Raw genomic sequence first — 72089 nt, 5'->3', positions numbered from 1 at the left:
ATGATTACTTTGTTCAAATAGTTGAACAAAGTGATTAACACATTGTTACACTTATCTTTTTATATTACCGATACATGTATGATTAAAAGAAAAGCATGCTGTAAACATCCAATAGTGGAAAGTATAAAGAATGTTGTTAAAACACATGCATATATCTAATAATAGCAAGAGCGATCAAACAACAATTCACATAAAAGGAATGAACTCAGACATAGATAATAGTACCATATGAGCTGCAAATCACTCCCAATATCAATCGCTATTTGGATTCCTTCTTTCGACGCAGAAACACTTTTAAACAAAGGCAGTAGTGCACATTCACATAAAAGCTTCGTTATCAAAATCAGAATAATTGGCCCAGTCTTTATAAAAGAATATACCTAAAGTACAGTAGTGCAACTTCAGGTTTAATTCATATACAAAAACTTACGACCCTTTCTAAATACATGAAAGGGTCTACAAATACTTGATTAAAACTAACTAACTATGAAACTAAAATCCTATTTAATTGGTACAACTTTGATTCTGAATATCTTCTTCACGGCAATCTGGCAGTCGGCGGCATGATTCATCACTTAGGCTATTTGCCTTTAGACCTGAGCTGGCATATCACAAGCATTGGTTCCACTTTTGGTGGTTGGTTGAGATGAGAATTGAGTTGAGCAGCATAGGTGGCATCCTGTATATCGGGAATGATACACCCGATTGCATCTGTGAGGCACTTGAGGGCGGCTCTCTGGCTGTATGGTTTGACTAAGAACAACCAGTAGATGTCCCACGTCAAACTGTTAATTCCCGTGATTAATCTCCCATTTTTCTCCAGCTCTGGATAACATGACTGCTCCAATGTTTTAGCCGATGTCAATTTACCCGAAGACTCATGCTTGTGTTTTGCTGGATTTTGCCTGCAATCCCGAATGGGTTCTGATTCAATTTCGTTCTCATTTCTGAACTTTTCCAAGAACGCCTTGTTGTACTTCTTCTCCGGTACAGGCAAATGGTACATTTGCCTCAAATCATCAGGTTGAAATGAACCGAAGATTCTCCCATCCATGGTGCAAAATGTTCTGTTCGTGATTGGGATTTCTTCAATTGCCCACCTCACTACATCTATATATGGGAGAATTTGTTCCTAGGCTGCTATGAAGGAAATAGTCGGCTAAATCCTTTAGAGTAGCATCAGATTTCCGAGTCATATCTGTTGTGGCTTGCACTGCTATTACCTCGGGTTCTTCAGCCTCAATCAAATCATAGGTACTTTGCCAAGTAGTTTTGCCGAGTCCTAGACATGTAGTGTCAGATATCAATCCTTTTCTTTTTGTTCCTGGATCAGCGGTGGGTTGTCTTGTGGTTGGAGAAGCGGAAGCTATTGCAGTCTTCTTAGTCTTCTTCCCCATTCTGCTTGAATTTACTGCTTCGGAAGATCTCTGAACAGGAGTGGAAATGAATGTAATGCGGAGAATTGGTGGCGCAAACCAACTATGAACGAGATATATTAATCAATGCATGATGGAGGATTAACTTAAGGTGGCCGCAGATACAATCTGTGAAGAGATTTTAGACTGACTATTTCATTAAATGGCCATTTAAACCTGTCAATCCTTTAAATGCTCATCATATCGTTTATTGGCCGAATGATTCATTCAAGCGTGGATTTGATGTTTTGGCGGTTGAGCTTAAGTGAATCGCTATCGGGAAGATAAGGCCTTTAATACCAATTAACCATAATATCCCGGCTTTATCAATCCTTTTTGAAATCCACGCTTTTAGCTTTATCGCAATCGGCCATTGGGGGAAAGCTTAAATTGTAATATTGGTTCCTTTCGGAATCCCCGATTGCCGATAGCGATATCGCCAATTCGCATTGGGAGTTTTAACTGAGGGCTTTGAAAAGTATGCATGGTACATCTCCGATCGCTGATAGCGATATCGCATCGCATCGGAGTGAGAGGGGCTTTTGTTATGATAACTCGTCATTGCCGATATCCGATAGTTTTTTGTGTGTTGTCGCATCGGAGAGAATCAATGGGTCTTTTAAGTCATGCCTCTCTTGTCATTGCGATATGCGATCTTACGATCACTTTATGGCAATGATAAAATATTACTCATTTATATGTTATAAGACCGATTAATTGGTTTATCAAAAAGGTTTTATAATATTTTTATTTTGTTTCGGACCTTTTTTGAATAATACTAAGTTGATACCAAGTTAAATAAAAGGGGACCCATTTCATATTATAGTTTTGAGAATAAAATTTGTATGAAATGGGGGGGTTGTTGTGGAGCACAACAATTGGCGATTCGTTGGAAGAAACAGTTATCTCTGAAAAGTACTGAAATACTTAAACTTTCTTTAAATAGGAATCTCATCAAATAGGAAAATTCTAATATAACTAGGTATATATGCATTCCAAATAAAATAAAACTATATTTGATAATTTCCTCTCTTGTTTAAAATTAGATACATTTTAAGTTTTAAATTGGCCTTTATTGGTTGATAATGATAAAACGAAAAACCTTTCCAAATCAGCTTTTAGAATTGACTCGTCTATCATAGGTAGAGCCTCTGCTGCCAGCAAACGTTCATAGTTTCGATAGGGATACCTTTTAACCATATTACTGTCCATTATCCCATTCACTTCAGAGTATAATTAACAGAATGAATTCAAAACATGCTTTCATATTTTGTTTTTCTTTTACTTTTCTGTTATTTTGTAAGATAAAAAGTCATTGTCCTCGTTTGGTGGCCAACTGAGTGACAATGCCATTCACTGGTGGTAATCTAACCAAACAAGCTGGCTCGTGATGAGACCCCTTGTCTTATAATAAGCCATTACCCTGTTTTGGTATGCAGTGTTGGTAATGTTGGTTAAACTATTTCCCGATGATCATGGTAAGCAGGCTTGTAATAAGACCTCTTATCTTTTATATCAAATATTTTAGAATTACACTCTGAGTAATTACAAACTTCGATGAATGGGATGGACAATTTTCTCCTTAAGAGAGAACGGATGACAAGGTAAGAGGTGAAGATGCTGAAATTGGATTAGTTCATGTTTTGATATTGATAACCTTTTTTGTGACCAATTTGAAAACATAAAATGATTTACAATACTTCTAAATTTTGAGAAGAGTTCACAAAAATTGAAATGCGGTTTCAGAATGCAATTATAGCTAGTTTCCCAGAAATTATCCCTTTTGTATAAGGCTTCTATTATTTTAAAAGCAAATATCAACACTACTTCTTTCAGCAACTTTTTCATACAACAAAGGTCAATGGAAGATACCTTACAACTTTATTTCCTAATGGTCCTACAAACTACAATTCAAATAAAAGGAGAAGGGGTTACCTCCTCAATTGAAGAATTTCTTTAAGATAAGGCCATTAACAGGGAGAGAATCCTCAAACCTGATAAATCTTGTAATATGAAGGTTGAATGGCCTATCTTTTCGCAGATCTGAAATGGCCCAAGCCACATTTTCTGGAACTTGGTGTGTTTTCCTTTATCCTCATGGGATTTGTCCCATTTCAGAACTAAATCACCGACTTGAAACTGTTTTGAACCGGATGAAGTTGAATCAAAGGATGACTTGATAATTTGCTGATGTTTTGCATGAATAATCTTGGCTTTTTCTCTTTCCTCTTCTAATTTTAGGATTTGATCATGTCTCAGTTGAATAGAAGAAGAAGGGCTTTCCTCAATAAACTGAACTAGGGCTAGAGAAGGAAGGACAAGATTTGTTGGTAGTACTGCTTCTTTTCCATACACAAGATTGAATGGAGAAGAACCTATGGAAGCTTTCTGTGTTATCCTATCAGCCCATAGTGCAAATATCAAAGATTTATGACAGTTTTTATGATTCTGTTCGATTGTTCACTTTATAATCTTGATTATATTTTTATTGGTAGATTCTGCTAAACAGTTACCTTGGGGATAGTAAATTAGCCGAATATTTCAATTTAAATCCTCTTTTAATAGCGAATTCAAACATAGCATTGCCTGAGAAATAAAATGCATTATAAAAAACAAGAGCATTTGGGACACCAAACCTGGTAATGATGAATTGATCTATGAATTCTATAATTGCCTCAGAATTTGTTGTCTTCAACAGAATTGCCTCAACCCACTTAGTAAAATAATCCGTGGTAGTAAGGATATACTTATGCTATTTGGAAAAATGTGGAGTGATTTTTCCGATGATGTCCAATCCCCATTGCTCAAATGGTTGTTCAATGTTGACTGGTTGCAAAGGAAAAGTTGGCTTTCTTTGTCTTCCACTAGAAGTTTGACAACTTCGACATTTCCTTACATATTCATGAGCATCTCTAAACAGCGTGGGACAATAATATCTAGCATGAATGATTTTGTGGGCTGTTGTGTCAGCTCCAAAATGTCCTCCTGCTGGTCCATCATGTAATTCTTGCAAAACCTTTTGTGCTTCAGGTTTTTCTAGGCATCTTAATAAGATTGAATCATAATTTTGCCTAAAAAGTACATCATCAACAATTGTGAAATTTCTTGCTTTCAATCTAATGGCCCTCTTGCTTTTATAAGACAGGTTAGGGGGTGCATATCCATTTTTCAAATAAAAGATCAAGTCTGCATATTGTGATTCAGAATCAATAATACTTATCTGATTGATTTCTTCGAAATGTTCTGTATCACTTGGTTGTTGAATGTTGGATGCTCCTGCCAATAACCTGCAAAAACCTTGGCCTCTAACAATCTTTGCTGGCTTGATTTCCAAGTCATATTCTTGAAGTTCTGTAACCCAGTTTACCCTTCTTTCACCTAATTCCCTTTGGATTAATAGTTTCCTTACTGCAGAGAAAGGAACTATGACTTTTGTATGGGCTTTTAAAAGGAAGGGTCTATAATTGACAGCTTTATATACAGCAAAGGCTTGTTTTTCTACTTCAGAGTAATTCAGTTCGGCACCCTGCAAGTTTGAACTATAGAATGAAATGGGTGCTTCCAAGTTGTGATCATTAATCTGAGTGAGTACTGCTGCATAAGACAAATCGGATGCGATAGTATACAATGTGAAATGATTAGAAAAATTAGGAGTATTTAAAGCAGGGGCATTAATTATTGATTATTTGATTAAATCAAACGCTTCCTTTTCTGCTGAACCCCATCTAAAAACTAAATTTTTCTTAATCATAGTTTGTAGTGGCAAAATAATGTGAGAAAAGTCTGGAACAAATCTTTTAACAAAATTGATTTGGCCTAAAAATGACTGCATGGATTTTTTATTATGAGGAAAAGGTATTTTAGAGATCTCTTTGATCCTATTCAGATCAATATAAATGCCATCTTTGGAGACAATAAAGACCAAAAGCTTTCCTTGGTCAAGAGCAAAGAAGGATTTTTTAGGATTGAGTGAAATACCATACCTTCTGCAGTGTTGAAAGATTTGGTTCAAATCATGCAAATGATTGGTTCTCTTTTTAGAAAATACAGTAATATCATCTAAGTAGACAACTATTGTTTTATTGATCAATCCTTTGAAAGCTATATCCATCGCTCTTTGGAACGTGGCTCCTGCATTAATCAGTCCAAAAGGCATCTTCTGATAAGCATAAGTTCCCCACTTTGTCCTGAATGTAGTTTTAAGTTTGTCATCAGGATGAACCAAAACTTGGTTGTATCCTGAAAAACCATCTAAAAAGGACATCAATTCAGAGCCTACTACTGAATGGAGTATCTGCTCCATAGTGGGTAATGGGAAATTGTATTTTAAGATTTCCTTATTCAGATTTCTGAAATCTATACAAATCCTGATATCGCCATTTTTCTTCCTAACAGGCACCATATTGGAGACCCGGTTCGAGTGTCGAATGGGAAAAATAATCTTGGCCTTTAAGAGTTTATTAAGTTCAGTTTTAATTTGACTCTCTAGGTTCGGATGTATTTTCCTGAGCTTTTGTTGAACTAGTTTTTGTTCTGCGAGCATTGGAATAGTATGTTGGATGATGGATGTATCATACGTCTTTAAATCATCATACTTCCAAGCGAAGACATGTTTATTCTTTCTTAATAGTCTAATGAATGCCATTTTTTCTTCCAGAGAAAGTCCTAATCCTAGATTAATGTTTTGAGGATTTTGTTCAATGCCAAGATTAATCAACTCAAACCTCAAGGTGGAACTGTGGAGCTTTGTATTGATCACAGGTTTAAATTTGTCTTTAATGTCATAAAGATCCTCCAGTTTCACCACAGGCTTCGGTATTGAGTTTTCTTCATGCTTTTCTCTCATCTGAAGATCATGATCGCTCTCCTCTATAATCTGATCATCATAGGATTTTTCAGAAGTCAGGAATTGTAAAATGTCTTCATCGTGATTAAAAACTCTCCAATTAGTGACATTGTCAGGAATTGACAGCCTAAAAAGCAATTCTACTGAAAATCTATCTGGGTTATAATCTTCGAAAGGTAGGAGTTTGGAAGCAACATTGGCTAGCAAGTCGGCTGCCGAATTTTGAGACCTGGGAATGGAAGAGATATTGAATGCTGAAACGTGCGAGGTGAGTCCTTGCACCAGCGATCGATAATGCTTGAGGTGATTTGAAAGACAATGAATCATATTTCTCACCTGTTTGAGAATAATTTCAAAATCGCCGAAGACTTTCAAATATTGCACTTTAAGGCCGATTGCTTTATACAGTCCTTGGACTAAGGCTTCATACTCGGCTGTGTTGTTTGTGCATTCAAATTCTAACCTATAGGACAACATTGTTTTTTCTCCTTGCGGACTAACCAAGATACATCCTACTCTCGAGCCTTCATTAGATTTAGAGCCATCAAAATATAAAGACCAAAATAAAGAATTCTCTACAATTGTATTTACAGTTTTCTCAGTATCACCAAAACATTTTGACCTGTCTGTTTGTGAATAATTTTTGATCTGAGATGAAAAATTGTTTACTGAGAAAGGAGATGGTTGGGCTGTGAAGTTGCCAAAGAATGATTCCGACGAATAATTCCCTAAGATATTGTTATTAAATGCTATGGGTTGATTTTCCTGTTCGAACTCTGTGACGGTGTGGGTCATGTGCTTTTCCCGATTGATTTTTATTTGATTTGGCTTTCCATTGTAGGGTAGCCACATATGGGACCAATCGGTAGAAATATACCCATGGAGCTTTTCAGACCAATCCCTATTTAAGATTAAACCATAAAATTCAGGTATATCGACGATTAGGATATCAATTCTTTGAACTACTCGCGGATCGGCCGATAACCTGATCGTTACGGAGTTGATTTCTCCTACAACCTGTACCTTAGTTCTATCTAGCTGTATAATGTGAATTGCAGATTTCTGGGGTTCAATGTTCAGTTTGAAACAAACTGAAGCTGGCATTATATTTGAGGATGCCCCTGAACCAATCAAACAATTGTGCAGATTACGATTATAAATCTCATAGGTTAATAGGAAAGGAGGAGTATGGGAATTGGATCTGTCTCCAATCAGAATCATATCAGTAGCTTCGATCCTGCTAGAAGGCGGTTGTCCTGAATCATTTGTAGCTTTAGCATTGGGAAGAGGTAAAGAAGGAACAACATTCAATTCTTTGAGAAGCAATTTCTGTTGATGTTTTAGTTTACTAAGTTCAAACATAGTAATGTTTGCTTTAGTTTTCTTCATATCATCAACGATATTATAATCCATTGAATCGGATACTACTAATGTTTTAGATGTTGAGGGCATATTTGAGGTTGAAGGTTGGTTTTGGGAAACCGTTGCAGCTGGCTTCCTTGTGGATACCTTTTCCTTTGTTGTTGTGGCACCTGCACTTCTTTTCTTTGAAGTTGCTTGGATGGGTTCAGGGGCACCTTTACTCCTAGTAGTGACAGGAAAAGATTCTTCTTCATTTTCTGTATCGGAGTTAGGTAGTATGAAATCCCACATTCCATGGCATTCAACAACTTCCTCTTCATCATCAGTTGGTGAAATTGTTTCTTCTTCTTCTTCTTCAGGGTCTGAATCTGCATTAGATAAAATGTTCGGTGGTTTTGATTCAGTTTTCTTGAAAGTTCTAAAAGGCCTTTTAGTTGAGGTTTCTGCTACTTGCCTTTTGATTTCAACCATTTCATTTGACAAATTCTTAAGGACCTTTTGCAGACCTTCCACATCGTAGGGATCTTTTGGGGTTTTCTTCTTTGAATCATCTTTAAAAGAAACTTTTTTGGCTTTTATGTCTTCCAGAGTAGCTTTCTTTTCTAGAGCATTAATACGTTTTTCTACAACAAGTGCTTCTTTCATGTTTTCAGCTAAAGTTGGTTTTGCAGTCTTGTCTACAAAAATAGCTATATTGGCATGTAAGGCAGTTATATACCATTCGCTTCTGATTTTTTCACTTGGTTTGGAAGCCGTTGGGATTTTATTCAAGATTTTATTGAATCGTGCATTGAATTCTTTAATTGGTTCCCTATGCTCTATCCTAAGATTGGAGAGATCATTTATTAATGTGGCTAAAGACCTATCATCTCCATACTTAGTGAGAAACTGTTCTTGGCAAGTGGTCCAACTGGTAATGGAACTAGATGGCAAGGAAAAATACCAGGATCCTGCTGATCCTTGCAAAGTATAAGGGAAGAGCCTAACTACAACATCTTCCTCAGTTACTCCTTTGAGATTAACTGATAACATGAAGTTATTAATGTGTTCCTCAGCTTGTGTTCCATCATCTGGGTTAAACTTGGGTAGCCATTTTTCAGGAGCATCAGTTAATGCATGTAATGGTGCAGGCATATTGACCACACCAGGCCTGGTCCATGGATCTACCATTGTAACACCAGTAGTGGATGATACTACTGTTGAAATTCCAGATGTTTGGGAAGGAGTTGATATTGAGGATTGCGCAGGTTGAGATGTTGAAGTTCCTAATCCCTGATGAACTACAATGTGTAATGAAGGGGTGGATGGTTGACTTCACATAGGGGAAGATGAGATGGGGGATGTGGATGAAAGTCTTTCACTGTCAAATCCTTCGATGTTCTTCTTGGCCCTTTTCCTTTTAGGTAAAGGGAACTCAATAGGTTCAATACTGAGCTTTTCGCTCTGAAGTCTAGTGAGGGGATGAGGTAAATTGAACTACGAAGTCTCACTGTTTGAGATACTTCAGATTTCTATGGTGTTATCGAGAAGCCTTGAAGTTTTTGGATGAGTAACTAAACTTCAGGGGACTCGGGACTTAATCGCTCTGGAGTATTGTGGGTGAGGGCAGTGGTAGTTGATTCCTCTTCTTCTTGCTTGGATGCTGGAGAACCAACATGAAATTGGGAAGTACGAGGTGATGTGGAGGGAGAGTTACTCTGAGAATGGTCTATAGATTTGGATTTGCTCTCCATTCATAGTTCATGCCCTCCTTCTAGCGCCAAAAATGTTGATGCCCCGAAAATCGTTATATCAACATTGGGGGATAACCACCCGGTTCGGACCTTAATACAACTCCTTTTCCGTTTGGAATGGTGGCTCCGACTAGATATAATGGGACCAGTTTCCCAATAATGAATAAAAGGGGATGGATGAGTGATTGATTTCTAATAAATGATAATGAATGGATAACTTAATCTATCAACGAAAATATAAATAACTATTCTATCCCAGGAGACTTCTATTCTTTGAAGTGCAACGTTTGATAATGTCTGTCCATTAATAGGCATGTAGATGACTCTAAGCAATAAACATAGATATTCCTTTACTTAATGATTACTTTGTTCAAATATTTGAACAAAGTGATTAACACATTGTTACACCTATCTTTTTATATTACCGATACATGTATGATTAAAAGAAAAGCATGCTGTAAACATCCAATAGTGGAAAGTATAAAGAATGTTGTTAAAACACATGCATATGTCTGATAATAGCAAGAGCGATCAAACAACAATTCACATAAAAGGAATGAACTCGGACATAGATAATAGTACCATATGAGCTGCAAATCACTCCCAATATCAATCGCTATTTGGATTCCTTCTTTCGACGCAGAAACACTTTTAAACAAAGGCAGTAGTGCACATTCACATAAAAGCTTCGTTATCAAAATCAGAATAATTGGCCCAATCTTTATAAAAGAATATACCTGAAGTACAGTAGTGCAACTTCAGGTTTAAGTCATATACAAAAACTTACGACCCTTTCTAAATACATGAAAGGGTCTATAAATACTTGATTAAAACTAACTATGAAACTAAAATCGTATTTAATTGGTACAACTTTGATTCTGAATATCTTCTTCACGGCAATCTGGAAGTCGGCGGCATGATTCATCACTTAGGCTGTTTGCCTTTAGACCTGAGCTGGCATATCGCAAGCATTGGTTCCACTTTTGGTGGTCGGTTGAGATGAGAATTGAGTTGGGTAGCATAGGTGGCATCTTGTATATTGGGAATGATACACCTGATTGCATCTGTGAAGCACTTGAGGGCGACTCTCTGGCTGTATGGTTTGACTAAGAACAACCAATAGGTGTCCCATGTCAAACTGTTAATTCTCGCGATTAATCTCCCATTTTTCTCCAGCTCTGGATAACATGACTGCTCCAATGTTTTAGCCGATGTCAATTTACCCGAAGACTCATGCTTGTGTTTCGCTGGATTTTGCCTCCAATCCCGAATGGGTTCGGATTCAATTTCGTTCTCATTTCTGAACTTTTTCAAGAACGCCTTGTTGTACTTCTTCTCCGGTATAGGCAAATGGTACATTTGCCTCAAATCATCAGGTTGAAATGAACCGAAGATTCTCCCATCCATGGTGCAAAATGTTCTATTCGTGATTGGGATTTCTTCAATTACCCACCTCACTACATCTGTATATGGGAGAATTTGTTCCCAGGTTGCTATTCGATGAAGGAAAGAGTCGGCTAAATCCTTTAGAGTAGCATCAGATTTCTGAGTCGTATCTACTGTGGCTTGCACTGCTGTTACCTCGGGTTCTTCGGCCTTAATCAAATCATAGGTACTTTGCCAATTAGTTTTGCCAAGTCCTAGACATGTAGTGTCGGATATCAATCCTTTTCTTTTTGTTCTTGGATCAACGGTGGGTTGTCCTGTGGCTGGCGAAGCGGAAGCTGTTATGGTCTTCTTAGACTTCTTCCCCATTCTGCTTGAATTTACTGCTTCGGAAGAGCTCTGCACAGGAGTGGAAATGAACGTAATGCAGAGAATTGGTGGCGCAAACCAAATATGAACGAGATATATTAATCAATGCATGATGGAGGATTAACTTAAGGTGGCCGCAGATATAATCTGTGAAGAGATTTTAGACTGACTATTTCATTAAATGGCCATTCAAACTTGTCAATCCTTTAAATGCTCATCATATCGTTTATTGGCCGAATGATTCATTCAAGTGTGGCTTTGATGTTTTGGCAGTTGAGCTTAAGTGAATCGCTATCGAGAAGATAAGGCCTTTAATACCAATTAACCGTAATATCCCAGCTTTATCAATCCTTTTTGAAATCCGCGCTTTTAGCTTTATCGCAATCGGCCATCGGGGGAAAGCTTAAATTGTTATATTAGTTCCTTTCGGAATCCCCGATTGCCAATAGTGATATCGCCAATTCCCATCGGGAGTTTTAACTAAGGGCTTTGAAAAGTATGCATGGTACATCTCCGATCGCCGATAGCGATATCGCATCGCATCGGAGCGAGAGGGGCTTGTTACACAGCAATTTGTCACTGTCATCCAGTCAGTATCCCTACTGTGTCATGAAATCAAATTTATCATGCTCATGCTCTCTAAACTGGCCAAATAATCCACTTTGCCAAAGTTTTTGCTATCAGCGCGACTTTTGTCCAAATAACCGCGCTGATGGGCGCTCCATAACAGACCAAATGCGCTGCCAGCGCGGAAGTACACTTGTTTTCCGCGCTGATCGAATTTCATGAGCCAGTGCGTCTTGCCTTGTATTGAGTCGCGCTGACATGGCCTTCTCAGTTATTGAGGTGCGACGTCAGCGCGACAGTTCCTTTATAATCCGCGCTGATCCTGTTTGGGCGAATTTGTTCTAACAGCCAACCTTCCAGATGACTCCAGACCTGGTTGTTGGCCTTGTGAGTGTCGCCCTCCCTTCTATGGCATGTCTGTTCGTCTTATGGGCCACCTTTCTGGGAGATGAGCTTATCCTTCCACCCTCCATGGAGACTCCTTCTCCTATATATTCTTCCACTATTACTATCAGCAGCTAGTTCTCACTTCGGGGGAATAGACTTTGACACTAAGGAATTCATAGTTTTGTGTGCTGCTAGTAGATAGTATGGTGTGGTAGAGTGTGGATTGCTAGAGAGCTAGAGAAAGGTTATGAAGTCTTAGAGCTTTGTGTGAGAGAGAGTTACTTGATTTGGGAGATCCACTTCTTCGGTGAATGCTTATGAGACTTGCTGGCTGGACCCTCTCGAGAAGGACTCAGCGTCAGAACAATGGTTGTATCTTTCTCTGATTTTTGATTAATAATAGATGACTACTGTTATAGTTCCATTCTCATTTGTCTACGCAATGGTTAAATGTGAATTACATCCTTTCTAACTGATGTATGATTGTTTTTACTAGATTTCACGCTTGTGTTTGTCTTCCCTTTGTGTGTGCAGGTGTCCCACCACGAGGATAGTGGAGGATTGTGACCGGCCAAAGCAAAGGAGCGAGTGTGGCATCTCTTCATCGAACAAGAGCGTTGGAATCCAAGTAGGTGTCTTTTACCTACTTTGTTTAATTGCAATTAGGAGCTTGCAGAGTAGCATTGATTGATTGTTGCTAGACCCCTGCTGGGCTAGTAGGGATCGCCTCTATCCGTAGAGGGGATTTACCTCTCCAACAATTTGGCGACTCCGCTGGGGAGCTGGCCTTTGTCCTTTTTCATTCATCCTTGTTTTGAGTTTGTTTGATTGCTCTCTTTTTGAAATTTTGGGGATTAATTATCAGTCTTTTGCGTTTCCTGGGTTGATCTGGGAAATGCCCCTGTTTGATTGAAAGATTGGCCGTTTTGATTTGGGAGTTTTGATTTGCCTGTCACTATTTTTGAGCTCCATCGCGGATTTAATTTTAATAGTCGCGCTGAAAATCGGATCAGCGCGGAAAAGACGTGTATATCCGCGATGTCAGCGCGACTTTATAGCTTAATTCCGCGATGACTGTGTTTTTCTGAGATCAGCTCGGTTTTTTTGGCAAAAGTCGCGCTGACAGCTCGGGTGGTCTGTGTAAAAGTTGCGCTGACATGGGTTTTTAGTGTAAAACTTGCGCTGACTCCTGAAAAGTTGTTTTTATAACTTTATCTCCTGAATTCATCAATCTTTCTTATCCCCTGTGGTTTCTTGTCCCTCATTAGCTTGTTTTGATTGCTTTTGGTTAAGGGACGCTCTCTCTTTGATTTCATTCGAGTGACTCTTGTGTTTTTAGACCATGTGACCTAGCCCTTTAGAAGTTTCATCGAGAAACCGTTTGCTTGGGTTACTTGTCTATTCAAGGTTCATCCACAACCCTCTTATTGATTTGCTTGAGGCTTTTTCACTGCTTGTTGCTGGTTGATTTTTAGTGTCGATTATTGAACCACTTTTTATGTTGATTCGATTTCTTCACTACCAGGCATAGATTACGATTGTTTGGATCGATCAGTTCACACTTGCTTCCTTCTTGCTTGAATTCCTTTTTGCCTTGTTGGGCTTAGATCACATAGCTCGTACAAGCCTTTGTTTTTCCTTTGATTTGGAGAAACTGTTTTGGTGTCTTGGGAACTTTGTGTGTTTTCATTAAGTGATTTTATCCATTTTTGCTTGGTGTTCCTGTTCCTCAAAATTCATTTTAGGTGTTTTGTGCCGTTAAAAAAAAAAATCAAACTAGTATCTTTGTATTCAATAATTGAAAAGGAAAAGAACATTTCGTTGATTTGCATTCTCAAAAGAAAAGTTTTGTTTCCTTGCCTTTAGCTGCATTAGATTGTTTGATTGCTTGCGTTCATTTTGTTTGATCAAAAAATTCTTTACCTTCTCATAGCTAGAATTCATCGAACAAAATGGTATTCTTTGGCATGTAGTTTGCATCTAGGTAATTGTGAGAGAACATACGATAGAGCCTGAAATCGAAACTTAATCTCAAGATCAACTATAAAATGAACCAAATGAATCTAAAAACGCATTGGAACTAAACGCAAATATCTAGAGGTCTAGGTTAGAGACGTGTTCCGGCGTCTTTAAACATAGTCACTGTTGTTTCACATTAGGTTGGGTGATTCCTCCTTCTGTGACTCGATAGTGGTCTAACACGGACTGCGCTCCCACGTACCGTCGCGTATATAGGGAGACCCCACTAGGCTTTTATCCTTGATCCATAGGAAGCCGAGTCTGCCGCCTTACGATTCGCAATGCAGTGAACACAGCATTCACGAAGATTGACCACCCGTACCCTAAAAAGTATTCTATGGTTTTGCGAAAAGTCTGGCACACCTTTTACCTAGAGTCTCCAGAGCAGTCACTTTTGATCCTTTTCGGACTCCCTAAATGAAAAGGTGCCTGTGAGCGTCTTGTCACTTCGTGCTCATTAAACATTCGAAGGAGACTGGAGTCATCTTTTTGTCCTTTTCTCGACTCCTGAAACATGAAAAGGTCAAGTTTGGTTCTTGTGTCTTAAAGTTAATTCGGCCACGATAACATCACCTGATTAGATCTCGTGTGCGTTAGCTTGAGTAGGTTTCGTTTTCGTTTGCTATGGCAACTTTTCCGGGATTCACTAACCCAGGTTCCCCATCTGATGGGAATCCAGGACAATTCCCTCCTCTTGGGAATGTTGGTGCTCCGTATATGGCGACGTTGTCCCTACCAGGGTTAACTGTCGGGTTGCCTGTGTGGTTGTTTTCAACCTCTTTGGTCCCTACCGTATCGGCTGTTAGTCCATCAGTCCCTCCACCTGAACAACATCATGTTGATCCTAAGGTGGATCTCTCCCCTTCGACGCCTACTTCTACGTCGTCCTCTTGTACTTCGCCTGGTGAAATTCTCGATGAAAGTAACCAGGTGGCTAAGAAGAAGAAGAGGAAGACCAAGAAGAAGAAGTCCCCTAAGGGAGAGCCTACACACACAGTTCCCCTCCTAAGTCCAGCTATTCACTCCAGTACACCTGAAGTCGGGTCACCTTCGGCTCCTCCGCGGAAGGTTAAGTTTCCTTGTCGATTATGCAGGGAGGACCATCTGCTTTGTGATTGTCCTGGCATTCCCAAGGTATTAGAAGTTTGGTCTCACGATCCGGCCCACCCTTCATCGTCCACTGATGATCATGGCGATGCTACCTCATCAGTTGGGAATGGTAAGGAGAAAGGGAAGTTTCGAATCCCCTGTCGATTTTGTGAAGGTAAACATCCCCTTCACCTTTGTCCACTCATGGATAAAGCCTCTGCTGTGTTGGAAAGTCTTGCTGCTCCTCCGAATCCATTCCCCGCTGGTTATCAGCGTCTTTCCACAGCTGTAGATCGCACCCCTGTTGACAAAGAGATCGCTTCAGCTTCCCCTTTTGTCCAGGCCCCTCTTCCCGAACCTGGCTGTTCCCAGTCTGTTCCAGACCCGCCGTTGGTCGGAAAGGGTGTTGATTCGAGTTCACCTCCTCTCAACCACTCTGTTTCGGACGAGCAAATTCTCATGTTCTTCTCGTCTCCTCAGATTCTCCTGAGCTTGATAAAGGTTCTCCTGAAACCTCTCCGGAGAATTTAGATTCGGTTCTTTCCGAGCAGGGGGGCAACCATATGGTTCCCCCACCAAGTAGTTCGGTCATTTCCTTTGATTGGAGTCGTTTGACTACCCCTCCCCTTCCATCCCACGTGCCTTTCTGGGTCACCGCCTATGCTTGCAATAAGGCGCTGCCTGGCACTATGTTAGACGAAGGAGCATCGGTTAGTCTTATGCCCGTTACTACTTGGCGAGCTTTGGGTTCCCCATCGCTTGTACCTGTCGCACCGCATCTCACCGCGTTTGACGGAGGAACGAGTCAGCCATTAGGGATCCTTCCAAAGTTTCCTATTACTTTGGGGGGCAAGACTGTCTATATAGACATCTCAGTTACCCAAGGTTCTTTAGACTTCAGTCTTCTCCTTGGTCGTGATTATGTGTATGCCATGGGAGCCCTTGTTTCTTCGCTTTTCCGTGTGGTCTGCTTTCCACACGACGGAAGAATAGTGACGATCGATCAATTATCGTTTGTTCGTCCACAAGCCCCTCCGACACAATTGTCCTTCCATCCTGGTTTTCATCCACCTATTGCATCTGTCTCACCCCAGATCAACTACGTGGCCACCTCTCCCGTGCCTATATCCAGCAATGCCGTCGTCGTGCATAGTGTCCTGGGGGCATTGGGTCCTGACTTCCGAGATATTGACCTCCCACCGGGAGCGCCACCCTTGGAAGCCCCGACTTCCTGTTCATTATGATGAAGTTCGGTTGGAGCATAGTTCCTTTCCGGTGTCAAGCTCCTTAAAAAATGAAACCAGGTCTTACGGAGCATAGTTCCTTTCCGGTGTCAAGCTCCTTAAAAAATGAAACTAGGCTTGGTCGGAGCATAGTTCCTGATCTTGTGTCAAGCTCGTTAAAAAATGAAACAAGGGTTATGAGGATAGTTCTTTTACTGTGTCAACCTCGTTAAAAAATGAAACACCTCCCTTTCCAAATCAAGTCTTTTGATTAAGATTTCGTAAAATACAAGTCGAGTCTTTCATAGATCTTGAGAGTGAACCTTCATTCCATCCACTTTGTTGAATGCAATGAAGCTTGGGGGGCATGTACCTCGATTTTCATTATTATGCTGGGGGCATGCAAACTTATAACAAGCATAGTTTTTCGTTTCAAGCTTGTGTAAACATGAAACATAATCCAAGCAGAGTTCTCGATGGTTCAAGCTTGTGTAAAAATGAACCCATACCCGATTTACATCTCGTGATTGCCATTTTTATCCGCTGAATTCCGCTAGATGAGCCTTGGTTGTTTTCATTCCATCGCCACCATCTCTTTGGCCGATCATATGCTTTCACTTGGTTGTTTTTCCTTTCCTGAGGAATCGCAGCGATGAGTGGTTTTATTAGCCAGCCTCTTGACCATTACATGTTTTGAGCAGTTCCACCATTGCCGGAACCAGTTGCTACCTTTTATACCACTCGTTCCTCTAGGACGAGTCGCCTTTAAGCTCTTTTCTGACTCGTAAAATATGAAAAGATTGCCGAGTATTTTTCCCTTTTTGACTCGTTAAAGAGAATAAAAATGGAGGTCTGCTTTCAGCTCTTTTCTGACCGTTTAAAGATGAAAAGATTGCCGAATCCCCCTCTCGACTTGTTAAAGAAATGAGAGGTGGTCGCCTTTAAAGCTCTTTTTTCGACCGTTTAAACTTAAAAAGATTGCCGGGTGTTCGTCATTTCGCACTCGTTATCGGCCCTAAAACGACGTGTTTTCGACCGCTTTTTTACTTTTTCGGGTCCAGAACACTATTTACGAAAAGTACTCCTCGATCGTAATGGTCGGGCGGTTCTTTCGAGCATAGTTTTATACTTTTTCGGGCTCGAGAGACACAACTGTACGAAAAAGGACCCCCTTGGAGTCTCCTTTTCCGCTGTCTTTTCAGACTCTCTAAACAAGAAAAGACGCCGAGTTTTTCCTTTGTCAGGCTCGTTAAACACTTGATGACATCGGTTATTGTCAAAATGACACTCTTCAAGCATATTTTATCCCCATCAAGCTTGTCACCCAAAAATAACCGGGGTACCTGCCAGAAATGGTGGGGAAAATGGAACTGTAATCACAGTCGTGTCGGCAGTATGTCGCTCTTGAACATGGCACTCCTCTGCTTCGTGTCTAGGTGGGACCATCTCATCTTGTTTTTCACTGGCCTCCGTGGGTTTGGGATATCCTATTTGACCTCTCATCTGCTCAGTTGCTTTGTCACCATGACCTCTCTTCATTTGCTGTCAAATACTGCCAAGTCCGTCAATGTGCCGCTGATATGTTCGAGAGAAGTTGACCTCTGCAGAGTTACAACCTACCTTTGACGCCTCACATACTTCTGATTCGTCACACTAATCTTCCTTTGTCTCGCGTCGATGATGTGGGAAACATTATGGCCCACCTTCGATCAAGGTTGCCTCCTGTCGACTTCAGCTCATTATCCAGGACGATGACTTAGAGACCCCTTCCAGGTGCCTTAGAGCCTGCATGCCTCAATGGCAGGTTCTTCGTGTTCGACGCGAGGTTTTCATCATTGGCCTCCGATCGGATGATTCCGCGGGTGTTCGACGCCAACTCATTGATTCGCATGCCGTGGATTGTACCTATAGTACCTTGAGGACCATTGTCATTATTGGTGGCCCCTCTCGCGTCTGTTAACAGTTTTCATCATTGCTTGGTAATCAGACGATGTTCATGCATGTTCGACTTCAACTCATGTATTCACGTGCTTGAACTTGTACTTTGTTCGGATTGGGATGGAGCGCAAGACCCTGGTTCTAGTCTGTTGTGGGCCAGGCTACGATTTTTGTGGATCGATATTACATGACTCGTTGATGGATGGCTGCGACCATACTTGAGTCTTTTAGGATGGCTGCGACCATACCTTGTTATCATCATGGTCTCTTCAGCTGGGTGGCTACGTCCATACCACAGACCTTTCTTCATATGTCTTTTGGATGGCTGCGCCCATGCCTAGACTACATGTAATCAAGCTATCAGTTGTATATACGTGCAGGGCCTTCCTGGTGGTGTTCCAGTTCGGCAGTTTTGTAAAGCATTTCACCCCTCCCACTCTCTCGGGCTTCATGCTTTAGGGGGCATCTGTTACACAGCAATTTGTCACTGTCATCCAGTCAGTATCCCTACTGTGTCATGAAATCAAATTTATCATGCTCATGCTCTCTAAACTGGCCAAATAATCCACTTTGCCAAAGTTTTTGCTATCAGCGCGACTTTTGTCCAAATAACCACGCTGATGGGCGCTCCATAACAGACCAAATGCCCTGCCAGCGCGGAAGTACACTTGTTTTCCGCGCTGATCGAATTTCATGAGCCAGCGCGTCTTGCCTTGTATTGAGTCGCGCTGACATGGCCTTCTCAGTTATTGAGGTGCGACGTCAGTGCGACAGTTCCTTTATAATCCGCGCTGATCCTATTTGGGCGAATTTGTTCTAACAGCCAACCTTCCAGATGACTCCAGACCTGGTTGTTGGCCTTGTGAGTGTCGCCCTCCCTTCTATGTCATGTCTGTTCGTCTTATGGGCCACCTTTCTGGGAGATGAGCTTATCCTTCCACCCTCCATGGAGACTCCTTCTCCTATATATTCTTCCACCATTACTATCAGCAGCTAGTTCTCACTTTGGGGGAATAGACTTTGACACTAAGGAATTCATAGTTTTGTGTGCTGCTAGTAGATAGTATGGTGTGCTAGAGTGTGGATTGCTAGAGAGCTAGAGAAAGGTTATGAAGTCTTAGAGCTTTGTGTGAGAGAGAGTTACTTGATTTGGGAGATCCACTTCTTGGGTGAATGCTTATGAGACTTGCTGGCTGGACCCTCTCGAGAAGGACTCAGCGTCAGAACAATGGTTGTATCTTTCTCTGATTTTTGATTAATAATAGATGACTACTGTTATAGTTCCATTCTCATTTGTCTACGCAATGGTTAAATGTGAATTACATCCTTTCTGACTGATGTATGATTGTTTTTACTAGATTTCACGCTTGTGTTTGTCTTCCCTTTGTGTGTGCAGGTGTCCCACCACGAGGATAGTGGAGGATTGTGACCGGCCAAAGCAAAGGAGCGAGTGTGGCATCTCTTCATCGAACAAGAGCGTTGGAATCCAAGTAGGTGTCTTTTACCTACTTTGTTTAATTGCAATTAGGAGCTTGCAGAGTAGCATTGATTGATTGTTGCTAGACCCCTGCTGGGCTAGTAGGGATCGCCTCTATCCGTAGAGGGGATTTACCTCTCCAACAGGGCTTTTGTTATGTTAACTCGTCATTGCCGATATCCGATAGTTTTTTGTGTGTTGTCACATCGGAGAGAATCAATGGGTCTTTTAAGTCATGCCTCTCTTGTCATTGCGATATGCGATCTTGCGATCACTTTATCACAATGATAAAAGATTACTCATTTATATGTTATAAGACTGATGAATTGGTTTATCAAAAAGGTTTTATAATATTTTTATTTTGTTTCGGACCTTTTTTGAATAATACTAAGTTGATACCAAGTTAAATAAAAAGGGAACCATTTCATATTATAGTTTTGAGAATAAAATTTGTATGAAATGGGGGGGTTGTTGTGGAGCACAACACCAGGATATTGCAGAGAAAGCTAGGGTTTCTACCCTCGAACAACCCAATCAGCAGAATAATGAGGAAATACCCCAAGAGAAAAATCAAGAAATTGGTCAAGAAGAAAGTCCAGGCCTGAGTGCGTGAATGCCTGTTCCTTCCAATAAAATGGAAGAAATCAAAAAATTATGGAAGGAACAACAAAGTCTGCTTAATGTAATTGTGCGACTTCGACAACAAATTAGGATTTTGAAGATGGGGAAGAGAGCAAAAAGGACTTCGGTGGTAAGGCATGCAACCACTCCAGTGAAACCCCTCAAGAAAAAGATCAGGAGGACTCAAGTCCAGCCTGCCATTCAAAACCAAAAGGAATAGCATTCAGCTGTTGCCCATGTTGAAGTACAAATAGATGATATATCGGCCTATGACAAAGAAGTTCAGACGGAGGCACACTCCTCTAAGGAAATTCGAACCATAATTATGAGACGATGCAATAAGAAGATTCAAGTAAACCTTCTGCTTACAACTACCATGTGGGACAGTGATCCGAGGACAGTAACCCTACGAGAGGGTTTGATGCAAGCCCAACAAGCACTAGAAAAACTTACAGAAAAAGTAGTCTCTCGAGAAAAGTATGAAGAATTACAACAGTAGCTAAGGAATGTCAATTTATCTGAAAGTCAGGCATTTGAAGGATGGTGAAAGGAAGAAGAAAGAGTCGCAAAGGTAACTCATAGGTTAGATGTAGTTATCGAAAAAATGGATACCTTATGCTCTTTGTACACTGACGTCGTAGCATGTAGAGCGCCTGCTAAGAATTATGCCTTGTTTTTAATAGAATGATATTTGCAATTGAAAATTAAAGCTCTCAAAGCAGGGGCCCCGATAGAAATAAATACTATTGACGATTTCATAAATTGTTGTAAGCACTATGGGGTAAAGGTTTAGAGATTATTATGCGAGTTCTATTTGCACAATCTTGTGCTAGATCAAGAAACAGAGCAGAACCCCGGCCCTTTCATTGGGGATATCCAACTGCATGCATTCATTTTGTTTGGAGTTAATCAAATAAAATGGCTTAAAGCCTATAATGCCTTCCAAAGACAACAAAACGGATTATACTTATGGGTAAGAGCTAAACCTATAGATCCATTGCAGTTATGGAATAAATATAGGAACCTTATGAGGACTCCAAGCATGATCGAAGCATTAGGACCCATTCATACAACAATCAATCGGCAAGGGATAGAATACTTTTTTACCATCAAAGACCTTGCCATTGCAACTGCTAAATTTCGATATCAGACTTCTAATCTGAATATCCAACTCAGGGAACTGTTTAATTATGAGAGCTTTAAGTTAGCTACTGATCGCTTGAGCCTTTATGGTGACCTTATTTTGAGAGAAGGATCATCCTGGTTAGGCTGTAGGTTCTGCAGTTCGATTATTTGGCACCCTGCACCTGGATACCAAGCCTTTTATGAAATGCCTGAGGGTCAGATAGGACATGTTTTTGAACACCTAGCTAGGCATCATGGCTGTAGACCACCTCATGAGATCCTATCTCCGGCCTACTCTCTCACTGCCTTGCATGTCAACTACAATGTTTTCATGAGGGCATAAAAAAGGGTAAGCAGGGGGGTGTGTTGGGCACTGGAGAAGGTATGTTATTTTCATTTACTTTGTTATCTTTTCTTCAAAACTCACAACCTTTTCACATCATGAGCTAGGCATATGACACAAGAATATGATAGAATCTAGAACATTTATATGTAATATGAATAATTACCCTTTTTCTATGCAGAAAAAGGAGAAAACGGAAGACCGTCATCCAAAAAGAAAGAACGAGACCAAGTTAATTGCTGTCCCTTTGACAGGGAACTGTGTTCAAACAAGGCGATCCAAATTGGAGCATAACAGCCAGAAAAAGGAAAAGGAGATCTCCAATTAGTGCAAGAGAACAGAAGGATAACTACAAATTAACAGCTTGGCGAATCCCTCAGGATCCTTCAATCCTGAGGGATCACTATCTTAACAATCCTCTGTATTGTTGGTATCGCCACTCGGCTGTTATAAGAGGGGGTGGCATTGATAGCCCAGGGGATGACTGGTTGTTATTTTTATGTAATTCTCCTTTGTATTTGAAACTTTGTTCATTGACTCTTGTTGAAGATCGATCCACTGTAACTCTGTTTTGATGTTTTAATATAAATCTGGTTGTCGTTCGATCTTTGATTCTAGATTAATCTCAAGCAATGTGTCCCTAGAGGCTAAGGGCTCGGCCCTGGTGGATCACTCGCTCTTGTATCATATTTCTGATTCATGTGTGGTTCGATTTCTTTCATTTACTCTGTTCAGTAATCTGATGCGCTTCACTATTTTACATATTAGCTCTGTTATATATCCTTGTTTAAATACTATTGTTATCTGCAACAGGAATGCTATGTTATCATTCTAATGTTGTATTGCATTGTTGTTCCTTTTTGACACTTGATATAACACTACTGTTCCTTACAGATTTCCATTCGATTACAGTTCAACTGCGCTGTATGTTCCTAAGTCGGTACTACTGTATGATTTATTCTTGAATTGTGACTGATGTTCATTTGGAACTGTTGTTCCATTACAACTGTCGTTCCGTTATAATTGTTGTTACTTTATAGCTGTGATTCATGCGTATTGTATCGAAGCTCAGATTATTGTTCCTTTTGATGTTAAGTGTGTCGCGTGTTTAACTTGGGTTGCTGTATATTCAGATCTGAGTTGCTGTTCTATACTTTATTTATAATAGTCTGCTGTTCCATTTCTGTTTGCTGTTCAATTCAAAAGCTATTACTTAATTCCTATAGATTACAATTATTGCTACATTCATTTCCATAGATTAAGGGTTTGCTGTGCAATCCTGTTAAATAGAGATAGTTGCTGTTCTATTTCCTGTCAATTGAATATTATCATTGCTTTGGTGTGCAGAAGGTCTAAGACTGTAGTGAACATCGACATACGCTATTTGGTTCCCAATTTGATGATCCTTCCTTTGACTACCTTTTTGATTGCATCAGTTTACAGAGGGAAGAGTTACTGTTACTGTACCCTTGACTAATAAATTGTTGGAGCTTTCTGAATGCATGATTTGAGTCTTAGGTTTCTTTTTGCAAATAGATTTCATTCCAAGCATCCATTTACTCTTGTATTGAGAGCACTATACTACTAGCATTACTCTGACAAATGACCGCCTCAAACTGAGTACACTCTTTGTAATAACAAATCGTTCCTGGATTGACAATTAATGTAGGGTAAATAGAGGTAAAAAAGACCCTTTTACTGCTCGACAATGATGAAGTGTCCACCTCCTCATGTTTTGACTAGATGTTTAACTTTCCATTCACTTGCCAATAGTATCCATAGCTATGAATCCAATAAAATAGATAGTTAGCGATGGCCTACTAAGTATGATCTTATAATCTATCCATACTTAACCAAAAACATCGAAATAATTCTAAGTAGAATGTCTTTACCTCTAGTCATATGATGTTAGGGTTTGGGTAGTAAATGGTATAGTATAGAAGGTAAAAGAAGTACGATATAGGTTAAAAGAGTGAAAATGTAGGTGAAAAGAGTAAAGAAATGGGGACAAAAATGGGCTCCAACATCCCCCCATGCCTTTACAAATGCATGCCCTCATGCATAAGCTACAAGTTCGCCAAAAGCGACAGTGTAAGAGAGGCCTCCAATTAAATTCCCGCTTTCTTAACCATAACTTCTAAACCACGATTAACTTGGACTAAGCACTTTTTAAAATGTAGGGCCTATTCTTGAGCATTGAGTTTCTTTGTTGATTTAAGCTAGGATGAGTTCCACCGAAGTAGCTACTTATTCTTTCGTTTTAGCACATCATTTCGGGAGATTAGAGAGAGGTTAGTGTACCTAATTTGATTGTTAACCTTGCACACATAACGAAATAATACTTTGTACTTATGTGCGTGCTCCTGTAGCTTTACAATCTGCTTCTTCAACTTAAATAAACAAATATGTAATTTGTCTTCATCCATAATAATGAGTGTCTTGGCTGGTGTTGCAAACTGTTGAGAAGTACTCCCCCCTGGAACTCGGCTGGTAGCCTTTTTTTCGAGTTGGTATCCTGTCTCTTTTTACTAGTATTCTTATTGATCACTCGAGCGAGTGGAGACATGTATTCTAAATCTTCAGCAATATCCCGGGGAATGTTTTCTTCAAACAAGGGGGTGTTCATTTCTTCACTTCTTGGATTCTTTCTTCTAGTATTTGGTTCAGGGTCTCTATTACAGGGAATTCCACCATACTCATACTTTTGGTTCATCGTCGACCTTGAGTCGAGGGTTCTGTAGTGGGAACTGACTTCAAGTCAGGTGGAAAAATCTTTTGTTTCCACCCGAGGGTGGTATCAGCCCGTGCATGTTTTTCAAGGGCTTTGAAAGCCAAATCTTCTGTTTCAGGAAGAGACCCCTCCACAAAATCGATTTGCTCAAGAGCTTTGGTGTGCTCAGGTTGGTACTTGTGGCCCCTCTTTTCTTTTCTTTTCTTCCCTACCTTCCTTTTTTTTCTCTTCTGTACATTCTTCTTTTGTTTCTTTTGTCCTTTTGATTTCAATACCGATTCCTCCTCGGGGGCACTGGATTTGGGTGTTGATTCATGAGGGTTTTCTGTGGTATTCACTTATGTAGGAGGGGTAGGTCTAGGTGTAGGGCTAGGCTTAAGGTTGGAGCTCTGAGGTGTCTCTTCCTTTATATACTTTGATGTTGGACTAATAAGCCTCTGTCGGCCCTTAAACTGCATCCCTTCCCCAAAAGCATTCTCGATGAGGAAGTCCTCCAAGGACTTCCGCCTTTTGCTCAATTCAGCCACTATGGTCATAGATGGAAGTTTTAGGGTTCTTACTCTCGAATTGGACACCTCGAGCCATATTATATAAAATAAACCATAATAAATGAGGAATATTAATTTGACGGTCCTCAAAGAAATGTGATAACAACCGAATATGATAAAGAAAAATGACTACATACCTTCCATCGCATGTAATGAACCTCTAGAGAATGGTGATCAATGAGTTCCATTTTTCCTCTAAACAACTATGCAATACCCCCTTGGACCAACTAAGCATCTGATCTGTTGGTTTAAGAAACTTCACGCAACCTGATACTTTCATTTTCCCACCTTTGAAGAATGGCTTACCCATGGAAGGCAACCCTATAGCCCTGCTAATAGACTCCTCGGTGACCTTAAATTTCAAATTTTTGACCTTCACATTTTCCCCATGAAATATCTGTGCAAAAAATAATGAAACTCTGTCATTAAAACGTTGGAATTTTTAGAGAAAATTCATCCACCCTCTACCTTCTAGTATCTCCTTACACTGCCCATACTATGGGCTCTATGCAAATTTCTCGAAAGTACGTTCATGCCTGTCGGCCCCCATGCTAATGTGAAGCTAGATTTCCCAAAATTTTAGCTATAAGAACAATTTCACAGTCGAATTCCTTGTATAAAAAGATCATGGTTGTTGCCGCCTTAGCCTTATGAATTTTATAAAACTTTAGTCCAGTGGTCGATTTGACAGCCTACATCGAGCTCTATGGGAATGGGTGAATGGGCATAGGTCAGGTACCAAGCATTGGGTATCATGATGTCCACTCAATCAATCATCACCTGAATTAATAGAGAAATAAATCATCAAGGGTGAATGAGGGATCTACATGCATGATCATGATTAGGAGGGGAGTGGGGGTAATAAGGGATTGATAATCATGGGAAGGAGTGATATTATGGGATAAGTGGTAATGGTATGTAATAGAGGTAACAAATTTACATAACATAAAATCGAATGTTTATGATCTAGTCCAGATAAATCATAGTCACATACCTTTAGATCTAACTTATAATAATTTAGAGCTCAAAGTTTGAATAATCATGTTGAGCCTGACTTGGAATAAAGGCATAATAACAATCATGAATAGTGATGTCTTTGCAACATATATTAACCAGTGGAAGCTTTACAAAGCCTTGGTTTTTCAAATTTCATGCTCAAAAATTACAATATTTGATGACAGTGATCAATTAAGTACATATAGTTAAGTACATAAATTTTAAGTACAGGAAGTTTTTAAGTACAAAATTAGTCTTAACAGAACTGGAAACAAAACTCTTCCTGTAATATCATCACAGAACTTGTTTTAGCTTACCTCTTAATCATGAAATGAACTCTAAAACATTATCCCGTAGATTTTGACCAGGCCTAGGGTGATTTCTGCCTGGGGCATTTTATATTTAGAGAGTCTGAAATGTCCAGAAATAAGACTTGAGGGGGGCTTCTTTTCTGGAAGTATTCTGCTAAGCCTGAAAAATAATAATTCTATGCTCAACAGATCCCTAACTATTACCTCCTCATGATTTGAACGGGCCTGATGTAGCCATGTGCTTGAGGCATTCACTTTTAGAGAGTCTGAATAACCCAAAGTAGACTCCACGGGGCTTCTTTTCTGTAGGTATTCCCTTGATCCTGGAAAAGAATAATTTTGTACTCAAGGAATCCCTAAACTACCACTATTCCATTGAATTTTTATGAGCCTCGGTCAGTCACTGCCCAGGTTTTTGAGTTTTTGAGAGTATGAAACATCCAAAGAAGACTTCAAAAGACCATTTTTGATAGCTTATCTGTTAAGTCTGGTTAAAGGAATAAACCTACCCAAGACTTATTTCTCCTTTATTCTACATGAGCTATGAGGAGAACACCTATAAATATGAAAAATGACAGCTCACTGGCTATTTATACTATTTACATATACATAATTATAAATTTATACAATAAAAATAAAATAATCAACCAGATGAACCAATAGGAGGCTAGTGATTTCCATGAACCAACTCCATTCCTAGATCTCCTCTTACTTCCTACAAAAATTCTTGTCGAGAGAGCGGTGAGGTGGTCTATCTTTAATCGATGTCCATTTACCAAAAATGGGGTCTGATTATCATCAACCGTTTGAATTCAAACAAATTCATTTTTAAAAAATTCATCCACTTCATAGGGGCCCAACCATCTAGTTGAAAACTTACCTTTGAAATGCTTGAATTTGTTGTCATATAGTAAGGCCCAATCCCAAGGGTGAAAGGCATTTTTCTTGATAAAGTTATCATGCCACTGAGCTCTGTGATCCTATACTAGCATATTCTGTTGGAATGCATCTTGTCTGATCTCATTCAACTCATTCAGCTACCTCAATATTTGCTCTTGAGCCTCATTTAAGTTCATTCATAACTAAGTGGCAGTTCAGAATGTTTTTACCTGAAACTTGATAAGAAGCAACACTTGTTTTTCATATATTAATTCATAAGGAGTGTGCCCTACCACATTCCTCCAAGTGATATGATAAGCCCACAATGCTTCAAGTAATGTATCAGCCCAATCTCCATGGTGGAGATGAATGGTCTTAGTAAGAATAGATTTTAAGACTTTGTTTGTAGATTCCACCTGTTCATTTGCTTCGGGGTGGTATGGGGTGGATTTCTAATGTTTAATATGATATTTCTCTGTAATGGCTTTCACCAACTTGGATGTGAATTGTGTGCCTTCATTAGTAACAATCTCTCTAGGCACCCCAAATCTAGTGAAGATGTCTTTTAAGAGGAAATCCATCATTGATTTCTCGGAAGTTGAATATAAAGCCTTTAGCTCTACCCATTTTGTTACATAGTCAATGCAAACCAATATGTATCTCTTTTTCCTATACATGGGAGAGATTGGCCCCACAAAATCCAATGCCCACTTATCATAGGGCTCTATTGATATCTATGTATGGATATGCATCCCACCTAAAGGTACTAGCCTCCCCATTCTCTGACAAGCATCACAATTGGATACAAATCTTTTAACATCTTTGAAATGTGTGGGCCAATAGTATCCTACATGGAGGACATTATAAGTTGTTCGTTTATCTACAAAGTTCCCCCAACAGGGCCCAATATGGACAGCCTTTAGAACATCAAACATCTCATCTTCCTGAACACATTGTCTCATAATCAAATCAGGCCCTATGCGGAATAGATATCCTTCTATCCATGAAACATTTACAATCCATTGTATGATATTGTGATTTTCCCAAGTGCAAACATTCTGTGGCATATTTCTTAACACCAAATAGTTAGATATGTCGGTGAACCAGGGAGTGAAAGTTGATATCAAAAATAAGTATTCGTCAGGAAAATCATCTGGAATTGGGGCTGAGACCCTGTCTGGGGAAATGATCATTCGTGATAAAAAGTGGGCAGCCAAACTATCTCATCCTGGCCTGTCAATCACAGTAATGTTAAATTTTTGCAATAAAAGTAACCATCTAGTGGTTCTTCCATTAGTAATAGGTTTATTCATAAGAAATCTAATGGTAGAATGATCCATATGAACAAAGGTTTCCTAACCGGTGATATAGTGTCTAAATTTTCTAATGGCATGTACAACTACTAATAATTCTTTTACAGTGACTATATAATTTAATTCAGCACCAAAAATATTTTTCTAATGAAATAAATAACTTAAGGAAAGTTAGTCTCCCTTTGTCCCAATACTACTCAGAGGGGAGTGTCTAATGCATCCGTGCAAATGTGAAATGGAAGGGACCAATTTGGCCCTCTTAAATTTGGAGTTGTAGTTAGTTTGTTCTTCAATTCCTGAAAAGCATTTTGGCAGTTACTATTCCATATAAAATCAGTATCTTTAGTAAGCAGTTTAAACAAGGGTGCTACACTTTTTGTAAAATTTTAAATGAATCTTTTATAGTACTCTGCGTGTCCCAAAAAGATTCTTACCTATTTTTTTGATGTACGGATTGAAATATGTGAGATTACCTCTATTTTTGGAGGGTCAGCTTCAATCCCTTAAATGATACATGATGTCCCAAAACAATTCCCTTAGTCTGCATCATTTTACTTTTAATACTACTAAGGGCTACATGGGCTTCTTGACGTCAAATCATTACCTTTTCAAAGTTTGCTATAGCCTGAGGGAAATAGTCCCCATATAATGTGAAGTCGTCCATGTAGATTTCTACACAATCATGTATGAGATCTGAAAATATGGTCGAAACAACTCACTAAAAGGTCATTGGGAGATTACACAGGCCAAAAGGAAGTATTCTATAAGCATAGGTACACCATGTATAGATAAAGGTGGTCTTCTCTTGGTCCTTTGGGGATATCTCAATTTGGTTGTAACCACTATACCTATCCAGAAAAGTGAAGTATCTTTTTCCTGATAATGTGTCTAGTACCTTATCGACGAATGGAAAAGGAAAATAATCCCACAAGGTAGCCTTGTTCAATTCTCGATAGTCAACACAAATTCACCATTTACCATTTTTATTTGGGACCACCACCAAAGGTGACACCAATTTACTGACAGAAATTAGATAAATGAAATCTGTATCTAAAATTTTTTTGCAACTCATCTTTAACAATTTCTTTCAAGGGTGGATTCATACGCCTCTGAGGCTTCCTAACAGGTCTCATTTCATCATTTGTATAATTACAGTGTATACATGTGTTTGGATGAATACCTTTCATGTCCAAGTAGTCCCAAGTGAATGCTCCATATTATTGTTGTATCATATTTAATACTTTCTCTTTCTGTTCTGTGCTCAATTCGGTGCTAATGTACAATTTCTTTCCATCAATGATTTCAATAGGTTCAGAAGTCATTTCGCTGCTATCTTCTAATGATGCCATAGTGAATGTTGTAAATCCATCTGGATGATAGGTATCCTGAAACTCATTGTTTAAAACATGTTGATAGCCACTAAAAGCAACAAGATAATTAATGCAAGTGATATCAGACACAAACTATTGTAAAACATGTTCTTCTGTTTAACCTTGAAGTCTTCTAGATTTTTCTAAAGTTAATAGAGGAAACATACAATCCTCTTCTCCATAAGGATTCTCTAACCACAAAGGTACTTCAATAGCCATTTGAGCAGGTGGAAAAATGGTTAATGTCTGATTTTTAACCCCATTGGAAACAATCATTTCCCCATGCCTACAACTGATGACAACATCAGTGGTAGCCAAAAATGGTCGCTGCAAAACTACTCGATGCCCAGGTCTGGAGGTTTTTGGAGAAATTACAATAAAATTGATGGGATAATTCCAAGAAGCTATGGTCACCACTATGTCTTCTAGGATTCCCATTGTCTTAACAATAGATATGTTTGCTAATTATAACACTATGGGAGTAGGACTAACTCCTTGGAGTTTTAAATATGCCATGGCGTCAACTGTCATGGCATGAATGGCTGCCCCAAAATCTACCAAAGTGTTCGGTAAAAGAGTTCCATTTATTTCTATTGTTACCATAGGGTTTCCCGTGTCATTATATTTTAATGGAAAATCAGACATCATTTCAACTATTTGACTGACCACCGGACCATTCTCATTTGTATTCTTCTTCCTCCCTGGTTTCTTGATACAAAGGTCCTTGATGATTTTGGTATAGATAGGAATGTCTTTTATAGCTTGTAACAAAGGTATTTTTATACACACATTCCTTAATTCAGTTTCCAGATCATATTCTATAGGAGGCTCAATTCTCTTGACAAGTATCCTTTCCAAGTAAGGAGGTTCACTTGGTCCTTCTTCTTCATTTTTTTTTTTTTGTTTCCTGATATGTTTCATGAGGGTCTTCTTCTCAAAGTATCATAACTGAATTCTCCCTATTGACTGTTTTCCATGATCTTAGTTGTATTTTATTCATGGGGACATGTTGTAGCAGCTACAACCACCCTCCAAAATTTTGGCCTGCACCTAATTTCAGAGCCTCCCTTGAGAGTTTCTCTTGATGACTACACACAATAGGGTTCACCCCGTGAGCCCGTGTGAGTCTTTGCATCAACCTTTCTTGTTCATTTCATCCAATTTATTGCATATTGGTATCCAAGTCATGCTTGTAACCATGTTCTGGTCATGCTCAAGGTATTCGTTTTGTGTGTACATGTTATTCTCGCTATGAAATAAGTTGTCGCACTCACACACTAAGTCATATTGACTATCACATAAGCATCATCAAGGTCGATCAACGATCAATCACGAGTGTTGTTCTTGTCACTCGCACCGTCGGTCAGTCATGTGAACATGTGTGTGTTGGGTTGTGTTATATTCTTTCCACGACTAGCTGTCTTGGTTAACCAGGGGGTTAGAGGGGGGGTGTAGCCCCCCCTTTGTTGCGTCGATTGTGCAGCAGGGGGTCATAGGGGGTTTGAGGGGGGTAGGTAGCCCCCCTCTATGGGGTCTGAGGTAGCACCCTGGGGAAAATTTTTTGGACCCTGTTATTATCACCCCAAGAAACTCTCCTAGGTTGTATATCAGAGATGCTTGGGAACATTACAAACTCAACAAAAATGTTGTAAAATGGTGGATGAATGAAAGAAATGCTGCATATTCAAGCCAAATAACCACTTCTACTATGCTTGACCCCAGACATGGGTGAACACTCCCAGACTACAAGGCTTTAGACCACCAATTACTCATAGTTTTAAATAAAATTTGATGATGGAGAATACTGATCGCACCAGCAGATGCATAGGACCCTGTGATGGCCGGCTGCAACCAGTTAAAAGGTCTGTAATTCTATTTCCTAATGCATAGATAGGATGACAACTCTTTGGCATTAAAATAACAGAAACCGACATACAAATTCAATGATACATGCTAGATTCAATCACAGAGGTGGGATGATAGCCCCTCTAATGCTAAACATTAACAACACATGAATAAATGCATAGCGGGCATAGCCTGGAACAAAGAAGAAGAAGTGGAAAGTGAGCAATCAACAACAAAAGAAGCTTGTATTAGTTGGAAATGAAGACCAGAAGCTGCAGGTGTCACAATAGTTGCAGTCTCCAGAAGTTGAAGTTTACACCAAAATAACCTTCATCAACCTATTACATTATGTCTTCTGAATATATATAGAGGTTGGTTACAAAATTGCTCTACTGTGTTACATGAGAAGGGGTCATAATGGACCACCTAACATATTAATTCTTAGATATGGGCTCTGCTATAATTATGAGTGTTTTAATGGACAGAATCGGCCTTCCTCTGATGTTCTGTAGTCCTTCTCTGAGAAAATAGAGTAAAATATGAATGAAACCCATAACCTTTCAATGCTTTTAACTGCTCGAGGCAGTCCTTTTTGTCCTTTTCCCATTCTGTGTTGAATGCAGGTAGTTTAAGCATTAATCCACAGTGTACAGGTAGCTATTGGCTTTGTTTCTTTCTCCTTCACGCGCACAGGACAACTACAAACATGAAAATTGCATTGAAAACTAGCGGGAGGTGATGGAGGACACAAAGGCATTACAGGGATCAATAATAGCCGTTGGATCACAGAGATCAATGGCGAAGATCAATCTATGAAGGAGATCAGGAGACTTAAGTGCGGGAAGAACAAGGACCGTCGGATCATGGGCGTGGATGATCGCATGGCCATCACACGAGGAATCGGCAGTTTTGCGAGCGGGCGGTTTCCTCACACCGCTTTATGGCATCGGGTGGTTTATGTACTTGAAGGCGCGATCCAGTCAGGGCGAGACACGTGGCTAGCGGGAAACCGCTTCCCCGCGGGCTAACCGCGTGCAAGTCCATTGATTGGGGGGAAGCATCAGCTGTCGGATCTGAGATGGACGGTCAGATGTTAAGGAAAGTACATGGGGTTTAACTGTATTGTAAACAAAGTGGAGACCGTCGGATCGTGGGTGATCGATGGTGGAGATCAAGGTGAGGGTATAGTGGGGCTTTTAAAGAGACCGCAGAGTTATATGCTTGGGTCATATGGTGACTCAAAGCTTAGTGCTCGGGGCTTTAAAAACAGAGGCTTACACAGCGAAACAAGGAGAACAAGAATGTTTAAATGGGGAACAAAGAAGTTTTTGGGAAAGAGAAACAGAGAAGGTAGGATTATGGAGTTACAATGAGAACGAGGTAGAAAAGGAAACCAACAGTTGCGAGCACCTTAGCAACCAAAAGCAGCATTGTCCAATCTGATTTTAACCTTTAAACAATGAAGTTGTAGCATAGCTAACACTGGCTCCTTCTGGGGATGAGATCCTCCCTGTGAGGTCTCAAGAACCTGCAGACCAATGCCTTCATACAAAACTCAGCTTTAAAAATATTGCTTGGTATCCATTGGGCATGGAGTCAAATCAAGTCTACACTAAAACCTGTAAGGAAAATGCTTACAATCAAAACAATTACTCAAAAATTGGCCAACTGCTAGGCCATGAAAATAGTTTCTCCTGCTCTCAGCCTCTTCATCATAGAGCTGAAAAGTAGGATTTATTTGATGCTCTACCTCAAAGAGTTTATGAGATTTGAGCTTAATAGGTAGAAATAGATCAACCTTCATCTCCCTTCTGTGTGCTCTCCTCCTGGGATGTTCTTCATGGGAGCCTTTGTACACTTGCTGGATAACCATGAATGGTGTGCGCATTTTTGTGTCATGTGTGGTCTACGCAACTAATATGAATGATGAACCATTGTTTTCTTGTGCAGGGGATATATAGACATCATTTGCTCCCTTTTTTTTGTTTAAAAAATCCTCATCCAAGGAGGAGTTCCAAGACTATGCATCTTCCTCCTCTATCATTTGATAAGCTACCATTTTAATCTGTGTGGAGGCCATCTGAGCAGGTTTCAGAATATCAAGACTGAGATGATCAGTTTCAGCCTTGTGCATCGGATTTTGTTCTACCTCAGTGTTCAAGGGGCACCTGTGAGGGATTCTCTTTTGAGCAGACAGAGAAACAAAAGATGATGAAAATATTTCCTTTCCCTTTTCAATCACTGGACTGGGGACCAAAGCAGGCTGGAAAATTGGCATATCTACATAGCCATGTGAAGAAGAGCTAGCATCGAGCACAGATTCTTGGAGGATGAAGGTGCCAGTTGCTGAATGTTGCTACTGATCAGCTTGTTGTTCTGCAGCTACAACAAACTGGTAAACAATGCCTCTGGATAATGCTTTCTCATATGCAGCCCTCATTAGGAAAGGGGCATTTCCCTTATCTTCCAAACCATGGACCTCCTCCTCTTCTTCATACTACACTTCTTCCATGACTATATTTTGACAAAAGGTCTTCACCCTTTTATCTTCATTTGTAACTTTATTTCTTTGCAAAATCTGCAAATGCTCATTTGCTCCTTTATGTGGATTTGGAGTTGGAAAAGAAAAGGAACAATGAGCTCCTGATTCTTCAAAATGATACTCAGCCTTTAGTTTGGAAACTTTAGAGGCTAAAAACTCAATCATCCTAGCTAATTCATCAATTTCAGGCTTTGAGGATGATGAGGACTCACCTTCCTATCTTCTTCTTTTAGCATCACCTTCGGGTCTTTCTGCGGCAATGATATTTGGTTCTACTTAGAAGGCTGCAGCTTTCATATCAGCCAAAGAGGTACATCCTCTTTCTCTTAACAGCAGGCAAAACTGAGAATCAAATGCATTGGCATAAGTGATCATGGCAGAAGGAGGGGTGGGTCTTACTTTAGCTGGCATTTTGCTGTACATATGATTGAATCTGATGTTGAAATCAGACAGCAACTCACCATATTCTCTCTACAAGTTCCCAAATTCATCATGATAAAAGAGCAGATCATTATTATTTCCCCAGTGCTTTAAGAACACATCATCTAAGGCTTGAATGTCTGCAATAGACCTAGGGGGTAGATTTCTGAACAATTTTCTAGCTTCCCCATCTAGGCTTTGAACAAAAACCCTCATCCAGACATCCTCTTCATTAATATCTAGATTATCAACATAACAATAAAAATATTCGAGGTGCTCTTTTGCTGATACTCCTTCTATACCAGTAAACTTTAGCATAAATTCTTGATAATCTCCTGCATGCATGGCATGTAATGGGACAGGCAAGACCAGGGGTCCATACCTAACAACAACTATTTTTTCTATCTTTGTGAGGGCTTGCTAGCCTACAATGACTGAAGTATACGAAAGGGATACTGATGGACTAAGTGGAATGAATCAATGAAAATAATGACAAAAACAGAGGAATATGATGGATAGCATGGATGCTTTTTCTTTGAACTGGAATCCGAAGGGAAATGAATGACTAAGGAGCTGTATGAATCTCTGAAGGTATTTCTACACTAGCAGGGATACATAAAAAATTCCAAGGCTTACCTAATTCTGATGCTCCTCACTGCAATATTTTCTTCTGCTGAATGATCTTCTAAGAATCAGGCACTGGTTCAGCCGGTGATTTCCAAAGATATCTCTGAACACACCTCACAAAATGAGCCAGAACTGCAATGTGGAGTCGCCAAAGCTTGGTCTTCCTCCAGTGGAGTCGTAAGATAGATGATTACAACCAAAATATGTGTCCAGACCTTGTCTATCATCAAAATTTGGAACTGTGTCATTCTCCCAGGGAAGCTGAGCTTCAATCTCCTCTCCCTGGCAACGACGCCAATTAATGTTATCACCCCAAGAAACTCTCCTAGGTTGTATACCAGAGATGCTTGGGAACATTACAAACTCAACAAAAATGTTGTAAAATGGTGGATGAATGAAAGAAATGTTGCATATTCAAGCCAGATAATCACTTCTACTATGCTTGACCCCAGACATGGGTGAACACCCCTAGACTACAAGGCTTTAGACCACCAACTATTCACAGTTTTAAATAAAATGTGATGATGGAGAATACTGATTGCACCAGCAGATGCATAGGATCCTGTGATGGCCGGCTGCAACCAGTTAAAAGGTCTGTAATTCTATTTCCTAATGCATAGACAGGATGACAGCTCTCTGGCATTAAAATAACAGAAACCTGCATACAAATTCAATGATACATGTTAGATTCAATCACATAGGTGGGATGATAGCCCCTCTAATGTTAAACATTAACAGCACATGAATAAATGCATAGCAGGCACAGCCTAGAACAAAGAAGAAGAAGTGGAAAGTGAGAAATCAATAGTAAAAGAAGCTTGTATTAGCTAGAAATGAAGACCAGAAGTTGTAGGTGTCACAATAGTTGCAGTCTCTAGAAGTTGAAGTTTACACCAAAATAACATTCATCAACCTATTACATTCTGTCTTCTAAATATATATATAGAGGTTGGTTACAAAATTGCTCTGCTGTGTTACACGAGAAGGGGTCATAATGGACCACCTAACATATTAATTCTTAGATATGGGCTTTGCTGTAATTCTGAGTGTTTTAATGGATAGAATCGGCCTTCCTTTGATGTTCTGTAGTCCTTCTCTGAGCAAATAGAGTAAAATATGAATGAAACCCATAACCTTTCAATGCTTTTAACTGGTCGAGGCAGTCCTTTTTGTCCTTCGCCCATTCTGTGTTTAATGCAGGTAGTTTAAGCATTAATCCGTAGTGTACAGGTAGCTGTTGGCTTCATTGCTTTCTCCTTCGTGCGCACAGGACAGCTACAAATATGAAAATTGCAATGAAAACTGGTGGGAGGTGATGGAGGACACAGAGGCATTACAAGGATCAATAATAGCCGTTGGATCGTAGAGATCAACAACAGAGATCAATCTACGGAGGAGATCAGGAGACTTAAGCGCGGGAAGGACAAGGACCATCGGATCATGGGCGGGGATGATCGGACATCCATCGAACGAGGAAGATGCATGACGGTTAACGAGTGGGGAATCGACGGTTTTGCGGCCGGGCGGTTTCCCCGCCTCGCTTTACGGCGTCGGGCGGTTTACGTACCTGAAGGCGCAATCTAGTCAGGGCAAGACATGTGGCTGGTGGGAAACTACTTCCCTACAGGCTAAACATTGTGCAAGTTCGTTGATTGGGGGGAAGCGTCAGCCGTCAGATCTGCGATGGACAGTCAGATGTTAAGGAAAGTACGGGGGGTTTAACTATATGGTAAACAAAGCGGAGACTGTCGGATTGTGGGCGATCGACGGTGGAGATCAAGGCGGGGGTATAGCAGGGCTTTAAAAGAGAGCGCAGAGTTATATGCTCGAGTCATATAGTGACTCAGAGCTTAACGCTTGGGGCTTTAAAAACAAAAGCTTACACAATGAAACAAAGGAGAACAGGAATGTTTAAACGGGGAACACAGAGGTTTTGGGGAAAGAGAAACAGAGAAGGCAGGGCTATGGAGTTACAATGAGAATGAGGGAGAAAAGGAAACCAATAGTTGCGAGCACCTTAGCAACCAAAACCAACATTGTCTAATCTGATTTTAACCTTTAAACAATGAAGTTGTAGCAGAGCTAACACCTATATTAGGTGGGGGGAACCTACCTATGGTTTTGTGCATGGTTTTCGCACATGGTTTTGGGCACAATGGTTTTCGGTCCATGGTATTGGATGCTTCGGCATGCATATATATGTATTGTAACATTGAAAGGAATATAATGAAAAATCAATTTGGTAGTCTCGGTTTTGGGATCTAGGGGAAATCTCTATGTATATGTGTTTTATGTTTTATGCTCTCACATTTTTTATTTTCTGTGTTTTATAATTCGTATGTAGGTAATTTCTGTACAGGGTTAAAACCTACATTTGGTATCAGAGTTGTTTCGGCTTCAAGGGGACACCTTTATTGCTGAGGGGTTTGACTAGGGCCTTTGGTAGACCCTGTTCAGTGAGAGATCTACAGGATCGATTCTGGTGGTGAAAGAAAATGGCGAGCAGTGGAAATATAGAGATCAAGAAATTTAATGGTTAGAGTTTTGAGTTGTGGAAATTCAATATGGAGGATCTGTTGGTGGATAAAGATCAATGGATCGTGGTAGATCTGGGTAATAAACTAACAAGAGTGTCCAATGGAGAATAGAAGAAGTTGGATCAGAAGGCAAAGAGCACAATGCGATTGTGTGTCTCAGATTTAGTATTTCTGAATGTATTAGGGGAAGCTATGGCGAATTCTTTGTGGGACAGGTTTGGGACTTTGTACCAATATAAGTCTCTGGTGAATAAATTGTTCCTACAGAAAAAGCTGTGTAACTTGAGGATGAAATATGGACACTATGTGATAGAGCATCTAAACGCATTTAATACTATGGTAAGTTAGTTATTATCTATTGATATTAAAATTTTAGATGAAGATAAGTGCATCGGTTTGTTGTGTTCTCTACCAGATTTGTGGGATAGTCTAGTCATTGCAATTGGTAGCAATGCAACTGCCTTGCAGTTTGATGAAATAGTTCTGTTAGCTCAGCTATGCAGTGCTGACTTTCTAAGATCATGGAGGAGTTCTGGTCTGTGTGATGGTGTCTTCAAAGGGGCTCCTCATGGGTCATTTTCCCTTTTCCTTCTATCCCGCTTTTTCTCCACCACCTCCATTCCTTTATTTTTCTTCTAAACCCGATAGATTAATGTCCTTTGGCCTTAGTCCCAAGCGCAAAGCCAAAACCCACCATAGAACCTCACCCATATGCTCTCATGCGCTCATAAATCCCTCATCTTGTCCCCGCCATTAATCTTCCCCGCCGATCCAACGACTCCCGTCGCACCCGATAAAGGCAACCTATCTACCACTCCCCACCATCAGATCACCCCCGCCAAGATCTGACAGTCTTCACTCTCATCGTGCCAGCAACTTGATCAAACAATAATGTGTGATGAGAGTGGTTCTTCTCTCTCATCTTCCGCTACGTGTTGATCCCTGAATGGAATTGTGCGACCTCGGGCATTTACCACTTAACGCCCGAAAGCGGTGCAATGAATACCTTTACCGCCCAACCAAACCACCTGCGCCTGTTAAACGACCGTGTAGCTCCGTAGCTTGATCACCATCCAATCAGTTCTTTGATTATCTGATTACCCAAATTCACCCTGCTCCCACCTCGGCCGATAGCCTCCGCCGAGCCATATCTGCCGTCCATTTTCCTGATTCGACGGTCATCCTTCTCTCTCTTACTGACTGTCTATTTGCCCATGCATTCCACATCCTTTGACCATTCTGTTTCCCAAAGAAGGAAATGACTAGCTTACTAGCATCAGTTACAGTTACACCTCCAACCACCATATTTAATAGAAAGCATGGCAAAGGGAGAAAAGGACAAGCACGACCCTATAACTGAATTTATCAGTTATGGAACTCCACAGATACGAGCACTCCAACAGCCTAAAAGGATAGCACAACACCTGAACAGATTAGATTCACCCACTGAAGCAAGTAAACATGTTCAGAGATTCCATCAGGTAGTTAAATGTGGTTGGTGGTCAATTATGACCCCTCCATACCTAAGCAACGAAGTGCCTTGGTAATGTAAATCTATAAATGCCCAGAAACAAGATGTAATCAAGGTTGGCATTTGATGTAAGTTTCAACTTATGGAGACTGTAGATATTTTTTCACTTGTAGCGTCTCGTCTTCATTTTCAGCTAATACAAGCTTCTTTTGATATTAATTGCTCACTTTCCATTTTCCTCTGTTCCAAGCTTGTACTTGATATGTTGTGTTCTTGATCTCTTGATGTTTAGCACTAGATAATTGTCATCTTATCTCTATGTTAGAATCTTGTATGCATCATTGAATAGGTTGACCAGGTTTCTTTCTATCTAATGCAGGAGAGTTGTCATCCTGTCTTTGCATTAGTAGATTAGATTTACAGGTCTCTTTACTAGTTGCAGCTGGCCATCACATGGTTTTGTGCATCTGCTAGTGTGGTTAGTATTCTCCATATTCACCTAATATCTAGACTGTGAGCATTGGTGGTCTAAATCCTCGTAGTCTGAGGCTGTTCACACATGTTTGGAGTGAAACAAAGTAGAAGTGGTTATCTGGCTTGAACCAAACCATTATTCCTTCCATTAAACCTGCAACAATAGTTGAATTTATATGTTACCAGGCATCTCTAAGCTACAACCTAGGAGAGTTTCTTGGAATCCTAACATAATTGGCACTGCTGTCGGGGAGAGGAGATTGAAGCTCAGCTTCCCTGGGAGAATGACACAGATCCAGCTTTGATGATAGACAAAGTCAAGACACATTTTTGGTTCTAATCATCTATTTGGTGACTCTACTAGAGGCCGAACCTTTTGGTGACTCCGCATTCCAGTTCTAGCTTAGTTTGTGAAGCATACTCGGAGAAATCCTCAGAAATCACCAGCTAACCCAGTGCCTGACCCTGAGAAGATTGTCAAGCAAACCAAGATATCATGAAAAGGAGCATCAGGATCAGGTAACCCTAAACAATCTTATGTATATATGCAAGAAAGGCTTGTAGTTGAGCTTGCACATGTTGAGAATATAGAGCCTAGCACTATCAGTGAAGGAATACCCTCAGAGATTCATAAAGCTCCTTGTTCAATAAGTTCCCCTTTGGATCTCAGTCCAAAGAAACCCCCCCTTCTAGTCCATCATACTCCTTTAGCCCTGTTAGTCATTTCTCAACTCCCTACCTTTCAAACTGCCAGTACCCTCCCATCTACCCCAGTCATGGCAGGCCCACTAGCACCCACCAAAATGGAAAGAATCATAGTTGCTAGGTATGGAACTCTGGTCCTTCCTGTTCCTTTGAATGTCATTCTTGTAGGAGAATATCAGAAATACATGCCTAAGTTCACCGGTATAGAGGGAGTAACAGCTGAAGAACACCTTGAGTCCTTTTATAGTTATGCTGATAAGCTAGATATCAGTGAAGATGATGTGTGGATGAGAGTATTTATCCAAAGCCTTGATGGAGAGGCTAGAAAGTGGTTTAGAGAACTGACCCCTAGGTCTATAGCAAACATTGAAGCATTAGATGATGTGTTTTTGAAGCATTGGGGAGATAAGAAAGACCCGGTACACTACCATACTGAGTTTGGCAACCTGAAAAGGGAAAATGGGGAATCATTATCTAACTTTAATAAAAGATTCAATCATATGTATAGCAAGATACCATCTGAAGTAAAGCCTACCCCCACCTCTACCAAACTCACCCATGCTAATGACTTTGATTCTAATTTATGCCTGCTATTAAGAGAAAGAAGATGTGCCACTCTAGCTGAAATGCAAGATGTAGCCTAGGAGGTGGAATCCAATATCATGGCTGCAGAGAAACTTAAAGGACATGCTGATAGAAGGAGGCAGAGAGGCGAGGCTTCCTCCTCTTCTTCATCTTCAGAGACTAAAATAGACAAAATGACTAAGATGATAGAGTCATTGGCTGCTGAAATATCCAAACTAAAGGTTGAGAAGAGTTCTGGGAAAGCAAGGTTTCCTAATACATTTTCTCCTAGAATTACAAATCCATTCAGAAGAGAAAATGAACAATTTCAGATCGTTCAGAGGGGCAAAGAGGCCAAAGAATAACAAAGGGTTAAGGCTCCTTTCCAGAACATAGTCATGGAGGAGGAGCAGTTTGAAGAAGAGGATGAGATTCACTGCATGGAAGACAAGGGCAGTGCTGCCTTTTTGACATTACCTGCCTACGAAGAGTCATTACTCAGGGATCAGACCATTCAAGAGTGGGATAGAGAAGCTATTCTACAGACTGAAGACTAGTAGAGATATAACTTGAGGTTAAGAGTGAGTAATGTCAAAGAGAATCCTGCCCAAAGAGTTGTTGTCCCCACAGAGATTAGCTAACAGAAGAGACTAGTAGTTGATCCCATCATCCTTAAATCACCAGCTCAAGAGGTAAGAGGCCCTGACAAGTACCCTTCCCCTTTCAGCTTTGAATCAGAAGTCCAGAAGTTAAAAATATCTGTACCTCTGATAGAACTTGCAAAGAGTGAGGTCTTTAGGAAACCCATCCTTGATGCCCTTGAGTTGAAAGCCACACAAGCCTCCAATGATTATGTGAATTTACAAGATGATAAACCTGCAGTTGTGCTTAGCCCGATGAATGAACCTGATGATAACAATTCCCCATCATTTTATGTCTCCTTGACCATTCATGACAAAATCCTTCACAACTGTCTGCTGGGCATAAGGGCTAGCCATAATCTAATGCCCAAAGCTGTCATGGAAGAGTTAGGCCTTGATATTACTAGACCTTATCACAACTTATTCTCCTTTGATTCGAGGAAGGTGAAATGTCTGGGGTTAATCAAATATTTGGCTATCACCCTAACTCAGCTACCCATGAAGGGCATGATGATGGATATTGTGGTAGCAGATGTCCCCCCTAAGTTTGGTATGCTCCTTTCCAGAGGATGGATTAAGAGGTTGGGTGGGACATTACAAAATGACTTATCTTATGCCACTGTCCCAGTTTTTGGAGGAGAAAGCAAAAGATTATACAAGGAAGCCCAGCTGGCCTATATCATCAATGATGAGAAGAACCCCACTAATCATCCCATTTACGCTGTGGACATTGATTTTGGAGAATGTATTCTCCAAATTGAAGAATCCCATAAGGCCTCAGTGCAACTCAAGAAACCAGTATGCCAGGCCACGAAAGAGGAAGGGACACAAGCTTGGGAGATGTTCTTTGATGGAGCTTGTTCAAAGGAAACTGTAGGAACTAGAGTGGTGTTGGTGCCTCCAAAACAAGAAAGCACACAACTATCTTTCAAACTGACTTTTCAGGTCACCAACAATATAGCAGAGTATGAGGCTCTGATATTGGGCTTAAATGCTGCCAAAGACAGAGGGATCAAAGACATAAAGGTGTTTGGAGATGTTGATATCATCATTCAACAGTGTCACACGGAATTTGTCAAGGGTGTGGACACGACTGACCTTCCTAGAAGTCTAAGACATTATAATGACAAACAAGACAAAATGGAGTGATCTCTCTCTAAATACACCTTTTACAACATGAAAACTACAAGTGTTTAGGCTTACCTTATTCCAAAACGCTGTTGTTGAAGTCCGTTCTTGACGATCCGGATGAGCTCCTCCTTCAAGTCAATTCCTGCAACCACAAACAATCAAACAATTACCAAGCACTTGCATTTCATATAATAAAACATATATTCAACATGCAGACCAAGGAACACATGAAATAACTCATTAACACAAGCTATTGAGAAAAATAAACCAGTTTGTATTAATAACGAAACAAAGAAACTCTTACAACCTGGCCTTGGTGTTGTGCAAGTTCCTCCCAGGGTCCATCAAGGGTTTTCCTCTACTTTGACAAAGCTCACCCTCTCCCAAGTAGAATCAAGTGAAGACAATCTCTCCTCACAAAGGCTCTAATGGAAGACCTAAATCCTGCAGCATTTACCCAAAGAAAATGTATAGCTCCAACCTCCTCTCCTTCTGGCTCAATGCCTTTATTTATAGTGCTGTAAAGAGGTTATTCAGGTCCACTATCAATGGGATCATCCCCCTCTTTGGGTGGGATAGCTCCCTTATTGATGGGATAAGTTCCCCCTTAATAGAGATACATGAACCAACTGGAGGCGCATCCATTTCATCAAACCGACCTTTAGAATGTTCTAGAAGTAACCACAAGTAACTTTTTCAAGATAAAACTCGCGCATTTTGCCTTTTACAGAGGGACGCACCTGTCCCTTAACATACAGAGCGTCCATGGATGCAGATTTTGTGAACATGGTCAGCGTCCCCGCAGGTAAGGCTAGAGAGAACCTGCGACCCCAGAGATAAACATAGTTTTTACAAGACTTTCTCTCTTCTTTGAGTTTGAGATGGATAACAGAGGCATGAGACTTGCCTAAGAGGGTAGCATGACTGTTGATTTGAGCCATACTAACTGTAAGTAGTCAAGGTGACATTTTTTAGTGTAACAGATTGCCCCCTAAAGTGCGAAGCCTGGAATAGAGTAGGGTTTTGTAATTCTAGGAAGGGTGAAGCGCTTTATCATTTCAAGGATTGTCTTGTGGATGGCCTGGTTGGAACCTGCAATTTTCAACACAAAATACATGGATAAGATTATATCATTACTGAGGTAGGCATTCCCATACTCAGATTCAAAACTTTAACTAATGGACTAACTATTCTGATACAGGAATGATCTTGCAGTACATCATTTTTATAGACTTTTGTAGACACAGTATGGACGCAGCCATCTGTTTATGATTAGTCTACATAGATAATGAATACAAAACTCCTCGCAGCCTGGATGGTAGAAACTAGATCCAGGGTCTTCACTTCTACTTCCCGAATTGGTACGATTCTAGCCATGTGATTAAATGATTCGATGTCGAACATGTTAGAAACCACTTGATTACCAGTCGATGATGTAAACTGTTAACAAGCGTGAGAGAAACCACCAGTAATGTCAATGGTTCTCAAAGTACCAAGCACAACCCGTGAAATGTGAATAGATGTTTTGATGTCGAACACTTCACGGAATCCTTTGATCGAAAGTCGATGATGTAAACTGACGTCAAAGGCGAGAAACCTGCCATTGATGCATGCAGACTTCAAGGTACTGTCAATTCCTAAGTCATCTTTCTAGATAATGTGTCGATGTCGATAGAAAGCGACCCGTTGCAGGCAAGCCCGCAACACGAAATCATTGTTCAAGTTGAAGAAATGTTGCTGTAAGGACTGACTCAGGGATGGTCAAATGGATGACAAGTATTTTGCAGATGAAAGTTTTGCTTGCAGACCTCTTGAACACATAACGACACAACAGATGGCTTGGTGACGAATAACTCAAAGTTAATCCCCGAAATCCGGTTAAAGACTTTCAAAGTGATTTAGTCAACTGTGAGGTAAAAGATTTCCCAACCCAGGTGAATGAAAAGTGTCGTGTTCAAGCGTGGTAATAAAGTTTCTTCTGAGACAAAGGGTGACAAACAGGTTCATTCTTCTCTCTTTTCCCCCACCATTTCTGGCAAGTACCTCTTTATTTTTAACAAGCTTGAGGAGGATAACATATGCTTGATTATAAGCTCATCCTTCGGACGAGTCCAACCTAGTTTAAATTCGAACCCTAGGAAGGAGTGGTTCGTTCCTGTTTGTAATTGAATAGGTCCTCTACTGTAAAAGTTTTAACGAGCCCAGTATAGGAGAAACTCGGCGTTTTTCAATTTTAGAGAGTCTGAAAAAACTAAAGAAGACTCCACGTTGAACTTTTTCGTATATTTGTGTCCCTCAAGCCCGAAAAAGTATAAAATAATACCTGGGGGAACCGCTTGATCTTGCGACCAAGGAGTACTTTCATAATAGTGTCGTTGACCTGAAAAGTAAAAAGCGATCAAGGACATGTCGTTTTATTTCCTTATCGAGTTCGAAACGACAAAAACCCGGCAATCTTTTCCTGATTTTGCGGTCAGAAAAGAGCTAAAAGGGGACCGTCTTTTAATTCCGTTTTAACGAGTGAAAAAGAAACACTCGGCGATCTTTTCATGTTTTAGGAGTCAGAAAAGGGCTTAAAAGATGACTCTGATATTTTTGTTTGTGAAAAATTACAATTTCCCTCGAAATCCCTTTGTCCTGCACAAAAGCAACACATTACTCATACCTGTTTAAAATAGGCAAAAATACATTCAAAAACATCTTTTCATGGTAAAAAATGAACTAATTCATCCAAAAAACCTATAAAAAGACCTTTTACCATATCATTTTTACCGTTTCACTGTTGAGGTTGAAAAAGGAGCTTTTGACAAGAAACTTCCTGTGGTCGCTGCGGAAAATCTGACCGTCGGAATCGAACGCCGTCTCATCCAGGTATTTTACACATCCTACTCTGCATTTCTATCCGTTTAGAATTAATTTTTAGGTTTTAGTTTCATTTTTTGGGGGGGTTTTGGTTTTGGAATGCGCCTCTCGGCGGACGCAGGTGCCCTTCGGGTGACCTGCGTCCCCCGACTTTTTCTCATACGGGAAAACGGTCGGAAGACGCAGCCCGCCTTCAGGCCAGCTGCGTCCGGGCGCCCTGTGCTACAAAGCTGGGGTGCGTCCTCCGAGAAACGCGCATTTCAAAACCCCAACTCTCTCAAAAAACCACCAAAAATTCCCAAATTAATTTCTAATTGCTATTTTTGATATGCAGGGCATTAATCATGTTAGACTGGAGAGAAAGAGAGCATGTAGAGGAAGATGAAGCTGCAATAAATCATCAACCTTCCCTGGATGCCCTAAGAGCATGCGGATTATACAAATATTGGACCATACCGGGCATGAGGGGCCAGGTAAGATTCTTGGAATGGCTGGTTGAGTGATGGAACGTACAAGAACAATGCTTTTACATAGGAGGGCACCAGCTCGAGATAGAGCCCTCGGATGTATACTTTCTCACTGGCTTGCCAAACAGAGGTGAGCAACTCAGTCTTGCGGGGACTAGGCCGGGTGGCCAATCCCTTGATAGTCTCCGCGAGGATTGGTGCACACGTGGGGCTCACCATTCAAAAGGCATAGAGATAAAACACATCACTCTACCGGAACTCAAAGTCATAGCGTTCACGGTTACCAGAATTTGCGGCGCGGCCGCTTTACACATTGCTTCCGGATCCCAAATGCGGATGGCAATTGACTGTTACCAAGGCACCATTTTCAACTGGTGTGAAGCTGTGTCGGCTCATATGAAGAGCCAACTGACCAAGGCAAAGAACGGACGACTAAAGACTTTTGGATATGGGCCTATAGTCGTGAGCTTTGCCTTGGAGAGAATTCCAATGCTGATCCCTCAGCAACTCACTGTTGATATCTTGGGTCCCCAGCAGCCAAAGCTGATACGATGGGTTGCGGTGATGGCCCGGCATCCTGACGAGGGCGCGACAGTAGTTCGATTCTCAGATAGTTATTTTGACTGGTTAGAGGGCCAGCTTTTTGTGATACAGGACTTTCCGTATGCCGGAATGGATTTCAGAGGTGATCCGGACATGGTTCTTCCACAGGGAGAACAATGGGACGACAGAGGTACTTTTTATTTTCACAAGTTTTCTAGTTATGTATTTTTTGTATTTTTTATATATATCGTCTCAAAATTAATAGTAAACTTTTTTCAAAATGCAGATGTTGGTCCACAGCGTCCAGCCAACCTCCGGCCTTATGATAGACTACATCCAGCTGCACCGGTACCGGCCCCACAGGATGCGACAGCAGAAGTACTAGCTGAGTTGGAGCATGATCTAGAGCGTCTCACGGCAGATATACCTGAGACTACTATGGACGACATTCCTATCAGGCTTCAGCGCTTCGTAGTCGCGGTCCCTGGACCGTTTAGGAGATTTTTGCGTAAGGTAGCCCGCGCAGTGGTGTCGTACAGAGAGCACCACCAGTGATTGACTAGTCACTTTTGTAGTCACATGTGACATTTTTGACTTTTTGTACTATCATTTTGCCGATCATAAGGTGTTTTCAACCTATGATCGAAGACGATGTATATATTTTTTGACACACTTCTATCTATATATATCACTATTACCGGCTTATCTTGTTTAACATATATGATGAAATGTTTTTAAATTTACTTGCATGATTATTATAAATGTCTGTCCAACACTCGAGAAGCAATTGCATCTGCTAATGTATTCAAAGACCTTGGAATATGTTGATATTCAATGTAATCAAATTCACGTTCCAAGAGACGCACTCTCAAAAACAACCTTAATAACACAGGATTCCTAATGGCATAAACTCTATTAAGCTGTAATACAACAAGTTCAGAATCTAACCTCACTATCAAACGTCGAATTCCAAATGAAATAGATTCGGATAATAATTCAACCACTGCGCTGTATTCTGCAATGTTATTCGTTGTTTGACCGAGGCTTACCCCATGCATAGAAACTAACTCGTCAGAGGGCGAATAGATAACCCAAGCTGCGGAAGAGATATTCCGTGTATTACGACAAGCACCATCAGCAAATCCAATGTATGTTTGGAGAGGCGTCGACATCTACAATATCAAGAGTAAAACCAAGATAAGCCAAAATAATGACGAAAAACCACACTCGCTAAGCTAAGCACACTGACTAAACTAACACACTTGCTAGCTAGAAAGGAAATCTAACCTATCTAAAAATTTCTCCATACCCATCATTTTAAGCATAATACCTCTTTAGGTAAAGTCCATTTCTGGGTTTACCCAAAGAGTCCCCATCAAAATCAACTAACTCATAAGCCCCTTTTGCTAGCTTTCGCTTTACAATGTAGGGCCCATGCCACATGGGAACGAATTTTCCGGCACCTAGCTTATCGTTAGCTTGATCATATAATAGTACTAGGTCTCCTTCCAAAAAACTTCGAGGGGTTACATTTTTATCGTACTGAGCTTTCATTCGTTTTGCGTGAGTCTCGATAGCTAAAGTAGCGTCACGTCGAGTCTCATCTAATTTAGCCAAGTATAATAACCGTTTCTCCTCTTCGGAAGTAGCTGGAAGTAATTCGACAGCCATTTGAAGTGATGGGATTTCGCATTCAATAGGTAACACAGCTTCTAAGCCATAAACTAGCTGGAAAGGGGTGAAACCTGTTGAATTTTTCACTGAAGTTCGATATGCCCATAGCGCCGAAAATAACATGTTATGCCAATTCGTTCGATGGATACCAATGATCCGTCGAATCATGATGACTAGAACTTTGTTGATTGACTCAACCAAACCGTTGGCTTGCGGATAATAAGGAGTAGAGCTATCGTGGCGCAAACCAAGCTGGCTTGTAAGCTCAGTCATCATGACGTTTCGAAAATGGCTCCCATGGTCAGTAATGATTGCTTGTGGGACACCAAACCTAGTTATGATATGATTGAATACGAAAACTGCAGCTGTCTTGCCGCTTGCGTCGAATGTAGGCATCGCCTCGGCCCATTTTGTAAAATAATCAACCGCGAGGATGATATACGCATGCCCCCCGGCCGAGTGAGGGTTACAAGTAATAAAGTCAATGCCCCATTTGGCGAATGGACCAGCGGCAATTATAGGGTGGAGAGGAGCAGGTGGAGCGCGCATCTTTCGATCAAACACTTGACAGTTGTGGCATGTTCTGACGGCAAGGATACAATCTTTAAACATAGACGGCCAGAAATAGCCAGCGCGCAACACCTTCTGAGCTGTGGCATACCCAGACATATGACCGCCACATGCTCCAGAGTGACAATCATTCAAAACTCTCTCAGCCTCGTCGTGAGTTAAACAACGTCGAAAAACTAAGTCTGCCCCCCGGCGATAAAGTGTATCTCCAATAATTCTGTATTGCTGGGATCGAAACCGAATTTTTCGACGGTCTTCCTTGGAAGCTTCAGGCCGAAAGGTTTGGTTTGGAGATAGATGATTATATCCCCATACCACGGATCTAAAGTGCTAATAAGAAACAAAGATTCGTCCGCAATGGACTCCTCTGCCACAGTCTCTGTGTCAGCACTCGGGAAATCACACATCAATTCCGCAAAAACTAAAGATTTCTTAGACTTGGACTTCTCGAACTCCAAGTCGAACTCTTGCAGGATAACAATCCATTTAGAGTACTTGCCCCCTAGCAGTTGTTTTGTCAAAATATAAATCATAGGGTTGCAATCCGAAATAACCGTAGTTTTGCGAAGAAGAATGTAGTGACGAAAACGCTGGACAGCTTGAACGGCTGCCAGGGCCAATTTCTCCACATGCGAATATTTTAACTCAGTGGGATTTAAGGTTCTACTAAGATAATATATCACATGCTCTGCTTTGAATTCATCTTCTTGAACTAACACCATTCCAATGGTGGAATGCGAAGCTGCGAGGTATAAGAAGTAGTCCTGGTTGTAGTTGGGAGGATGCAATAACGGTGCATGGGTCAACGCGTGTTTTAATGCATCAAAAGATTGTTGGGCAATCTCGTCCCAAAAGAATTGTGCGTTCTGTTTCAACAACCGTGTAAAACCTTTAGTGACCTCGGCGTAGTTTGGGATGAATCGGCGTAAAAAGTTCGCTTTCCCTTGCAAACTTTGGAGTTGGCGCAAACTCGAAGGAGGAGGCAATTTGATGATAGCCTCGACTTTCGAGGGATCGACGCGAATGCCGGCTTTTGAAACAACAAATCCCAGCAATCGACCTGTTTCTATACAGAAAACACACTTGTGGGGATTCAACCGAATTCGATAATGCCTACACCTCATAAAGATTGCTCGTAGGTGGACAAGGTGATCAGCTCGATGTAAAGAATGAGCAGGCAAATCATCGAGATAGGGTTGCACAATGTGCTTGATGTCATGAAATGCATAAGACATCGCCCGTTGAAAAGTGGCCCCGGCATTCTTAAGTCCAAAAGGTAATTTGCAATAAGCAAATGTCCCCCATGGACAAATGAATGCCGTTTTTGGTTGATCGGCAGGTAGAATATTGATTTGATTATAGCCTGAGAAACCATCCATGAAGGAAAACATCTCACTTCCGGCACAATCATCAATAATTTGATCGATATAAGGCGTAGGATAGTTGTCTTTTGGACAAGCTCGATTTATATCCCTATAGTCGATACAGATTCTTATTGTTCCTTGTTTTTTATTGACGGGAACAATATTCGATACCCAATCCGTTAACGGGATCGGATAAATGAAACCTGCTTTCAACAGCTTTTCGACTTCTGCTTTAATCGCAGCCGCTTTTCGAGGGTGAATCTGACGCAACCGTTGCCGAATGGGTTTAGCATCCGGGTAGGTTTTGATTTCATGAACAACAATGGCAGGATCAATTCCCGGCATTTCCTCGTAAGACCAGGCAAACACGTCGCGGAATTCTTGGAATAGGGCCTTGTAAGTTTGGATTTCTTCTTCAGTACATGCGGCACCTATATGAATGTTCTCCTCGATTCCGGGCTTCACTGAAATATCAATGGGAATAGTACGAGAAATATTCCCTAAATTCAGCTCTGAATCAGAATGTTTCGTTGGATCCTGAGCGTCTTTGACATATTCAGCGGTAAAGATAGATGAAAAATCATTTTCAAATGCATCATCCTTAGGTAAAAACGAAGATCTGTGATGGAGATCTTCCCATGGTAGATCATCTACACTTAGGATTTCGCGAAGTTGTTCGTCAGATGACACTTCTTCGGGAAACGTTATCCGTTCTAAGGGTGAGGTGAAAAGTGACTCTTCACTGACCACATTCATTTGGTCGGCTTCGGTTGAATGAAAGTCGGTAAAAGACATAAGAGCTTCATAAGCAATCTCATACGGACTCAACGGCATAACATCACCGAGTGAGTCTAGCTCAGAGTCAGAGGGAACATACCAAGGATCATCATAAATAATGTTTTCTGACGTGATCATATGAATCGTTGCAAACGAAGGGTCTGCATTGAGTGGAGGGAGAGGAAAAGTTCCCAGTAAACCGGAATCCTTAACTAAACCTACACCAATGTCCCTATAAGGGATTGTCGTTTTACCAACATGCTGGATAGTTTCTGAAGAGGTTGGGTCGGATGAAAAGTATGTCAGCTGATCAATAGTCACGATCTTACCGTTATGTGGAAACTTAATGACTCTGAAGACCGATGAAACGACCGCTGTCATAGCATATGACCAACTTCGACCCAAAAGAAGGTTGTAGTCTAGAGGGGCATCAACCACTTCCACATCCAGACTAACGGTTTTACCTTCGACCCCTATAGGCAATTCTTGTAGAATACCAAACGGACGGAACCCACGGCCATCAAAGGCCTTAAGGATGGTGGGGGATTGGTTCAACGAAGGAGAACCAAGCGATCTCCAACATTGAATCGACATAATACACGTAGAAGCTCCCTCATCAATCACAGTCCGATGAATAGGCCTGTTTTTGACTATCACTGGAATTTGGAAAGCCATTTGATGGGGGAGACGCGGTGTACTACTTTCTAGATCAAAGATCATTAGGTTCGGGTCCTGAACATCGACAGCTCCAATAGCCGACAAAAGCAATTTTCGTTGTGCTGGACATGATTGCAGCACTTCGAGTGCCGACATTGCTGAAGGTGAAACAGCTAAGTCTTCAACAATGTTGTAATTCTGGGCTGCTCTCGCATGTGGATTGAAAGCAGACCTTCGAAGTACACCCTTGGCGGGCGGCTTAATCACTAAGTCTGGGTTAGGTTTTTCGATCTGTAGTGGATCGGAACCAGGAGCTGAGGTTGATGGGTTAGAGTGAGAAGATTCTGCTTCCTTACCATCAACAGGAGCCTTACTACCATAATCTTGCGATCGAGTCGCAATCCTGACATGAGACATCATCAAAATGGGTTCTTCACTGGCATTCGAAGAAGAACCTATCATCTTATTCTCCTGCTCTGGAAATGGATTTTTTAACACAGCAGGAGTGGGAGAACCTTTGACTATTTTCACTACCTCGGCCCGATGAGGGCAGTCTCTCGTAAAATGATCTTCTTCACAAATAAGACAAGGATATCGAGGTTTGCGTTTTTCGTCATTGGTTTCCGACTTTTCCGTTTTCTCCTTTGGAGCCTTGTCTGCTTTAGCCTTCTTCTTTCCTTTCTTCTTTCCACCGTTTTTTGATTTGGCCGTAGATGACTCTACAGCGTGAATGTCGGCGGTAAGTTCAGGAGGAGAAGACTCTCCTGTCGGAGAATCAGGCAAAGTGATAATTGGAGTATTGGAGGTCTTGGAAGACTTCTTCTTACTCTTCGTAGTCACGATACCAATCATACCATCAGCGGCATGAGATCCCGAAGGAGCAGCAGCGATTTGGTTTGACTTTGGAAGATCCGGAATTTTCTCGTGTAACGTACCCGACTGAGTGTAAACTAAGTCAAGGTATTGTGCCTGAGCAATGACTTGCTCCTCAGTAACTACTCCGGCCTTAGCTACATCTTCAGTAATTCTTGGTAATAATGATTTGACAAACCATTCAGCTAAGATTTGGTCCGGGATAAAAACTTTCACTAATCTTCTTCGACGTCTCCACTCATGGATGTGATCAGAAATGTACGTGGATGTCGATTGTTTTAGCGAAGTTAATAATTCTGTACCATTATCGTATCTGACTGGTAACTGAAAATGAGTTAAGAACGAGGTAGCTAACTGGCTAAAGTTGTAAAAAGAGGCCCGTGGTAACTCAATGTACCACTTGGCTGCGAGACCAATGAGTGTACGCTGGAAAAGACGTAAGCGGATGGAATCATCTGAGATGGAATTTGATGCACACCAGAGGTGGTAAGTCATCACGTGATTAGACGGATCCTCTCCAGACTTACCTTCGAACTTGGGTATATCGCTGGGCAACTTATTTGGCATTGGCGGCCAGAACTGAAGATATTGAATTGGATCGTTCGTTAGGCGCGTCAAGTCGGGTAAATCTAAAGTCGCAATAAACGGTAACTGCCGGTTAGGATCTCTAAAACTCTGAGTCACAATACCAGCCCCAGGAGGAGGATATCCAGGATAACTAGGAACAGGAGTCGCATTTGGGATATTATATCCTCCTGGAAAACCAGGATTAACCGGACCGTACTGGGGTTGCTGAGGTGGTTGATAAGTGTACCCAGGATACGGTTGATACTGGTAAACCGGTTGTTGGGCAGCTTGCCCAGGTTGATACTGTCCCTGGTACGGAGGTTGAACAAATTGAGGTTGAGTAGTAACAACCGTACTTGTACCAGGTTGGCCTGCAGGCATCTGGACTGTGGTTTGAACCGTGGGTCCAGACAACGGTACAGATGTCTGAGGAGTGGTTACAGGGACAGTAGAAACCGGAGCTGCCGATACTCCAGAAGTAAGCATGGTAGATGAAGCGGTAGTTGCTGCAGCCGTGTGAGGTGGAGTACCAGGTGCAATTGGCGGCTGAGTAACTACAGAAGTTACAGGGGTCTGAACACTTGACTGGACAGGTTGCGGTTGCTGGGGTGGACCAGGAACTGCAGGTTGTCCTGCTTGAGGTACCGACTGTATACTTGGTTGCGACATCTGTTGACCCTGTGACGGATCCCATGTTAACATTCCAGGGTATTGACTCGTAACAGGTTGAGGATACTGAGATCCATAGCCGTATTGAGGATAGGGTTGATAACTGTAAGGTGCAGTCCCATATGATTGCCCTTGAGGTGGTTGATAACCTTGACCAGGGTATTGACCCGTAGGTTGATAACCTTGAGGTAAATACGAATACTGGGGTTGACCTTGACCTTGAGGTTGGTATCCTTGAGGTTGATACCCTTGGGGTTGATACCCTTGGGGTTGCCATCCTTGAGGTTGCCATCCTTGAGGTTGATATTGATACTGAGGTTGACTTTGGGGTACATATTGAGGCTGGGGTTGATACCCTTGGGGTTGATACCCTTGAGGTTGCCCCCCAGTCACGAATGAAGTACCTTGAGGTTGCCCCCCAGGCATTAACGAAGGTTGCCCCCCAGGCGGTAATTGGCCACCTTGAGGTTGGTTAATGGGAGTTGAACCTGACATCATATAAACGTCACCTATACTCAATGGTACATTACCACTGTTTCCAACTAATAACCCATGATCAATGGGTTGAGGAGATGCTCCCGCAAAGGTACCAGAAAGTGATTGATACCCAGTAGGAACAAAAGGACCGCCATGTAAAAATGATTCAGGACTTTGTGAAAACACAGATGACTGACCAGACATATTTACAGGAGAATGAATTCCTCTAGGTGGAACCGGAGTACGAGGTGTAGAAAAACCTACTGAGTTGTCTAAAAAATTGGTTAATGCAAGGTACCAAGATTCACTTCTAGGAGGACTGTAAAAGATGGATTCACGCTCCCTTAGATCAAGGGTAATTAGATCTTCAGAATCAGAAACGCCTATTTCTTCCTCTGGAACAAGTTCTTCTATAGCAATTAATCCAACAGGAAGATTTTCGGTGATAATTCTTTCTATTCTTGGTGAATCAGGAACACTAGGAGTTGGAGTAACAGGTTCGGAAATTTCAGGTTCTTCGCCTGTTTCACTGGCAGATGAAAAACTACCAGCAAGCTCGGAAACTGTAACTGCTTCGGGATTGTAACCTGTTTCTAAACTTTGGTAATCTGGATGGACTACCAAGGAAAACTCTCCTTCTTCAGGTGATCCTACTCTACTGCCACTAGGAGGAGTTACAAGGACCTTTAACCCTTCTAAATGACCCGGAATGTCTTCAGGAGATTCACCCCGCGATTTACGGAGTTTTCTTAACAAATCTATTCCGGTAACAATCTCAGGAGACTTGCCCCGAAGTCTACGGGACTGTCTCGGTAATTCCGCCACAATTAAAGATTTTAACTACAACACACGAAAACAAAGTAAAAAATTTCAAATCAAACCACCTAAAGTCTTCTAAAGAAGCAAACAAATTTGAAGCACACGCCTAAATAATCTAGAGCGTCAAACCACACACAAACAGTAGTCTTCCGGACCAAAAGCGCTAGTTGGTGATTAGGCCCAACCTCGCAGGATTCAGTACAGAAATGGTGGGTGGAACAGTTACCCCGGCAACCTGCTTAATGAATAGACTGGACCAAGTTCCTCCACTTTAACCGTCTCGAAGTGAAGCGAACCCCCCAGAAAATCCAAGTGAGTATAACCGACGTCTGCTCCAGGTACAGTGGGACCTTCCCTCCACCGTCACCTTGGGTAGAATCCTAGATATTATGGCCACTAAGGTTACCAATCACAACAATTACACCTGGGGGAACAGTCTAAACTCCGACAGCACGCAAGGGCAGAGTAGCAAGCTCCAATCCCCTTACCGGCTCCTTGACAACAATCCAAGGTTTACCGATAAGTGACCCCTGGCTCCTCGACAATGGTTAATCCGAGGTTTACCGTTTGTAATACGTACTGCCTGGCGTCGTTCCCAACGAGGGAGGAATGATCCCCTCACTGGTTCGGACACGAGCTCGTGCTTCTCCTTTAAGAGGAGCTTTCCCAGAATGTAACTGAAACAATTGGATTTGTTCTACTCAAGATAGACTATCTGTTTGGTTTTGTAGTCTTGGAGAGTTAAGTACTCACCTACTCCAAGACCCTAGCCTACGCTATGTTGGTGCTTCAGAGCCCTAGAAAAAATAAAGATTACTAGATTGATTTTAATTTAAGCGTTACTTTTAAGGTTGTTTCTTAAGTCAAAAGGTGATGGAAGTGAAACCAGTGGTGTGTTGACTCGACTCGAAACCACTACAAAATGCACCTAGAATGATTTATCCACTACTTTACTTTTTCGATGAATTTCTTAACTAAAAAGTTGAGAGAATGCAATCTTTATAAAAGCAACTTCTTAATTGAAGACAATCAAAGAAACAATTCGTTTGTCTTTTCCAAGCATAAAAACATAACCTCTCTTTACATGCACGAAAAAACTCTTTTCTTCTTTCGAAAACAAAAAGCTACTTGAAACAAGACTTTTTAAGAAGATGTTTTTGTATTTTTCTTTTAATAAAGCAAATAAATCTAATATAACCAAAAATCAATCTTAACAACTCTTAAAATCTATGAAAATGCACTCATAAGCAAACTAAAGGCAAATTTACTCTAAGCAATCTTAACGAGGCCAAAACTAACAATGATTATTTCTAAGGTGTTTTACTTGATCACAATCAAATCAAGGACTAGCTTATTGCAGAACCAAAAACTAGTCAAAACAAAATTCTAATCTTTTTGTTCTTTTTGTAAAATGGAAATCAATACTTTATAAACAAGCAAATCGAAATTTGACCCAAAACAACTCAAATGGCAAGTTGCTCACAAAAGGAGACTTTACGACAGGCCCGACTTCTAAGAAGGTTGACTAACCAGAGAGATCTAAGGCTGGACAACTTTCTACTATCAAAGTCACTACAAAGCCTTTCCAAAAATCAAACCCTAGGTCTAAAATTCGTTGAAAACCACTAAAACACTCAAAGCTCACAAAACTAGTTCAGGTGAAAATTCTTGACAGGGTACTAAAGGATCTGGGCAGACAACACTAAGGAAAAACAAAATCTAAAAGCAATTTAAAGCAAAAATGGAATTTTCTTAAGTTTTACAGGAAGACGCAGGCAACCCGTTGTCACAGGTGCGGCCCCGCTCTGTGCAGACGGCAACAGCGCGTCCAAAGACGCACTGTGCAGTACTCAGAGGGTGCGTCCTTCTGGAAAAATGAAGAAAAACCAAATCTAACTAAATCTAAAGCTAAGCCACCCAAATACTAATTCTCACAGTCAAAAACCAGAAAATAAAAATGATTTTCTCAAAGCAAAGTTCATATAAAGGAAAAGACTCTCTCATTAATGGATTCCCCAGTGGAGTCGCCAATTTGTCACACGGAATTTGTCAAGGGTGCGGACACGACTGACCTTCCTAGAAGTCTAAGACATTCTAATGACAAACAAGACAAAATGGAGTGATATTTCTCTAAATACACCTTTTACAACATGGAAACTACAAGTGTTTAGGCTTACCTTATTCCAAAACGCTGTTGTTGAAGTCCGTTCTTGACGATCCGGATGAGCTCCTCCTTCAAGTCAATTCCTGCAACCTCAAACAATCAAACAATTACCAAGCACTTGCATTTCATATAATAAAACATATATTCAACATGCAGACCAAGGAACACATGAAATAACTCATTAACACAAGCTATTGAGAAAAATAAACCAGTTTGTATTAATAACGAAACAAAGAAACTCTTACAACCTGGCCTTGGTGTTGTGCAAGTTCCTCCCAGGGTCCATCAAGGGTTTTCCTCTACTTTGACAAAGCTCACCCTCTCCCAAGTAGAATCAAGTGAAGACAATCTCTCCTCACAAAGGCTCTAATGGAAGACCTAAATCCTGCAGCATTTACCCAAAGAAAATGTATAGCTCCAACCTCCTCTCCTTCTGGCTCAATGCCTTTATTTATAGTGCTGTAAAGAGGTTATTCAGGTCCACTATCAATGGGATCATCCCCCTCTTTGGGTGGGATAGCTCCCTTATTGATGGGATAAGTTCCCCCTTAATAGAGATACATGAACCAACTGGAGGCGCATCCATTTCATCAAACCGACCTCTAGAATGTTCTAGAAGTAACCACAAGTAACTTTTTCAAGATAAAACTCGCGCATTTTGCCTTTTACAGAGGGACGCACCTGTCCCTTAACATACAGAGCGTCCATGGACGCAGATTTTGTGAACATGGTCAGCGTCCCCGCAGGTAAGGCTAGAGAGAACCTGCGACCCCAGAGATAAACATAGTTTTTACAAGACTTTCTCTCTTCTTTGAGTTTGAGATGGATAACAGAGGCATGAGACTTGCCTAAGAGGGTAGCATGACTGTTGATTTGAGCCATACTAACTGTAAGTAGTCAAGGTGACATTTTTTAGTGTAACAAACAAGTGAACAAAACATTCCAAACAAGGCATCCAAGGCTAAAAGCATACATAGATGAGGTATGGAGACTCAAAAACACTTTTGATAGTTTTGTATCTCATATATTCCTAGAGTAAAAAATCAGCTTTCTGATTCCCTTGCTGTGTCTGCTAGCATGTTCATCCCTCCCATGCCCCCTAAATTGGTTTATGAAGTCCAGATAAAATATAGACCATCCTTACCTGATAATGTCCAGCATTGGAAAGTCTTTGAGGATGATGATGAAGTAAATAGGTTTCTGCAAGTCATTGATGAATTCTCTGAAATGCAAATTGATCAAGAGAATGAAACCTTGGAGGAATGTCCCCAATCCCAACTAAGGAACAAAATTGGCCAAGACAACATTGTACTGCTGCCTAGAAATCATATACCTAAAGGGCTAGTACCTCTAGAGAAGCTGTTTGACCAGAATAATGTGCCTCACAAGATTGCACAAAAAGAAGATCAGTTCGTAGTCCATAAGCATAACATAGGGAGTCTAGATCATCCAAAGTATATAAATCTGTCCACTCATTTGTCTGCTGCCCAAAGTGTCTGAGTACTGCACCTTAATGAAGCAATTTGCTGATGTCTTTGCCTGAGAATACAATGACCTTAAAACTTATGACAAAAAGATCATCTAGTAGAAGATCCCATTGGAGAAAGACACCATTCCTTTCAAGCAGAAACTGAGACCCATAAACCCTTTTCTCCTTCCCCTAATTGAAAAGTAAATTAAGAACTTATTGGCTACAAAAATCATAGTTGCTCTGAGGTATTCAAAATGGGTAGCCAACCTGGTAGTGGTGAGGAAGAAAAGCTAAGAAATCAGACTTTGTGTTGATTTCAAGAACCTGAACAAATGCTCGAAAAAGGACAATTACCCCCTGCCAAAGATGGAGCATTTTCTGCAAAAAGTCTCAGGAGCCAAAGTCATGTCTTTCCTAGATGGATTTTCAGCGTATAACCAAGTTGTTGTACATCCAGATGACCAAGAAAAGACTACTTCCATCACTCCTTGGGGCACTTTTGTGTACTCCAAGATGCCGTTTGGGCTGATGAATGTTGGAGCCACCTTTCAAAGAGCTATGGATATAGCATTTGTAGGAGAGAAAGATAAGTTCGTCCTTATCTACCTGAATGATATAACAGTATACTCCAGCAGCCATCAAGATCATCTGCAACATTTGAAGAAAGTGTTTTTGAAGTGCAAAAGGTTTGGGATATCAGTGAATCCTAAGAAGTGGCAATTTTCTTTAGAAGAGGGCAAGCTTTTAGGAGACATTCTTTCTGCTGATGGTGGCAAAATTGACCCAGAAAGAGTGAAAGAAATACAAACCTTGTCTGTCCCAAGATCAGAAAAGGACATCCAATCCTTTCTAGGAAAAATAAATTTTGTAAGGATGTTTATTCCTAATTTTGCAGAATTGGCAAAGCACATCACCTCCATGTTGAAAAAGGGATCAGAAATCAAATGGACTGATGCAGCAAGAAGATCTTTTGAAGCTTTCAAAAGAGTCATTATGGAAGCTCCCACTTTGATCAGCCTAGACTATAGCAAGGAGTTCCATATCTTCTCATTTGCTTCAGGTGACACCCTTGCAGCAGTCTTATTGCAGAAAGATGATGAAGGTTTAGAGCATCCAGTGGAATTTTTCAGCAAAACATTAAGGGATGTTGAACTAAGGTATGATATCATCGAAAAGCAGGCTTATGCTCTTATCAAATCTTTAAAATCTTTCCGAATATACATTATGCACTCCAAGGTAATTGCATATGTGCCCTCTGCTTCAGTAAAGGATGTCCTAACATAGCTAGATGTTGATGGAAGAAGGGCCAAATGGATTGCAAAGCTTATTGAATTCAACATAGAATTAAAGCCCACCAAGCTTGTTAGAGGTTAGGGTCTTTCCAAGCTAATGGCTGAAGAAAATTGCAGAATGCTGGACATGAATTGGATAGGCACAAGCTCAGATGACAGACAGACAGGGGAAGAAACAATTGAACCAGGGCAGAACTAGTCACTGGCAGAAAATATAATTTCTTTTGAATGGTATTCTACCATAGTTCAATTTTTGCTGAAGCTAGAAGTTCCTCCAGGCCTAAGTTCAAGCCAAGCCAAGACTATTAAGCTCAGGGTAGCCAAGTATTGCATTCATGAAAACTTGCTATATTGGAGGGATCCATCTAGAATCCTTTTAAGATGTCTAGACAAAGAACAATCTATGGAGGTCATGCATCAGTTTCATTCCAACATCTGTGGAGGACATCACTATTGGAAAACCATAGCTCACAAAATCCTCAGAGCTCGGTATTATTGGCCCTCTTTGTTTTCTGATGTCTTTTCATTTGTCAGATCTTATGATAGGTGCCAGAGGTTTGAAGGAAAACAACAGTTGAAGTACTTACCTTTGAAGCCAATACACGCCAATGGCCCTTTCCAGCAATGGGGTTTGGATTTCATAGGGGAAATCAATCCACATTCTAGTAGCCAGAACAGATGGATCCTAGTAGCCACTAATTACTTCATTAAATGGATTGAGGCCATCCCTACTAGGAAAGATGATCACCATGTGGTCATGAAGTTTTTGATAGAAAATATTTTCACTAGGTTTGGCTGTCCACACAAATTAGTTACAGACAATGCAACAACTTTTACGGCAAAAGAGTTGGTGGACATGTGTGACTCAATGGGAATTAAGCTAGTGCATTCCACCTCATATTACCCTCAAGGTAATGGCCTAGAAAAATCATCCAATAAGAGCTTGATAAGGATAATCAAAAAGCTACTGGAGGACAACAAAAGGAATTGGGATTCCAAACTGAAATTTGCATTGTGGACTGACAGGGTAACCACCAAGAAATCCACAGGGAATTCTCTGTTCAAGCTGGTGTATGGCACTGAGGCTGTATTTCCAATCCAGTTAACTCTCCTTGTGGCAAAATTCTTGCATGAAGAACAAAATGAGGAAAATGACATGGCAAAGAAGATTAGTGACTTGGCAGAAGTGCATCAAATCAGAGATCAATTGGTTGAAAAGTCTGCAGCACATCAAAAGAGAATCAACAAAGCCTTTGACAGAAAGGCAAAGATGGACAATTTTCAAGTTGGAGACTTGGTTCTCAAATGGGATACACTGAAGGAAAAGAAGGGCAATCATGGGAAGTTCGATGCTCTGTGGACTGGACCTTTTGTCATTGCTCAGATCCAGGGGAACAACACTTTCATACTGCAGAGTATGGAAGGGGAAACAGTTTTTGATGGCCCAGTCAATGTGTGGTTTTTGAAGGTTTATATTGTTTAAGGCCTTTTAGGCCTCAACACTGTAAATATGTCCTTTTACAAGTTTTAGTGTAGGATTAATTAGACTCCATGCCCAATGGAACACTAGGGAATATTGCTGATCTTGTTTTTCTATGAAAGGCAGTGGTATACAGTTCTTGAAACCTCATAGGGAGGCTTTCATCCATAGAAGGAGCCAATGTTAGCTCTGCTATGCAGTGTTGACTTTCTAAGATCATGGAGGAGTTCCGATCTGTGTGATGGTGTCTTCAAAGGGGCCCCTCATGGGTCATTTTCCCTCTTCCTTCTATTCGTCTTTCTCTCCGCCACCTCCATTCCTCTAGTTTTCTTCTAAACCCAACAGATTAACCCCCTTTGGCCTTAGCCCCAAGCACAAAGCCAAAATCCACCATAGAACCTCACCCATACGCCCTCACGTGCTCATAAATCCCTCATCGTGTCCCCGTCGTTGATCTTCCCCTCCGATCCAACAGCTCCCGTCACACCCGATAAAGGTGACCTGTCTACCACTCCCCACTGTCATATCACCCCCGCCAAGATCTGACGGTCTTTGCTCTCATCGCACCAGCAACTTGATCAAACTATTGCGTGCGATGAGAGTGGTTTTGCTCTCTCATCTGCCGCTATGTGTCGATCGCTGAATGGAATCGCGCGACCTCGGGCATTTACCGCTTGATGCCTAAAAGTGGTGTGATGAATACCTTTACCGCCCAACCAAACTGCCCATGCCCGTTAAACAACCGTGCAGCTTCATAGCCCGATCACCATTCGATCAGTCCACTAAAGATCTGACGACCGCAATTCACCCCACTCCCACCTCGGCCGATAGCCTCTGCCGAGCCATATCTACCATCCATTTTACTGATCTGACAATCATCCTTCTCTCCCATACCGACTGTCTGTTTTCCCATGCATTCCATGTCCTTTTACCATTCTGTTGCCCGAAGAAGGAAATGACCAGCTTACCAGCATCAATCATAATCAGACCCCTAACCACCATATTTAACAGAAAGCACGGCCAAGGGAGAAAAGGACAAGCACGACCTTGTAACTGAATTTATCAGTTATGGAACTCCACAGATACGAGCACTCCAACAGCCTGAAAGGAAAACACAACACCTGAACAGATCAGATTCACTCACTGAAGCAAGAAAACACGTTCAGAGACTCCATCAGGCAGTTAAATGTGGTTGGTGGTCAATTATGAACCCCCCATACCTAAGTGGCCAAGTGCCCTAGTAATGTAAATCTATAAATACCCAGAAACAAGATGTAATCAGGGTTGGCATTTGATATGAGGTTCAACTTCTGGAGACTATAGAAATTTTTTCACTTGCAGCGTCTCATCTTCATTTTCAGCTAATACAAGCTTCTTTTGCTGTTAATTGCTCACTTTCCATTTTCCTCTGTTCCAAGCTTGTACCTGATATGTTGTGTTCTTGATCTCTTGATGTTTAGCACTAGATAACTATCATCTTATCTTTGTGTTAGAATCTTGTATGCATCATTGAATAGGTTGGCCAGGTTTCTTTCTATCTAATGCAGGAGAGCTGTCATCCTGTCTTTGCATTAGTAGATTAGATTTACGGGTCTCTTTACTAGTTGCAACCAATCATCACATGGTCTTGTGCATCTGCTGGTGTGGTTAGTATTCTCCATATTCACCTAATATCTAAACTGTGAGCATTGGTGGTCTAAAGCCTTGTAGTCTGAGGGTGTTCACGCATGTCTAGAGTGAAACAAAGTAGAAGTGGTTATCTGGCTTGAAAAAAACCATCATTCCTTTCATTAAACCTGCAACAATAGTTGAATTTATATATTACCAGGCATCTCCAAGCTACAACCTAGGAGAGTTTCTTGGAATCCTAACAAGTCCCATCCTTACTGACAAAGGAGATGAGACAGAAAAATATGGAGAGCCATAATGGCGATTCCTTGTCTGTACGAGGATGGTCCCAGAACAGAAACAAAAATAAGTCATCAAGTGGGAGATCTAAATCTAGAGGGAGATTTGAATCTCCACGAAAACCTGTAAAGATGGTGTGCTGGAAATGTAGAAAGGAAGGGCACTACAAAAGGGACTGTAAATATAAAGCTCCCGAGAAAGGAAAGGGATCTGATGATGCTCCTTCTGCAGAGACAAAATCTACCTCAAATGAAGGTGGGGATGTATACTTGGCTTCTTCAAGTACACATGTAGATAATGAGGCATGGTTGATTGACTTAGGTGCATCCTTTCACTTCACTCCCCATAGAGAGTGGTTTTACGAGTATGAGAAATTTGATGGAGGTGATGTCTTCTTGGGGGATAACAAGAAGGCTAGAATCATTTGTCGTGGAAAATTTAAGTTGAAGTTGCAAGGTGGAAGTATTAGAACACTTCCGGGTGTTCTGCATATTCTCGCATTAGCCAAAAATCTGATTTTTGTAAGCAAGCTGGATGATGCAGGTGTAAAAACAATGTTCGAGAAAGATACCTACAAGATGGTTAGGAGAGAACTTGTATTGATGTGGGGAGTTCGGATTGGAACTCTGTACAAGCTACAAGGTAGCATTGTTATTGATGGGTGCAACAGTTCTGTGGTTCCTGAAAGTGGAGAAGAAAATCTAGTGGTCTCTGGAGAAAAGACCATGCTATGGCATCAAAGGCTTGGACATATTGGAGAGAAGGGCCTTTGAATACTTCATGGTAATGGTATGGTAGAAGGTATGACTAATATCTCTCTGGATTTTTATTTTTGTGAAAATTGTGTATATGGGAAGCAAAATCGGGTTAGTTTCCCCTCTGGTGGTAAGAAGGCGAAACGAATATTAGAGCTTGTGCACAGTGTTGTGTTTGGACCTGTGAAGGTTCCATCACTAGGTATGCCTATGTACTATGTATCATTTATAGATGACTTCTCAAGGAATACATGGACATATTTCCTCAAGAGGAAATCTAAAGTCTTTGACAGGTTTAAATAATTTAAGGCTCTAGTGGAAAACCAGACAGAGAAGAAGATAAAAGTGGTGAGGACAGATAACAGTGGAGAGTTTTGGAGCAAGGAATTTGAATAATTCTGTAAGAAGTGTGGTATAGCACGACAGAAGACTACTCCATACACACCTGAGAAAAATGGAGTTGCAGAAAGAATGAACAAGACGTTGATGGAAAGGGAAAGAAGCATGCTCAATGGTGTCGGGTTAGGAGAAGAATTCTGGGCAAAGGTGGTGGAGATAGCATGTTACCTAGTCAACAGATCACCTTCATCAACGTTGGAGGATAAGACTCCACAAGAGGTATGGACTAGTAAGAAACCCTCTCTTTCACATTTGAGGGTATTTGGATGTGATGCATATGTACATGTTCCAAAGGAGAAAAGAACAAAGTTGTATAGTAAATCTGAAAAGTGCATCTTTATTGGGTATAAGGATGGTTTAAAGGGTTATAGGATTTGGAACCCAGTAATAAGGAAGGTTGTGTATAACCGAGATGTGGTGTTCATAGAGGTGAAAAATGTTATTAAACATGAAGTCCCATCAAAGGAACCTGAGAAGATAGATTTTGAGCTAAAGGAGGAAGAATCAGACTCTACAATAGAAGAGGAATCAAAAGATGAAGAGCCACAAACTTCGGTTGTGAGAAGATCAGTTCAAGAAAGAAGGTAGCCAAAAAGGTATAGTCTATCTGCCTTTTGTTAAAATTTTTCTTTATCTATTACTGATGATGATCCCAAAAATGTGAAGGAAGTAATAGATTTAGAGGATGGAAAACTTTGGAAATAGCTCATGGTTTATGAAATGGCATGTTTACACAAAAATGAGGCTTGGGATCTGGTGGAGTTGTTGGCTGGAAGAAAACCCATCGGTAGCAAATGGGTGTTCAAAAGGAAGACAAATGCAGAAGGAAAGGTGGAGTAATACAAAGCTCGGTCGGTAGAAAAAGGTTATTCCCAGGTGTCGGGAATTGATTTTGGTGATTTTTTTTCTCCTGTTGCCAAGGTAGCTTCTATTAGATTAATTTTATCTGTTGCTACTGCTTTTGATTTTGAGGTAGAACAGATGGATGTGAAGAAAAAATTGCTCCAAGGGGATCTGGAAGAAGAGATCTACATGAAGCAACTTGAAGGCTTTGCGGTGAAGGCTAATAAGGAACTAGTATGCAAGTTAAAGAAGTCTATGTATGGGCTAAAATAGTCACCAAGGATGCAGTGTCAGAAATTTGACACATTTATACAGGGATTTGGCTTTGACAAAAGCAAAGTAGATCACTGTCTGTATTTTAAATTAATTGGTGACTGTGTTATTTGTCTGGCCTTGTATGTGGATGACATGTTGCTGGTTGGAAATGAAAAAGAAATTATCCAAGATTTGAAGACCCAATTGTCCTCCAAATTTGACATGAAAGATCTTGGTGTTGCAAACTATATTTTGGGCATGGAAATTAAAAGAGATCGGGAAAAGAGGAAGATTTGGTTAAACCAGAGGAAGTATGTTGAGACAGTATTGCAAAGGTTTAATAAGCAGGATAGTAAACCAGTGAAGGTTCCTATTCCTGTAGGTGTAAAGTTATTTGATAAACAGTGTCCCAAGACACAAGAAGAGGAAGAGGACATGTCTCGTGTTCCATATACAAGTGCAGTCAGTAGCCTGATGTATGCGATGGTCTGTACTAGACCAGACATTTCACATGCAGTGGGAGTATTGAGCAGGTTTATGTCAAAACTAGGGAAGGAGCATTCGACAACAGTGAAGCGAGTTTTCAGGTATTTTCATTGCACTAGTTATTATGGTTTGTGCTACCAAGGAAGACCAGGATTGGACAAAGTTTTGGATATTCATGGCTTTTTTGATGCAGACTGGGCTGGAGATTTGGATCATAGAATATCTACAAGTGGGTATGTGTTTAACCTATTTGGAGGCACAATCAGTTGGATGAGTAAGAAACAATCTATAGTGGCAGTATCAACTACAAAGGCAGAATACATGGTAGCCACTCATGTAAGCAAAGAAGCAGTTTGGTTGCAGAGACTATGTTCAAGTATGGGGTTAGTACAGGGAGTTATAAGGATAGAATATGACAGCCAAATTGAAATTTTCTTGGCAAAGAACCCTGCTTACCATTCAAAGACAAAGCACATTGATGTTCAGTATCACTTTGTGAGGGATATGATAGAAGACAGAAAGGTGTTGCTGGTAAAGGTGGACACTTTGAAGAATACTACAGATGCATTGAAAAAATCTGTGAGCTCTGAGAAGTTCTCTTGGTGTATAGAAACAATGGGCGTTGCAGGGCTAGATAAATGACTAAGCTCTCCTCTGGCCCCCTGTGGAAAGAAAACAAGAAGTGGGAGAATGTTGAGTTGTGTTGTATTGTGCAGTGGGGGGTTGTAGGGGGGATGGTGGCCACCCTCTACGACGTCCAAGACAGCGCCCTAGGGAAATTTTTTTGGACCCTATATTAGTTGGGGCGAACCTACCTATGGTTTTGTGCATGGTTTTCGCACATGGTTTTGGGCGCGATGGTTTTCGGTCCATGGTATTGGATGATTCAACATGTATATATATGTATTGTAACATTGAAAGGAATATAGTGAAAAATCAATCTGGTAGTCTCAGTTTTGGGATCCAAGGGAAAACCTCTATGTATATGTGTTTTATGTGTTATGCTCTCACATTATTTATTTTCTATGTTTTAGAATTCGTATGTAGGTAATTTCTATATGGGTTAAAACCTATAGTGTGTCTAGTTGATTTGAGTTGTCTCGTCATCAAGTCATGTGGGTATGTGTTTGTAAGATCACATTTGCATCTTTCACTCATTCACACACATAGTCATTTTGCTGAAGTTCTGATGATCGGAATCCCCTTTGACATCTGGACCATCACCCTCCCATCGACTTGATCGACTATCACCCAAAACACCGAATAGGTACTAATAAAGTCTTTTTAAGCTACACTGGCCACGAGTAATTCAATCAACCTTCATGCTGGTTACTTGGAGAGTCAGACTCGGCAGCCACCCCAGGACCGACTCCCATAAAAAATTGGGTAGAGGTTGCTGACCTTGTCTGCTCTGCTGACTAAGGAAATTGCGTAGATAGGATGAAAAGACACCTAGTGTCTATCCATGTCTCCATTAGAAAGTTGTGCAGTTTTCCCAGTTAGTCCTCCCGATAGTCGACTGGGTGCTCATCTAGAAAATTGTGGAGTTTTCATAAGCAGAACTTCTACTGCCTAGTAGTTCGCTCAGGTCAAAAATTGTGTAGAGATGATCAATAGGTGGCCTCCCAACCAAAGTACATTTTCTCTCGCCAGAAGCTCCCAGCAATAGATTGACAATTTCCTCCAGGAATTGTGTAGTTTCTGCTGCCAAGCTCCTGAAAGTTGACTACCATTTCCCCTTGGAAATTGCACAGTTTCTATTGCTAGTGACCCACTAGCCAACTCCCAATTCTCTCCAGGAATTGTGCAGTTTTGGCTGCTAGGCTCCCAGCCAGTTCCTCTAAAAAACTACGCAATTTCTCCCTGCTGATACTCCATGTAGCTTGGCCTGTTCCTCCAGAAAATTGTGGAAATTTTTCTGTCAAGCCCTTTCTTCCTACTTCTTCTGGAAAATGCACAGATTCTGTCTACCTTACCTTCCTGTAGCCCAGACTGTCCCTCCAAAAATTTGCACAGTTTTGCCTTGTAGTCAAGCTAGACCTCACAGAAAATCACTGTCAACTTGGATTGCTCAACTTCATCACCCAGTGACAATTGCACGGTTTTCATCAGTAGCGTCGAACCCATCATCCCATCTCACAACCTTGCTGCCTCTCTTGGTCACTTGCGTTTGAAATGATCTCATGTCATGGTAGACTAGGAGGTTTTTGGATTTGATGTCGTCTCATCATCAGTGAATGCAGGTACAAGTACACCAACAAACATGGCGTGATGACGAATAGGATGAATGGAGGAAGCACATGCAGAAGGATAGGTTTGCAAATGAACGAACGAATGATGCATGTGAAGAGATGTTCTTGTGAATGGATTATAATGCAAAGATGGACGAGAAAACATGTAAACATGAAAGATGTTCTCATAGATGGATGAACATACGAACACGCACCTTTCGCGAACAGATGAGCCTGTCAAGCCTTCCAACATACAAGCAAGGAGCAACGTGCCAAAGCAACATCAAGTGAACCAATGACCATCGAAGACTCTGCACACTTTGTCATGTGGAGGTGAAGCTGTGACACACCATGAGGACATCCATCACCCAACAACACTGCAGCTCGACATGCACTCCAGCAACAACACGAATGTACCATCACTGTCATGTTGAGTTGTGTCATGAGTCATGTGGTCCACATTCCACTATGGAGCATGTTGTTAAATCATTGTAATGTAACATGGAAGTCCAAGAGACCCACTTGTTGTACAAAGAGTCATGTGAAGTTTAAAATTGATTGAAGTCAAATAGTTGTGAGGGTAGTCGAACAGCCACAAAGCTCAGTTTCACCCTTGGCTATAAATACCCCCTCATTTGTACGTGCAAAGGAATTTTTGCCTCAGCTCCTCCCACATAGCCAAGAGAGTCTGTAATCTTGCCTTTGAGGAGTAAGTAGTGGCTCCAACACCCCTCACATGGGGTTAGTGATGCATGGTGTAACGATGTGTCTTGGAACTTTCACTTAATTTAGAAGCCTGCTAACAGGCCAGCACATTATCACACATGTATTGTAACTATTGTAAGACTAATATTCAAAACTTGTGATGCATGTTTCTTTAACCTGTGTTCTACATTTGAACTAATTCGCTTGTTCTAATACACATATGTTAATGAAAATGTGTTGTATATGCTGCTGACGTTGTCTCGCTAATGTAGAATACTCTCCCAGACATCAGATAGACCTTTCACATGAAACTTGCTATAACATCCATTGCACTCATGTGGACTAATCCACTGATTTTTATACGTGTTACCTTCCCTTGTGTGTTGTGTCTGCCACATCTGTGTGGACTGCTCCACCGAAAGCTATGCATGCCCTATTATGTTGTGTGTTCCTAGTAGAGTTGGGATGTCTCCCAACTGACTTGGGACTAACTCTCACCCTCTCCCTCTACAGTAAGAGAACCATCGACACAAGTGACACTTACACTCACCAGGCACATGAACCTCACTTCTCGAAGACAAAGCAAAACCCTAACCTGTGCTGATAAGCAAGAATTGAGGAAAATCCTTAAGATAATGGAAACTAGGACATCGTAACAGATAGGACTCCCACACCAAACGGTGTGAGGTCTAGTTGGGACTTCATACCAAAGTGATGCACTAAATGTTGGCAGATCTAACACTGTCAATATTTCTGGTGCTAGAAGGAGGGATGGATGACAAGCTGTGTCCTCTCATCCTGTTTTGAACCTTTGCATATCTATCATGGATTCTTGCACTCTTCTCCCTCCAGGATGTTTTTCGAATCACAAAGATGTCACCATCATGATGGATTTTTTCGATCACTTCTCCACTTACACGTATGATGGTGAAGGCGAAGTGGACTGGTCTGAGTTCTTACATGACTTTCTTTCCATGCTTCATTAGGAAGATGGATTTTCTGACAAATAGGTCAGTTTTCTACTTTCATACACACTTTGTGAATCCCCACATCAGTGGCTATGCAACCTACCTGCTAATAGTGTGCACTTGCTTGAGCACTTCTGTGATCTCATTAAAGACACTTTCTATCATTTTGATCCAAAACATCTTGAAGAAAAACTGTTACAACAATGGAAGGCTCCACATGAATCAACCATGGATTTTTTGCAACACTTCCATGATTTGTAGTTTCAAGATTCGAAGAGCTAGATGAAATTTTTATATCTTTGGGACTGATTCAAGTATTGCATTAAGAAATCTACACATCCCAAGGAGATGTTTGAAATCAAGCCTAGCTCAATGTTCTTTAGTGATGGAGCTGCACAATCATAGATGGATGCGGTCACTGTCACAAGCGACTGTTCACCATCCCCTCATCAAATAGCTCCGCCACTATAGAGTGATGTTGAGGGTCATCCTCACACACCTGTTCAACTGTCACATCCTCCCAACATCACTTCACTTAATTTTCGAACAAATTTGGTTCTGAGTCCATCGAGTTGTCATATGCATTTTGTTCCACAACCTCCATCTTCACACTCGGTTGTTCCTCCAGATGATAATGTCTTGTGTTCTTCCATTCTAGACTCTATACTTGTTGTGAATGAGGAACAAGCCACTGACAGGGTTGGTGTTGCACAACCAACATGCATTTTCATTCATGAATAGTATGACTGGGAGCTTGAGCATCCACACTTAGCAAAGGTTAACTCCCTTCTATCTAAGACCCCTCTGTTCTTTCCTAACATTTTTGGTGAACCTTCCATCCATGATTTTAAATGTGTATATTCATCCATGGATCCACCCATTGTTGATCACTCGTAGGATACACCATATGTCAGCTCATCATCCAACAAAGGAGAGAACCAATCATTCATTGAAAATCCACTTGATCTTTCATCTGCACTTTCTAGAAACACAGAGGGTGAACATCCTTCCTTCTCATCTACCCCTCTATTTGATTCATCAAACCATGAGGATGCCGACCAACATCTTGAATTTTATGATCTTGGTTGTCATGATCTCTACACCTCATCATCCGATCACGATGTTGCTTCACTCGTTGTTAATACATCTAATGCACTAGTCTACAAAGATCCATCTGTCAACGAAGTCGAAACCCCACAGATTGTTGAGGCACTTTAGCCTGAGCTGATGATTATGTTAGGCCCTTGCTGTCATGAGGTTGGTTTCACTGCTAATTAGGAAACTATTAAAACACTCAAGGCTCATCATCACTCATCTGTGTCCACTCAAGATCAATATAACACCCAGATTTTACTTCCTCCACTCAAACTACATGATCCCATCGCTCATGCCTCAGAGGAATCTTACACAACAAGCACACTTGCACAGCGTAAATGGTATACCTTTCCGACATATGCTTGCATATCACGGTTAAGGGAATGCATACACTCAACATCTGAATGTAACATAGCACAACACCATGGCAAGTCCATAGAGTGAATAACATGCACTTTCACTCATTTTTGTTTTGTGGACACTTGTAATCTTGGAGTGTGTTTGTTTTCATTGTTGTATCTTTCACATTTGCTGGTTGGCACAACTGGGTTGCTTGCAGACCAAGCCTTCACCAACACAGGTCAACCAATGTGCTGGTGTCTACATTGAAAATATAACTTCATGTGATTAGACCCATGCAATGTTAGCTTAGGAGTAGGACTGCTGTTTGCTTTCAGTTTTCTTGCTTGCATTCTTGTTTTCTTTCCTTCTTT

Source organism: Pinus tabuliformis, chromosome 3_1 (genome assembly GCF_031772625.1).
Source record: "Pinus tabuliformis cultivar Carrire ecotype Pingquan chromosome 3_1, CPIR1, whole genome shotgun sequence".
NCBI lineage: Eukaryota > Viridiplantae > Streptophyta > Pinopsida > Pinales > Pinaceae > Pinus > Pinus tabuliformis.
The sequence above is the reverse complement of the archived record's forward strand: the minus strand, read 5'-3'. Positions refer to the sequence as shown.